General features: G+C 42.1%; 1 protein-coding gene across 1 annotated transcript; it reads left to right on the top strand.

Annotated features, from left to right (window-relative positions):
- Window positions 1-6333: 6333 nt before the first annotated feature.
- LOC112069694 (DENN domain-containing protein 2A-like) lies at window positions 6334-43558 on the top strand. The gene is made up of 20 exons (XM_024137061.1): window positions 6334-6691; window positions 7758-7830; window positions 12526-13847; window positions 13973-14040; window positions 14124-14221; window positions 14535-14750; window positions 15776-15869; window positions 15960-16010; window positions 16161-16372; window positions 19169-19278; window positions 20897-20966; window positions 32310-32387; window positions 32546-32686; window positions 32935-33083; window positions 39487-39664; window positions 39810-39851; window positions 39997-40105; window positions 41559-41813; window positions 41897-41983; window positions 42123-43558. Exons 3-20 carry the CDS (start codon window positions 12619-12621, stop codon window positions 42152-42154), a joined length of 3219 nt encoding a protein of 1072 aa, XP_023992829.1. The 5' UTR covers window positions 6334-6691; window positions 7758-7830; window positions 12526-12618; the 3' UTR covers window positions 42155-43558.
- Window positions 43559-66733: the final 23175 nt, after the last annotated feature.

Genomic DNA, 66733 nt, shown 5'->3' with positions numbered 1-66733 from the left:
CCACTAAACCAAAGAGTTTGACAAAAATATATTGGATTAAAACTTCCTCTACTTCTCTGCTTGTCAAATGCGGAGAAGGTTTATTCAGTATGGAACTTACGTTACAGCAGTTTTACTAAATGCACTACCATGTGTTTTTTAAACTTTCACAAACAACTGCCGTTTTGACCCCTTTCCCAACATTTTACAGAAAAAAATGTCTGCTATATAAAATCTTCCCCTACTCGTCTGCTTTTCAAGCACGAAGTCGGATTTCAAATCGGGGCTACCAATATGTAACTAGAGCTATTTTTGTAACCCATCGCATGTCTTTCTGTTTTCGGTAAAACATGTAAGAAGTTTGCAGATTCATTCAATTCAAAACAACTATCATTTGACCACTAAATCAAAGAGTTTGAAATAAATATAATGGTTTAAAACTTCCTCTACTTCTCTGCTTGTCAAATGCGGAGAAGGTTTATTCAGTATGGAACTTACGTTACAGCAGTTTTACTAAATGCACTACCATCTGTTTTTTAAACTTTCCCAAACAACTGCCGTTTTGACCCCTTTCCCAACATTTTACAGAAAAAAATGTCTGCTTTTCAAGCACGAAGTCGGATTTCAAATCGGGGCTACCAATCTGTAACTAGAGCTATTTTCGTAACCCATCACCTGTTTTTCGGGCTTCGGTAAAACATGTCAGCAGATTCATTCAATTCAAAACAACTATCATTTTGACAACTAAACCAAAGAGTTTGAGATCCTAGTGCTGTAGCCCTGGCACTCAAGTCCTGAGAGGAGGGATGGAAAGCACTGAGAGGAAGAAGAAAGCACTGATGGGACTGAACAGGAGATGGAAAGAGAGGGAGAAGGAGCCCTGGTTCACACTTCCTCTAATGAATATATCACTGGTACAGGTCGATGAGATGAAGGCTGGGGTTGGAGAGTTCCACGATCAAAGGGATTCCGTAACTGATTCTAACATGTTTGAATGTTTTATAAAATGGGAGAAGAGAAATATTCAGGTGGAGGTTTCAATAAGACGGAGCCCAGGAGAGCATTGATAATGACAGGCTTTTGACTGGTATTCCTCCAAAAAATCCTTACCGTAAATCAGACATTGGTTGAATTAGTATTTGCTCTCCTTCAAATGAATTTCTGATTTTATTGAACATGCCTGGACTGCAAGATAAATTGAACCCATGTCTACTGTACAGTTCTGACTGTCCTAAGGATGCTGACTACATCAGTTCACAATTAACTGGATTTACAAGGTGCCTTTCATCAAAGTTCCACATAATTCAATTACAAGCCATGAAATTGTCAGAATTAGAAAAACATTGGTTTATCTCATGCACCATATGGCACCCCCTATGGCTAGGTAGAATAAAGTGCTAGCCATCTTAAGTTCTGGTTGGATAATGCTGAATAACAGAACAATGGTGTGACATACACACCCAAGTACCCACATGAACCCATGGGTAACTGAACACATGCATTCAACTTGTTTCCTCAAGAGAATAGGAACACGTGTAAACATTACCAAGTCCTATCTTCACTCATCAGTCAGTCCTATAATCCTGACTGCCACTCATTGCCCCAAACCAGGTTTCCAGCCAATCTTTTTATGCGAGTTAAGTACATTGGATAAAACATTTCATGACAGGCCTTATGAAAACATTACATATTTTGGTAAACTTTCCAAATGTCGACAAAACAAAACATGCTAGAGAAGGTGGGATCTTTTTTGTCGGTAAAACGAATTATGCGAAAGAAATGTCAGTGGAAATGTTTTAACTTCTTTGGGCTGCAAGCCCGACGTCGGTACACTTATGACAACAGCCAGGCCAAGTGCAGGGCGCGAAATTCAAAATATATTTTTTAGAAATATTTAACTTTATTTTTTGTAACCCTTCGCCTGTTTTTCTGGCTTCGGTTAAAAATGTCAGAAGTTAGCAGATTCATTAAATTCAAAACAACTTTCACAAACAACTGCGTTTTGACCCCTTTCCCAACATTTTACAGAAAACAATGTTTGCTATATAAAATCTTCCCTACTCCTTCTGCTTTTCAAGACAAGTCGGATTTCAAATGGGCTACCAATCTGTAACTAGAGCTATTTTGTAACCCTCGCTGTTTTCTTTGGCTTCGGTAAAATGTCAGAAGTTAGCAGATTCATTAAATTCAAACAAACTATCATTGTACAACTATCATTTTGACCACTAAACCAAAGAGTTTGACAAAAATATATCGGATTAAAACTTCCTCTACTTCTCTGCTTGTCAAATGCGGAGAAGGTTTATTCAGTATGGAACTTACGTTACAGCAGTTTTACTAAATGCATTACCATGTGTTTTATAAACTTTCACAAACAACTGCCGTTTTGACCCCTTTCCCAACATTTTACAGAAAAAAATGTTGGCTATATAAAATCTTCCCCTACTTGTCTTCTATTCAAGTACGAAGTCGGATTTCAAATCGGGGCTACCAATCTGTAACTGAGCTATTTTCGTAACCCATCACATGTCTTTCTGAATGCGGTAAAACATGTATGAAGTTAGCAGATTCATTCAATTCAAAACAACTATCATTTTGACCACAAAACCAAAGAGTTTGACAAAAATATATTGGATTAAAACTTCCTCTACTTCTCTGCTTGTCAAATGCGGAGAAGGTCTATTCAGTATGGAACTTACGTTACAGCAGTGTTACTAAATGCACTACCATGTGTTTTTTAAACATTAACAAACAACTGCCGTTTTGACCCCTTTCCCAACATTTTACAGAAACAAATGTTTGCTATATAAAATCTTCCCCTACTCTTCTGCTTTTCAAGCAAGAAGTCGGATTTCAAATCGGGGCTACCAATCTGTAACTAGAGCTATTTTCGTAACCCATCGCATGTTTTTCTGGCTTCGGTAAAACATGTAAGGAGCTAGCAGATTTATTCAATTCAAAATAACTATCATTTTGACCACTAAACCAAAGAGTTTGACAAAAATATATTGGATTAAAATTTCCCTCTACTTCTCTGCTTGTCAAATGCGAAGAAGGTTTATTCAGTATGGAACTTACGTTACAGCAGTTTTACTAAATGCACTACCACTTGTTTTTCAAACTTTCCCAAACAACAGCGGTTTTGACCCCTTTCGCAAAACATTTTACAGAAAAAAATGTCTGCTATATAAAATCCTCCCCTACTTGTCTGCTTTTCAAGTACGAAGTCGGATTTCAAATCGGGGCTACCAATCTGTAACTAGACTATTTTTGTAACCCTTCGCCTGTTTTTCTGGCTTCGGTAAAAAATGTCAGAAGTTAGCAGATTCATTCAATTCAAAACAACTATCATTTTGACCACTAAACCAAAGAGTTTGACAAAAATATATTGGATTAAAACTTCCTCTAACTTCTCTGCTTGTCAAATGCGGAGAAGGTTTATTCAGTATGGAACTTACGTTACAGCAGTTTTACTAAATGCATACCATGTGTTTTTTAAACTTTCACAAACAACTGCCGTTTTGACCCCTTTCCAACATTTTACAGAAAAAAATGTTGCTTATATAAATCTTCCCCTACTCTTCTGCTTTTCAAGTACGAAGTCGGAATTCAAATCGGGGCTACCAATCTGTAACTAGAGCTATTTTGTAACCCATCACAGTTCATCATCTGACTGCGGTAAAACATGTATGAAGTTAGCAGATTCATTAAATTCAAAACAACTATCATTTTGACCACTAAACCAAAGAGTTTGACAAAAATATATTGGATTAAAACTTCCTCTACTTCTCTGCTTGTCAAATGCCGAAAAAGTTTATTCAGTATGGAACTTATGTTACAGCAGTTTTACTAAATGCACTACCATGTGTTTTTTTAAACTTTCCCAAACAACTGCCGTTTTGACCCCTTTCGCAACATTTTACAGAAAAAAATGTTAGCTTAGTAAAATCTTCCCCTACTTGTCTGCTTTTCAAGTACGAAGTCGGATTTCAAATCGGGGCGACCAATCTGTAACTAGAGCTATTTTTGTTACCCATCGCCTGTCTTTCAAGCCTCTGTAAAACATGTCAGAAGTTAGCATATTAATTCATTTCCAAACAACTATCAWTTTGACCACTAAACCAAAGAATTAGACAAAAATATTTTGGATTAAATCCTTCCTCTACTTCTACTTGTCAAATGCCGAAACATGTTCAACCATTTTAATGAATCTGTGCAGATTTCTTTTCATATTCGTGACGCAGAAACGGTGACTCCGGAKATGCCAAACTAGCAAAATTCTGGAAAGGCCTAAAAAAATATTTTCAAAACTATTTAATGAAAAAGTAAAAAAAAAAAAATCTCATATTCGTGAGCCATAAATGGTGGCCTTCTGTATAGGCCTAAAAAAGATTTGTAAAACCATTTTAACGAATTTGTGCAGATTTTTTTTCATATTCGTGACCCATGCTGAATTAGCGATATTCTGGCAAGGCCTAAAAAATATATTTTAAAACCATTTTCACGAGAAAAAAATTGTTTTCCCCCCATATTCGTGACCAAGAAACGGTGACTCCGGTCATGCCGAAATAGCAACATTCCGGATAGGTCTAAAAAATATTTAAAAACCATTTCCACAAAAAAGTGCCGTTTTTTTTCTTCATATTCGTGACCAAGAAACGGTGACTCCATGCCGAACTAACAACTATCCGGATAGGCCTAAAAAAAGATTTTAAAAACAATTTCATGAAAATGMGAGAATTTTTTTTTTCTCATATTCGTGACCCAGAAATGGTGACTCCGGTCATGCTGAACTAGCTACATTCTGTATAGGCCTAAAAAAGATTTGTAAAACCATTTTAACGAATTTGTGCAGATTTTTTTCATATTCGTGACCCTAGAAATGGTGACATGCCGAACTAGCAACATTCCTGAAAAGCCTAAAAAAAACGACATTCTGGATAGGTCTAAATAAAAGATTTTATAACCATTTTCACGAAAAAGTGCAGATTTTTTTTCTTCATATTAGTTACCAAGAAACGGTGACTCCGGTCATGCCAAACTAGCGACATTTCAGAAAGGCCTAAAAAAAATATGTTAAAACCATTTTCACCAAAAAGTGCAGATTTTTTTTCTTCATATTCGTGACCCAAAAACGGTGACTCCGGTCATGCCAAACTAGCGACATTCTGGCAAGGCCTAAAAAAAATATTTTTAAATCATTTTCACAAAAAGGTAGTATTTTTTTCATATTCGTGACCCAGAAATGGTGACTCCGGTCATGCCGAACTAGTGACATTCCGGACAGGCATYAAAAAAGATTTTAAAACCATTTTCACGAAAAACTGCAGATTAKATMTTTTCATATTCGTGACCCAGAAACGATGACTCCGTCATGCCGAACTAGCAACATTCTGCATAGGCAAATAAAAAATATTTAAAACCATATTCACAAAAAGTGCAGATATTTTTTTTTTCATATTCTTGACCCAAAAATGGTGACTCCAGTCATGCCGAACTAGCGACATTTCGGGAAAGGCCTAAAACAACATATTTTAAAACGAAAAAGTACAGATTTTTTAAATTTTATATTCGTGACCCAGAAACGGTGACTCCGTCATGACGAACTAGCAACATTCTGGATAGGCAAAAAAATATATATTTAAAAACCATATTCACGAAGAAGTGCAGATTTTTTTTTCTTCATATTTGTGACCCAAAAACGGTGACTCTAGCAACATTCCTGAAAGGCCTAAAAAAAAACGACATTCCGTATAGTTCTAAAAACGATTAAAAAACCATTTTCACTAAATAAAGTGCAGATTTTTTAAATATATTTGTGACCCAGAAACGGTGACTTTTTACAGGCCTATCCAGAAAGTCGCTAGTTCGGGCATGACCGGAGTCACCGTTTCTGGGTAACGAAAAAAAAAWWAAAAACTGCACTTTTTCGTGACTACGGTTTTTAAATCTTTTTTTAGAACTATCTGGAATGTCGCTAGTTCGGCATGACCGGAGTAACCATTTCTGGGTCACGAATATGAAAAAAAATCTGCACTTTTTCGTGAAATAGTTAAAAATATATATTTTTAGGCCTATTCGCATAGTCACTAGTTCGGCATGACCGGAGTCACTGTTTTTGGGTCACGAATATGCAAAAAAGAAATCTTAACTTTTTCGTGAAAATTGTTTTAAAATCTTTTGTTAGGCCTATCCGGAATGTCGCTAGTTCGTCATGACCGGAGTCACCGTTTCTGGTTCAATGATCTGGCTTAAGATGAGAAGTGGTGGAGAGGAACCAGAACTTTCAGTTAGCTGGGAAGGGACCATTGTGTAAGAGTGGGAGGGGTCTGCAGCTATAGTGGGAGAGCGAGCTTAGGAGAAAGGGGTCAGCTATTCCTTTAGGATACATGGCAAATAAAGAATATAGAGGGAAATACTAAATCAGACTACTAAAGCRTTGGAGCTGCGTTGGACTTAATGCAACCTTTGAGATACACTTCTTCATAATAAGCCAAGAGATGTTTTCCACAGTGTGTGAGAGATGATTGATGACTAGTGTTGGAGTCGTGGGAAAGGAGAGGCAGATCTTAGTATGGCAATATAGAGAGGAGTTGACCTGCTTGTGATTGAGGATGTTATGGATAATGATGCTGTTGTATCAAGGGTCACTAATGTGGAAATGAGCTCCTGTTCCACTGGTAGACTCACAAGGTCTGTGCAACAGAGAAAGGTAAGGACGACTTGATGACTACTTGTACATTGGCTGAGTTTTATAATATTGTATTAATTTATTGTCCTGTGACAAAATTCTAGGACCTCTACAAGGCTGATGAACGAGAATAYTGTGATATTATGTATGTCCTGCTGTATATCCAGAAGTTTGTGAACCCCTGGTGCTTTTTCATCTTATCTACGACATAGTATACAGCATCAAATCACATTTTATTGTTCACATACACATGTTGGGAGTGTAGCGAAATGCTTGTGCTTCTTAGTTCCGACAGTGCAGTAATATCTAACAAGTAATCTAACAATTCCCCAACAACTACCTAATACACACGAATCTAAAGGGGTGAATGAGAATATGAACATATAAATATATGGATGAGCGATGGCCGAGTGGCATAGGCAAGGTGCAATAGATAGTGTAAAATACAGTACATTCATATGATATGAGTAATGTAGGACATGTAAACATTATTCAAGTGGCAGATATGCAGTCTAAAAGGGGCTGCTTGGGAAACTCTACTCAAGATCTTCTCAGAGGCCAGTGAGCTGAGAGACAACACCCTGAGACCCGAAAGACAGAGACAGAGTTGACTCTCATAGAGGAGCGAGCTGGGTGGTTAGAACATTTCTATTCGCCATTGTGACAGTGACAGGGGTTAAAAAGTATCAGTACTCCCTCTCCAATAGTGATTTGTGACTCTAATGTTTTATTTGTGTGCTGACTTAGCCCCTCATGGGATCTGAACTACTTTTGTCATGGTTTTGTATGAGACTTAACTGGCTGTGCAATATACTGTAGGAAACCAGATGTGAGATATGAATGAGAGGTGGAAAATCAGTTATAGAATACTATTCTTACACTGATCCAGTCTCACTGGGACAGAGATGCCTCCACTCTAGATGTCTGGCTAGGGATTTTATGGGCTTCATAGACATATCTACATGACTCTAGAACTAGGATTAAGGGAATCCAAAATATCTGATCTCTCTCTCTCTTTCTGCTGTATCCCTTTGTGTGTAACTGTAATTTAAAACTTGTCTCTATCTTCCTGTCTCTCTATCTACAGGTGTATGCTGAGAATGGAGTTTGCTAGCAGGATGACTGCAGGGCAGGACTGCCATTTACCAAATTGTCAACAAGTGAGTATGATGAGAGTGGGGACCTGTAATGTTGGGGGAATATTTATGGGTCCATTGAAAAAAAGATCACCAAGAAGATCATGGTTACAACGTAAAGTGGTTACCCTTAAGCCATACTATTCTTTCAACTACTAATACATTTCCCAATTCAAACACACATACAACTAATTCAGTTTCTCTTTAATTAACGACCGTTAAGTTTTTATTTGGGTGCAGAATGCTTACTTCCTCTATTTGCTTATTTCCATCTAAAACAAAACATTTTTAGATGTCTCTGGTCCAAGTGGCTCTGGTCCAAGTATGTGTTTGTTTACTGAAGCTCTGTGAGAAGAATATGGTCAGTCACAGGCCTGTCCTCATGACATCTATGCTACCGCCAGACTAAAGACCCTGACTTTCCCATCAATGACTGAACACACTGGAATGTCCCTTAACTTCTTATGGCTGCAGGGGCAGTATTGAGTAGCTTGGATGAAAGGTGCCCAGAGTAAACGGCCTGCTCCTCAGTCCCAGTTACTAATATATGCATATTATTATTAGTATTGGATAGAAAACACTCTGAAGTTTCTAAAACTGTATGAATTATGTCTGTGAGTATAACAGAACTCATATGGCAGGCAAAAACCTGAGAAAAAATCCAAACAGGAAGTGGAAATTCTGAGGCTGGTCGAGTTTCAACCAAGATTCCATTGAAATCACAGTGAGATATGAATGAGTATTCGCTTCCTACGGCTTCCACTAGATGTCAACAGTCTGTAGAACTTTGTCTGATGACTCTACTGTGAAGGGGAGCCGAAAGAGAGGAGAATTAGTCACCACTGCCATGAGGTGAACATTCTTTGACCATGCGCATTCACATGAGAGGCAGCTCCATTCCATCGCTCATCTGAAGTCAATGTAATTCTCCGGTTGGAACGTTATTCAAGATTTATTTTAACAACATTCTAAAGATTGATTCAATACATCGTTTGACATGTTTCTACTGACTGTTACGGAACTTTTGGACATTTCGTCAGGTTTTAGTGAACACGCTTCGTGATTTTGGAATTGTTTACCAAACGCGATAACCAAAGTAGCTAATTGGACATAAATAACGGACATTATCGAACAAATCAAGCATTTATTGTGGACATGGGATTCCTGGGAGTGCATTCTGATGAAGATCATCAAAGGTAAGGGAATATTTATCATGTAACTTCTGGTTTCTGTTGACTCCAACATGGTGGCTAATTTGACTATTGTTCTGAGCTCCGTCTCAGATTATTGCATGGTTTGCTTTTTCCGTAAAGTTTTTTTGAAATCTGACACAGCGGTTGCATTAACTTCTTGAGAATACAGGGGGTGCTATTTTCCCATTAGCATAATTTGCTCTACAGATTAAACTGCCTCTTATTCAATTATTGCTCTTACTATATGCATATAAATAATACCATTGGAAAGAAAACAATCTSTAGTTTCTAAAACCGTTTCAATTTTGTCTCTGAGTGATACAGAAGTCATTTGACAGCACTTTCCATGACCAAGAAGAAAAAAGCAAGATGTGTATGCCAGCTTCAACGCTCTGCCTATATATGGTCGTGCCCCCTATGACCCGAAACACACCTCATTGGCCTTCCTCTGGGTGTCAAGAGGACGTCAGAGGAAAAATATCTTGTTTATCTGGGACTGACGTGAAATGAGAGCTAATTCTTTGGCGTGACCGACAACTTCCGGTTCTCTAAATCGTGCGACTTGTAGCTGCGATTGTCTTCTGTTGTGCGGCCATTATGGATGAAAACTATCTCCGTCTCGAAGTTTGTTTGATACATGTGACCAGATCATCGTAATGTATGTTTTTTCAATATAGTTTAATCAGATTATTTGAATTTTTTCGGGAGTTTTGTGGTGTTCCGTTGTCTGATTTTATTTACGTTTGAGAGATCCGTGCCACTCGACCAGTACCTGTGCTAAATGGAGTGGGAAAGGAACAATTCTGAACGGAACCAACGACTCATCTTGACAAAGGACACTTTGATCAACATTCTGATGAAAGATCAGCCATAGTAAGACCCAATTTACGATGTTATATCGCTGTCTCTTATACACATCTAGATGTGTATAAGAGACAGTCTGTACGCTGTGTATTTTTCTGAAATGTTTTAAGATGAGTAATTCGTTATATGACGTTGGTCTCTGTAATTGTTCTGGCTGGGTCAGCACTATTTCAGATTGCAGCTGCAATGTAGAACTGTGATTTATACCTGAAAAATGCACATTTTTCCCKAAAAAAACTATGCTATACCATAAATATGTTATCAGACTGTCATCTTATGAAGTTGTTTCTTGGTTAGTGGCTATATATATTTTTATTTAGTCGAATTAGTGATAGCTACTGACGCAGGAAAAAACTATTGGGAGTAAAAAAATCGTGTCCTTTGCTAAAGTGGTTAGCTAATAGATTTACATATTGTGTCTTCCCTGTAAAACATTTTAAAAATCTGAAATGGTGGCTTTATTCACAAGACCTGTATCTTTCATCTGGTGTCTTGGACTTGTGATTTAATGATATTTAGATGCTACAAGTTACTTGTGACGCTATGCTAGCTATGCTACTCAGTGGGGGGGGGGGGGGGGGGTGCTACCGGATCAGGGTTGGTGACTCGTGAGAAGTTAAGGAGAGGTATATCTATAATTCCATGTGTATAACTTGTATTATCATCTACATTTATGATGAGTATTTCTGTTGAAACGATGTGGCTATGCAAAATCACTTGATGTTTTTGGAACTAGTGAATGTAACTCAGATTTTTTTATATAAATATGAACTTTATCAAACAAAACATACATGTATTGTGTAACATGAAGTCCTATGAGTGTCATCTGATGAAGATCATCAAAGGTTAGTTATTAATTTTATCTCTATTTGTGCTTTTTGTGACTGCTATCTTTCGTTGGAAAAATGGCTGTGCTTATTGTGGTTTGGTGTGACCTAACATAATCGTTTGTAATTGCTTTAGCTGAAAAGCATATTTGAAATCGGACACTTTGGTGGGATTAACAACAATATTACCTTTAAAATGGTATAAGAAGTTAATTATGGCTGCAATCCCGTTAACGGGATCGATATGACAACAGCCAGTGAAAGTGCAGGGCGCCAAATTCAAACAACAGAAATCTCATAATTAAAATTCCTCAAACACGCAAGTATTTCACACCATAATAAAGATACACTTCTTGTTAATCCCACCACAGTGTCCGATTTCAAAAAGGCTTTACAGCGAAAGCACCACAAACGATTATGTTAGGTCACCGCAAAATCACAGAAAAATACAGCCATTTTTCCAGCCAAAGACACAAGTCACAAAAAGCAATAATAGAGATAAAATGAATCACTAACCTTTGATAATCTTCATTAGATGACACTCATAGGACTTCATGTTACACAATACATATATGTTTTGTTCGATAAAGTTCATATTTATATCCAAAAACCTCAGTTTACATTGGCGCCATGTTCAGAAATGCCTCCAAAATATCCGGAGAAATTGCAGAGAGCCACATCAAATAACAGAAATACTCATCATGAACTTTGATGAAAGATACATGTTTTACTTAGAATTAAAGATAAACTTGTTCAACCGCTGTGTCAGATTTCAAAAAAACTTTACGGCAAAAGCACAATATTCAATAATCTGAGAACAGCGGTCAGTAACAAAAGGGAGCCATACAGTTACCCGCCAAATTGTGGAGTCAACAAAAGTCATAAATAGCATTATAAATCTTCCCTTACCTTTGCTGATCTTCGTCGGAATGCACTCCCAGAACTCCCACTTCCACAAGAAATGTTTGTTTTGTTCGGTAATGTCCATCATTTATGTTGAAACAGCTACTTTTGTTAGCGTGTTTGGTAAACAAATCCAAAGTCAGGAAGCGTGTTCACTAAAAGCAGACGGAATGTCAAAATGTTCCGTAACAGTCAGTAGAAACATGTAAAATGATGTATTGAATCAATCTTTAGGATGTTTTTAACATAATTTTCAATAATGTTCCAACCGGAGAATTCTATTGTCTTCAGAAGTGCAATGGAACAGAGCTCCCTCTCATGTAAGCGCGCATGGTCAGAGCATGGTTAGCTCATGGCAGACCTTACTCATTCCTCTCTCCTTCGGCCCAGTAGAAGCATCAGACAAGGTTCTAACGACTGTTTACATCTAGTGGAAGCCGTAGGAAGTGCAGACTGACCCATATCCCACTGTGTATTCGATAGGCGATGAGTTGAAAACCTACAATCTCAGATTTCCCACTTCCTGGTTGGATTCTTTTCTCAGGTTTTTGGCTGCCATAGGAGTTTTGTTATACTCACATACATCATTCAAACAGTTTTAGAAACTTCAGAGTGTTTTTTATCCAATACTACTAATAATATGCATATATTAACAACTGGGACTGAGGAGCAGGCAGTTTACTCTGGGCACCTCTGGGCACCTTTTCATCCAAGCTACTCAATACTGCTCCTGCAGCCATACGAAGTTAAATGAGTCTGTGGTGTCTTTTTATGTTAACGAAATAGAGAATTTGAGGTCTACAATATATTTAAAGTCTATTTTGCCTGAATTGAACATTCAAGGTTGTGTTTGAGGTCTAAAAGTTTTAGTTGCCTGTGTTAATATGGTTTTGTAGCCGTTGTGTTGACTACCATTTGGACTGATATTTCAGACCACTGCGTCGTGACCTGCTGAAAGGGGACAGTGCACCTACAGACCCTAACAACAGGCCAGGGCAGTGCCAGGACAGGGAGGGGCAACCGAGATGCCCCTCATCTCCCTAGACAACCTGAACAACAAGCTGGAGGTCCCAAGCATAACTATGCAGGCTGAGAGGAACACCTTGGCTGGGGGTAGAACACTCTCCAAACCTCCCCATGCCACCATCAAAGACAAGATCTCAAAGTGGGAAGGAAAGGAGTCTTCCCCATCCCCAACATTAACAACAGCTACAACTACGCCCACTCAGAGTATTGTGGAAAGAACTGACTCCTTAATGAAGAGTGATTCCAAACCCACCATGGAGGACTGCAAAAGACCAACCAGCAGGGAGAAGCAGAAGAACAATGGGAAGGAGAACATAGGAAAGGCTGAGGATTCAATACATATCTCCCCAACAGTCCCTACAGTTCCTCTTGGGAAAATAACAGAATCCCTGAAAAAGATTGACGCCAGACCCACCATGGAGCACTGGAGTAGACCAGCCAGCAAGGAGACACATCAGAACCATGGGAAAGATAATGTAGGAATGGCTGGGAATTTGAGGAATACCTCGCCTGTGGGGCCTGTAAAGGACACTACTGTGAAAATAACTGAATCCCTGCAGAAGAAGGATGTCAGACCCTCTGAGGAGCAGCATAAAAGACACTGCAGCAGGCTGGCCAGCAGGGAAAAGCAGCGGAACTTTGGGAAAGCGATCATAGGAAGGGCTGGCGTTTCTTGGCCTACTGTGGAGCCTGTGAAGGAGCAGGTGATGGGGATGCTGAAGAAAGACAACGGTAGGAGACTGGTGGAGCAGAGAGCTGTGTTCACTCTCTTCAAGAAGCTGGAGCAGACCATGAGGGAGGAGAACCCCAGCAAGAGTCCTCTAGAGCTACCTGGCAACTACTTCTGCCCTCCTAGCAGAGATGCACAAGTAGAGGCCAAGAGAAGAGAGATAGAATCCATTTTAGGAACATTGGACGCTGACCAGATGTTTGGGGAGTCAAGGCAAGGTGGGCAAGAGGGACGAGACCTACAGAATGTGTACACAGAGCCAGGGTCACCACCCATAAACCCGGTCCCCAAACCCCAGCGCACCTTCCAGCAATGTACCTTTCAGCATCTCTCCAAATTTGAAGCGAGGACCCGCTCATTACCGAGACATGGGAAAGGGCAGAGGAATCTGCCCCCACTGCCTTCCATCTTCCCTCCACCTCTGTCCAACCAGCCTTCCCCCAACATCTACAGGAGACCCAGAACAGACAGACAAAGAGATAGAGACAACCCCAAGAGGTAAAATAGCCATACAGAACAGACAACACTAAATTCACACTAACAGTAATMAATTCACTCTCATATAAACATACACACAATATATTCTAATTATTTTCCCCTTTCTTTCTTTTGTTCCTTCACAGGAAATCATTTGAGTTCGAGGACATTCCATCATGTCATCCGCCTTATCATCATTATGAAATTATTACAGGTGAAGAATAAACTACTGATTGATCACAAATAATATTTGAACCTAAATTCAATAGTGTTTAATTATCTTTGGTCTTTCTGCAGACTCTTCCAAGGAGAACCCATATGAGGACATTGAGGTATCCAGTCATTGCTCATCACAAACTTCTCTACCTTCCTCTCCTGGGTCAGAATGCTCCAAGGTACATAACACTGTCTTAATGATGACATAACAGATGTCATCAACAGTRATGACAGTTTGTGTCAGTGTAGCAGATGGGGATCTGTGATGCTCACTCCTCAGCCTGAAGAGTCTCCACATGCGCTGTTAGAAAGCCAGCTTTTCGGTTGCATGACTGGGTAAGATGGTCATGTGTGTTTGCGGGGCAAAGATCTGGGTTTGAGTTTTATGAGCCAAATCAGGAGGAACTCGCTAAGCAAGCAGTGTGATGTCCTTAACATTAGCTAATGACTTTACTTCACAGATTGATCTGATTATTTTTAATCTCTGTGCAGATCTCCAGGCCTGGTTTCTTCAGACAGAACTCTGGTGGGAGTTGCAGTTTCAAGCTTCCAGATCTGCGTAAGACCAACCACCACCGTAGTGATAGTGGAGGAGTAGCATCTCCCCCCCGGCTCAGCCCCCCGTCCACCCCTCACAGCGCAGATGAGCTGCCCCACTGGCTGTCTGGAGGAGATTCCTATAACCCCGCCTGCAGGAGGATACCAACAGTAAGAGACTGTGGGGGAATCTCAATAGTCTTAAGTGGCTTCATCTCCTCTCCTCGTTTCCTCTCCTATACACTAGTATACCAAACATTAGGAACACATTACTAATATTGAGTTGCACACCCCCTCCCCCCTTTTGCCCTCTGAACAACATCAGTTCATCGGGGCATGGACTCTACAAGGTGTTGAAAGAGTTCCACAGGGATGCTGGCCCATGTTGTCTCCAATGCTTCCCACAGTTGTGTCCAGGTGACTGGATATCTTTTGGGTGGTGGACCATTCTTGATAAACATGGGAAACTGTTGAGTGTGAAATACCCAGCAGCATTGCAGTTCTTGACACAAACCGGTGCGCATGGCACCTACTACCATACCCCATTCAAAAGGCACTTAAATATTTTTTTTGACAATTCACCCTCTAAATGGCACATATACACAATCCATATATTAATTGTCTCAAGGCTTAAACATCCTGCTTTAACCTGTCTGTGTCACGGCCGTGAAAAGAAGTGGACAAAGGTGRAGCGTGTTGAGCGTACATTTTCTTTTATTCAATAAAAATGACGCCGAACTAAACAATAAACACTACAACAAAAAAAAAAACGTGAAGCTAAAGGCTATGTGCCCTAAACAAAGTCAACTTCCCACAAACACAGGTGGAAAAAAGAGCTACCTAAGTATGGTTCTCAATCAGAGACAACGATAGACAGCTGCTTCTGATTGAGAACCACTTCCGGCCAAACACAAAGAAAAAGAAAACATAGAAATAAAGAAACTAGAAGGCCCACCCTAGTCACACCCTGGCCTAACCAAAAGAGAGAATAAAAACCTCTCTATGGCCAGGGCGTGACAGTCTGCTCCCCTTCATCTACACTGATTGAAGTGGATTTAACAAGTGACATCAACAAGGGAACATAGCTTTCACCTGGATTCACCTGGTCAGTCTATGTCATGGAATGGCATTCTTAATGTTTTGTATACTCTGTGCATATCCAATATTGATATTTCTAACATTCATTCTTCCAACAGGATGTGCTTAAAATCAACAGCATCTTCGAGGCTCGTGTTGGAAAGAAACATCTGAGGAGGGTCTATCACATTGCTGAGYCCAGCTCAGGGAGAGGTGAGTGTGAGATTCTTTCAACCCCCAAAACTTGATTAACATTATTTCAATGCTCTCCATTTTGTAAGACTTTTTTCATTTTTGTTGCAGTCACAGATGAAAAGACTGACTCAGAGAGTGAAACAGAGGACAGGGCTAAAGGTACTATGTGACCAACTGACATCTTTTACATTTCCATGAAGTGCTTCTGTCAGTATCAAATTAATATTCCCTTTATCTACCCCTCTCCTTCTCTTTCATTACCGTTGCCTTTCCTTCCTTTCCTTCCATACCCTCCTTCCCCTCTCTCAGCCCATCGGCAGCGTCTGTCCTTAGTCCAGTCTATCCTGAGCCAGCCGGGTGAGGGTCAGTACTGTAACAAACACAGCTCTCTGGACCTCAACAGGAATCTGAAGGAGCTACATCAACGCCAGCTCTTTGAGTACTTTCTGGTTGTGGCGCTGCACAGCACCAAGGCTGGCGTCCACTACCTGCCGGAGGTCACACAGCACTTTCCCCTCAAGGTGAGGAGAATGAAGGAGTTTGAACTTGGAGCTGCCGTCTTAGAGGCTCCTGCTGTTTTTAAAATAATTGTCTATGCTGATCTTAGATTTTATTGCACATAATGTCTCCGCCATAATTTCCTATGACCGAAAACAGCTTCTGGACATCAGAACAGCGATCAATAACCTGCATACAAGGCCCTCCCTTGCCCTCCCTTTGGCAAATCAGACCATATCTCGATCCTCCTGATTCCTGCTTACAAGCAAAAAAACTCAAACAGGAGGTAGTGTGTTGTTTACCTCGAAGCGAGCGTAGTTCAATATGGAAGTGGTCTGACAAAACAGATGTTAAATTACAGGACTGTTTTGGTATAGCACAGACTGGAATATGTTCTGAGATTTACAACATCAGTCACCAGCTTCATAAATAAGTGCATCGACGTCGTCATCCCCATTGTGACTGTATGTACATAACCCAACCAGAAGCCATGGATTACAGCGAACATTAGCACTGAGCTAAAGGCTTCCACTTTCAAGGAGCGAGACATTAATCAAGACGCTTATAAGAAATCTCACAACGACCACCGGTGAGCCATAGTTCAGGCAAGGCGCCAATACAGGACCAAGATCGAATCCTACTACGCTGACTCTGATGCTCATTGGAAGTGGCCATGAAATGCTTTGAAAGGCTGGTCATGGCTCACATCAACACCATCATCCCAGACACCCTGGACCCACTCCAATTTGTGCACTGCCCCAACAGTGATGAGGGGTGGTTGTTTGACCGTGGACCCATAGCGGATGCAGGCAATGAGGCAGTGATCGCTGAGATCCTAACTGAAAACAACAGATCCACAGATGATCTCTATTGCACTCCACATTGCCCTCACCTACCTGGACAAAAGGGAATACCTACATAAGAATGCTGTTCTTTGACTACATCTCAGCATTCAACACCATGGACCCCTCCAAGCTCATCATCAAGCTCAGGACCCCGGGACTGAACACCTTCCTGTGCAACTGAATCCTGGACTTCCTGACGGGCCACACTCAGGCAGTGCGGGTAGAGAACAACAGATCCGCCACACTGACCAACACGGGGCCCCTCAGGGGTGGGTGCTTAGTCCTCTACTGTACTCCCCGTTCACCCAGGGCTGCATGGCCATGCACAACTCCAACACCATCATCAAGTTTACAGATGACACGACGGTGGTAAGACTGATAGCCAATGACGATGAGGCATTCTTTAGGGAGGAGGTCAGAGAGCTGGGAGTGTGGTGCCAGGACAACCTCTCCCTCAACATCAGCAAGACAACGGAGCTGATCGTTGACTACAGGAAACGAACGACGGTGCGAGCACGCCCCCATCCACAGCGATGGGGCTGTAGTGAATCGAGTCGAGAGCTTCAAGTTCCTCTGTGTCCACATCACTGAGGAATTAACATGGTCCAAACACACCTTACGCAGTTGTGAAGAGCGCACGTCAGCACCTCTTCTCCCTCAGGAGGCTGAAAAGACTTGGCATGGGCCCTCAGATCTTTAAAAAGTTCTACAGCTGCATCATTGAGAGTATCTTGACTGGCTGCATCACTGCTTGGTACTGCAACTGCAAGGCACCCGGCCGCAAGGTSCTACAGAGGGTGATGAGCACGGCCATAGTATATCACTGGGGCTGAGCTCCCTGCCATCCAGGACCTCTACACCAGGCGGAGTCAGAGGAAGGCCCAAACAATTGTTAAAGACTCCAGCCACCCAAGCCATAGACTGTTCTCTCTGCTAGCGCAAGGGAAGTTGTACCAGTGCACCAAGTCTGGAACCAACAGGACCCTGAACAGCTTCTACCCCCAAGCTTAAGAATACTAAACAAGACTGCTAAATAGCTAATCAAATGGCTACCTGGACTACCTGCATTGACCCTTTTTTGCACTAACTCTCTTGCACTGACTCTATGCAGACACACTGAACTCTACCCGCACACTAACACAAATACTTACGCGTGAACATCCTAAACCACTTAACACACCGATGCCACCACACAGCTCACACTACCACAACACTACACTACGAACACACAACACACCACACACACACACACACACACACACACACACACACAACACACACACACCACACACCACACACACACACACACCACACACACACACACCACAACACCACACACACGCACACACACACACGCACACCACATAAGCTGCCTCCTACCTCCTCTATCATCTATCCTTTGCCTAGTTACTTTATCCTCTAACTACAGTATATGTACATAGCTAACCTTAATTACCTTGTACCCCTGCACATTGACTCGGTACTGGTACTCCCTGTATATAGCCATGTCACTTTTTTCTTTATTATTATTCACTGTGTATTACTCGTGTTACTATTTACATGTTTTATTTTATATCTTTATCTTAACTCTGTATTGTTGGAAAAGGACCAATAAAGTAAGGCTAAATAGAATGTGATTTGATTTGAGTGCCTGGACAGAAAATGTGTCCTGACCTAATCCCTTCTTCTTTTCGATTTGCAGATATAAAATTATGCTGCACAGAAATTGCACTTTGGGGAGTATAAAAATGTTATGAWTTTTAAAGTGACAGGAAAGTTAGCAATCTGTTGATGGTTCCACTTAATCTTCCAATTGTCGTTACCATTGGGTAATCCTCTGAGATCTGCAATGGGTCTTCAGGAAAGTGTTTAGAAGTTAAAGGCTAAGTGTTGATTTTGGTCGAGACTAGACTCGGTTTTTGATGGATTTCGTATTTTGACCCAGACTTATGCTTTGTCCTGCTCTGTCTGCAGCTGGAGCGGAGCTTCAAGTTCATGAAGGAGACAGAGGACCAGCTAAGGATCATCCCCCAGTTCTGTTTCCCTGATGCTAAGGACTTGAAGCCAGTAGAGAACTACCCCAGGTCAGCAGGATCACACTCATAATGCACTAATCTAATATAACCTACATGTCTTTGTAATCATACAAAGTTCTAATGTTTGAGAAAAGCACTTTATAGATAGAATGTATTTAGCTATTTATTATGGATCTGTACCATACTTTACTCTTATTAACCTCATAAACCAAAATACGGACCTTGGAGACTATGTGGCCCAGTAAACATTACCCCATTGGCCCCATGTCGGATTTCAATGGGCAAGGTGGGCACGGGCTAGCCCATAGCAATCCAACAACGTCCCAACACACTAAGCCCACACCAGCCCCAAACGGGCTAGTCCACAACAAGCCCAACACAGGGTAGCCTACACCAACCAAACAAAAGTTATCCTACACCCATCCTACATCAGTCCTACACCAATCCCAAATCAGCCCAACACAGGCTAGCCAACACCAGCCCAACACAGGTTAGCCCATGCCAAGCCCACACCAGTCCAACACAGGCTAGCCAACACATTGGAGCCCACACCAGCCCAACACAGGCTAACCTACAACACCCAAACACAGGCTAGCCCACTACAGCCAAACACAGGCTAGCCCACTACAGCCCAACACAGGCCAGCTCACACCAAGTGGCTCATTTCAATATTTGTCGGGCATGGTTTGCACACAGTTCTTTTCGGGAAAATTTATAGTACCTGTCCTGTGAAAATCTCACTTTTAAAAGTTCATATTATGTTAACTCATAACAAAATAATGTTGTTGACTCATCCTATACATCCTATGTATTTGTGGCCAAAGCATACATTGGAGGGGGGAAAAAACACTTAAAACATCTCAAACTTGTATCTCAAACAGACCACTTAAAAATGCTTGCCATTTCGTCATAGATGAGCTGGCCAATCAGCGGTCTACTCACAGAAAAGCGACTTTTTAACATACTTAATTCAACTTTTATGGAAGGAAAATTATTTCACTCATATTGTAATTAATTATTGGTCATATTTCATAAAAATCAGAAAACACTGGACAGTGACTTTGTGTTCTGTTATGTGATGAGACATTTTTGGGGGATCTTGTACACTGCCAAAGATGAGGTCTATAAAATTACTTAAATAAGTGACAAATGTGATATATGAGAAACTTAACAGTTTCTCTTGTAAAAATATATTTTGAAAGCAACATCTTGGTCGTCCATGATCCCCTAAATACCTTTAAGTCTTGACAATTATGCAATTTATGCATTGAAATAAAGTATAATTAATTAATTATAAATAAATATATTCCTATGAAATTGCAACAGCGTATCGGCCCAATGTGGGCAGCTTACATGGGGTCAATATTTTAGCCTGCATTGGGTTCAAATCGTGACAATTTGGACATGTTTGCTGGGAAAGGACAGGCTTATTCCAGGCAAAGTGAGGGCTGCCCACATTGGGTCACACTGGGCCAATGCCTTGGGGGCCAACGGGGAGCTGTTGAGCAAAGGCACATTGGCCCAATATGGGGAGTCAGCATGGGGACAATATGTTTGCCTGCAATAGGCCCACATCATACCAATGTGAACATGTTTTCTGGGGGGTTTATATCACAATCCAATAAGCATATTATACATACATTTATTGTATTTTATTTTTCCACAGTGAAATGTTCTCTTTTGTTTTGACTGGCGAAGATGGAAGCAGGAAGTTTGGATACTGTCGTCGTCTACTGGTACATTTTACATGTATTCCTTCAGTACACATATACACTACTTGACCAAAAGTGTGTGGACACCTGCTCATTGAACATCTCATTCCAAAATCATGGGCATTAATATGGAGTTGGTCTGCCCCTCCACTTGTCTGGAAAGGCTTTCCACTAGATGTTGGAAAATTGCTGTGGGAACTTGCTTCTATTTAGCTATTAGAGCATTATTGAGGTTGGGCACTGATGTTGGGCGATTAGGCCTGGGTCGCAGTCGGTGTTCCAATTCATCCCAAAGGTATTTGATGAGGTTGAGGTCAGGGCTCTGTGCAGGTCAGTCAGTTTCTTCCTCATCGATCTTGACAAACAATTTTTGTATGGACCTCGTTTGTGCATGAGGGCATTGTCATGCTGAAATAGCAATGGGCCTTCCCCAAACTGTTGCCAGAAAGTTGGAAGCACAGAATCGTCTAAAATGTCATTGTATGCTGTAGCGTTAAGATTTCCCTTCACTGGAATTAAGGGGCCTAGCCTGAACCATGAATAACCGCTGCAGACCATTATTCCTCTCCTTTACCGAACTTTACAGTTGGCACTATGCATTTCGGGCAGGTAGCGCTCTCCTGGCATCCGCCAAACCCAGATTTGTCAGTCGGACTGCAAGACAGTGAAGCGTGAATCATCACTCCAGAGAACGCATTTCCACTGCTACATAGTCCAATGGTGCTTTGCACCAATCCAGCCGACGCTTGGCATTGTCCACGGTGATATTAGGCTTGTGCCCGACAAACAGTTCTTGTGCTTATGATGCTTCCAGAAAAAGTTTGAAACTTGGTAGCGAGTGTAGCAACAGATGAATGTTATGTGCTACGTGCTTCAGCACTCGGTGGTCCCATTCTGTGAGCTTGTGTGGCCTACCACTTTGTGGCTGAGCTGTTGTTGCTCCTAGCCATTTCCATTTCACAATAACAGCACTTACAGTTGACCGGGGAAGCTCTAGCAGGGCAGACATTTTATGAACTGACTTGTTGGAAAGGTGGCATCCTATGACGGTGCCACGATGAAAGTCACTCAGCTCTTCAGGCCATTCTACTGCCAATGTGTGTCTATGGAGATTGCATGGCGTGTGCTCGATTGTATACACCTGTCAGCGATGGGTGTGGCTGCAATAGCCAAATCCACTAATTTGAAGGGGTGTCCACATACTTTTGTGTATATCTATAGTGTACCATACAGACAGACAGAGTCACGGACAGGAAGTGGTTATCTATGATGTTGGCTGAGTAAATAACCATGATACTGCAAATAGAGATGGACTGGTGGGAAAAAGTTATTCCCTGAGATGGATTCAGCGGAAATATGTGTGTGTATGTGTGCGCTTATGTGTGTGCTTTACTGTGTGTATAGTGTTGTAGATGCTTGTGTGTTGTTATTTTTGTGAAAACATCCTCAGTCTCTTTCACCCTGCTGAAAAAAACAGCATAGACCAGCATACATTTCAAGCTGGTCAGTGCTGGTCTATGCTGGTTAGTGCTGTTCAGATGCTGGTCAAACTGGTATGACCAGCATGGTCTAACTGGTCAAGCTGGTCTGATCAGCATGGTCTAGCTGGTTATGCTGGCAGACCAGCCTTCATTGTGTTTTCGCTTGTGACCAGCGTTTGTTGTGTTTTTGCTGGTGACCAGCCTTCGTTGTGTTCTCGCAGGTGACCAGCCTTTGCAAAAACCAGCATCAAAACACATTATGCTGGCCAGCCAGAGTGGATTTTCACAAGCTACATTCAGAAGAGAGAGCAATAGTAATGGCTTTTTTTTGTAGGCAATAACTCCGCCATGGCTCGTTGGCCAAAGCCTATGGAGAAATGTATGTTTTTTTGTAGGGTTTTTGAAAAAACACGGAAAATAAGATCTGTGGTAAACTCAGGCTTYGGAGATCTTATGCGTTTCGTTCTATGAGATCATCTTCATCAGCTGACAGCACTTGTGAATTTTGAAGCATTTTTGTAATCAAAGCAACCACATAAAGCACATAATGGCTTGAAAATTCATAAAGGTAATGTAATTTTTGGGGCTCCTGAGTGGCGGAGCGGTCTAAGGTACTGCATCTCAGTGCTTGAGGCGTCACTACAGACACCCTGGTTTGATTCCAGGCTGCATTACAACCGGCCGTGATTGGGAGTCCCATAGGGCGGAGCACAATTGCCCCAGCGTCGTCCTGGTTTGGCCGGTGTAGGCCATCATTGTAAATAAGAATTTGTTCTGAACTGACTTGCCTAGTTAAATGAAGGTTAAATAAAAAAAGGTAACTGATATTATTTATTAGATTGAGCCTGTGATAAAGGTGAACTGCACTGACTGATTCTGCATGTGTTTGTTCCGGTGCTCATTAAGAAATGCAGTGGTTATTACTGAAGCCCAAACGGGTTGTCTTTGGAGTGTGGTTTAATGTCGGTGTTTCTTGGGTCTGTCTTTGCCATTCAATCACAACAAATAAACAAGGGCAGTAGTGAGTAACTTAGTGACAGCGAGGTAAGCTATGCTAGCTTTGTTATGGAGTTAAGTTTTGAAGTTGAGGACTTCTCCTGACTGACTCGCCATCAGAAGATATTCTTGTTTTTAGCATACTTGACAGCAGCTAGCATAGCTTGGGGATAGCTAGCATATCTAGGTAGCTGATATTTCTCTGTCAAATCACAGTTATGCCAAGATAGCAAGAAGTACCAGCGTCTGGAATGTGTTTCATGAGGCACTCGTTCTACAACACCTTGCTACTAAAGTAAAGTAAAGACATGTTACAGTGGAAACAATATCAACTGACAACACAATATTCTACAACTGGCTAGTTACACTTTACCTATCAAATGAAAATAAGTTGTGGGTAGAGTACAACGATAGACAGAACAAGGGTTATATCTGTGGTTGTACTCTATAGTTGTGTGTAGAGTACAACAACAGATAGAACAAGGGTTATATCTGTGGTTATATTCTACACACAATTAAAATAGGTTTTGTGCACCAAATTCACCATATTATTTTTTCATCTTCAACATAGAAATGCTACCAAAAATAACTTACTGAAACTTGTTACAAATGACGGAGTCATCCATGATTCACCAAACTATATTTTGAAAGAGGAAGCAAAATTACTTTAAGCATATGTTTTCGTTTCAGACTCCTCCATCTCTACTAACCGAAGTTAATTGTATGGATTTTTTTTCTATTAATAATGTAAAACTAACAGCTGTACAGAAAGACTCAGGTAAAGGCCAAATTACAGATGAGGAACTTCTTTATGCAAAAGCAAAAGTGTGCAAAGCTGTCATCAAGGCAAAGGGTGTCTACTTTAAATAATCTAAAATCTCAAATATATTTTGATTTGTTTAGCACTTTTTTGGTTACAACATGATCCCATATGTGTTATTTCATAGTTTTGATGTCTTCACTATTGTACTACAATCTAGAACAGTAAAAATACACTTTTGACTGGTACTGTATATCTTCCATTGCCGATACAGATACTGTAACTATCATAATTTTGTCTCTTAGTTGTCATCGCTTCGTATGGTGTCCCATATAAGACAGTTCTCTGACATGTTTGAAGAATACACAGGGTCTAGTTTGGAAGTTTTTTATATTTTTATTTCACCTTTATTTAACCAGGTAGGCCAGTTGAGAACAAGTTTTCATTTACAGCTGGGACATGGCCAACATAAAGCAAAGCAGTGCGACAAAATCAACAACACAGAGTTACACATAAACAAACGTACAGTCAGTAACACAATATAAAAATCTATGTACGGTGTGTGCAAATGAAGAAGAGTAGGGAGGTAAGGCAATAAATAGGCCATGGAGGCGAAATAATTACAATTTATCATTAACACTGAAATGACACCTACACCACCCGATGTCACAGGAAGGCCATAAAGATCATCAAGGACAACAACCACCCGAGCCACTGCCTGTTCACCCCGTTATCATCCAGAAGGCGAGGTCAGTACAGGTGCATCAAAGCAGGGACCGAGAGACTGAAAAACAGCGTCTATCTCAAGGCCATCAGACTGTTATACAGCCACCACTAACATTTAGTGGCCGCTGCCAACATACTGACTCAACTCCAGCCACTTTAATAATGGGAATTGATGGAAATTTATGTAAAAATGTATCACTAGCCACTTTAACACAATGCCACTTAATACAATGTTTACATACCCTACATTACTCATCTCATATGTATATGTATATACTGTACTCTATATCATCTACTGCATCTTGCCATCTTTATGTAATACATGTATCACTAGCCACTTTAAACTATGCCACTTTATGTTTATATACCCTACATTACTCATCTCATATGTATATACTGTACTCTATACCATCGACTGCATCTTGCCTATGGCGTTCTGTACCATCACTCATTCATATATCTTTATGTACATATTCTTTATCCCTTTACACTTGTGTGTATAAGGTAGTAGTTGTGGAATTGTTAGGTTAGTTTACTCGTTGGTTATTACTGCATTGTCGGAACTAGAAGCACAAGCATTTCTCTACACTCGCATTAACATCTGCTAACCATGTGACAAATAACATTTAATTTGATGATTTGATTTGATAGTTGTGCAAATGATGATGTGCAAGTTGAGACACTGGGGTGCAAAAGAGCAAAAGGATAACTAGCAATTTGGGGATGAGGTAGTTGGTGTGCTATTTACAGATTGGCTGTGTACAGGTACAGTGATCGGTAAGCTGCTCTGACAGCTGATGCTTATAGTTTCAGATGGAGATATAAGACTCCAGCTTCAGTGATTTTTGCAATTCGTTCCAGTCATTGGCAGCAGAGAACTGGAAGGAAAGGTGGCCAAAGGAAGTGTTGGCTTTGGGGATGACTAGTGAAATATACCTGCTGGAGCACGTGCTACGGGTGGGTGTTGCTATGGTGACCAGTGAGCTGAGATAAGGCGGGGCTTTACCTAGCATAAAATTATAGATGACCTGGAGCCAGTAGGTTTGGCGACGAGTATGAAGCGAGGGCCAACCAACAGGAGTGTACAGGTCGCAGTGGTGGGTAGTATATGGGGCTTTGGTGACAAAACGGATGGCACTGTGATAGACTGCATCCAATTTATTGAGTAGAGTATTGGAGGCTATTTTGTAAATGACATCACCGAAGTCGAGGATTGGTAGGATGGTCTGTTTTACAAGGGTATGTTTGGCAGCATGAGTGAAGGATGCTTTGTTGCGGAATAGGAAGCCAATTCTAGATTTAACTTTGATTGGAGATGTTTGATGTGAGTCTGGAAGGAGAGTTTACAGTCTAACCAGACACCTAGGTATTTGTAGTTGTCCACATATTCTAAGTCAGAGCCGTCCAGAGTAGTGATGTTGGACGGGCGGGCAGGTGCAGGCAGCGATCGGTTGAAGAGCAGCATTTAGTTTTACTTGTATTTAAGAGCAATTGGAGGCCACGGAAGGAGAGTTGTATGGCATTGAAGCTCGCCTGAAGGGTTGTTAATGCAACCGCTGTGTCAGATTTAAAAAAAACTTTACGTAAAAAGCACACCATGCAATAATCTGAGACGGCGCTCAGATTTAACAACTTTCTCCGTTGGAGTCAACAGAAATACGAAATTACATCATAAATAATCCCTTACCTTTGATTATGTTCATCAGAATGCACTGCCAGGAATCCTAGTTCCACAATAAATCGTTGTTTTGTTCGATAATGTCCATTACTTATGTCCAATTAGCTACTTTGCTAGCATGTGTAGTACACGTGCCCAAACGTTCGCGCAGATGCAGGCAAACGTCGGACGAAAACTTCAAAAAGTTATATTACAAGTCGAATAAACTGGTCAAACTTAGTAGAGAATCAATCTTCAGGATGTTGTTATCATATACACTGCTCAAAAAAATAAAGGACACTTAAACAACACATGTAACTCCAAGTCAATCACACTTCTGTGAAATCAAACTGTCCACTTAGGAAGCAACACTGAATTGACAATAAATTTCACATGCTGTTGTGCAAATGGAATAGACAAAAGTGGAAATTATAGGCAATTAGCAAGACACCCCCAATAAAGGAGTGATTCTGCAGGTGGTGACCACAGACCAAGGGGGAGCACTGCCAGAGCCCTTCAAAATGACCTCCAGCAGGCCACAAATGTGCATGTGTCAGCATATTGTCTCACAAGGGCTCTGAGGATCTCACCTCGGTACCTAATGGCAGTCAGGCTACCTCTGGCGAGCACATGGAGGGCTGTGCGGCTCCACAAAGAAATGCCACCCCACCACCATGACTGACCCACGCCAAACCGGTCATGCTGGAAGATGTTGCAGGCAGCAGAACGTTCTCCACGGCGTCTCCAGACTGTCACATGTGCTCATGTGCTCAGTGTGAACCTGCTTTCATCTGTGAAGAGCACAGGGCGCCAGTGGCGAATTTGCCAATCTTGGTGTTCTCTGCAAATGCCAAACGTCCTGCACGGTGTTGGGCTGTAAGCACAACCCCCACCTGTGGACGTCGTGTTTGAGCAGACACATGCACATTTGTGGCCTGCTGGAGGTCATTTTGCAGGGCTCTGGCAGTGCTCCCCCTTGCACAAAGGCGGAGGTAGCGGTCCTGCTGCTGGGTTGTTGCCCTCCTACGGCCTCCTCCACGTCTCCTGATGTACTGGCCTGTCTCCTGGTAGCGCCTCCATGTTCTGGACACTACGCTGACAGACACAGCCAACCTTCTTGCCACAGCTCGCATTGATGTGCCATCCTGGATGAGCTGCACTACCTGAGCCACTTGTGTGGGTTGTAGACTCCGTCTCATGCTACCACTAGAGTGAAAGCACCGCCAGCATCAAAAGTGAAGAGAAGTGGTCACCACCTGCAGAATCACTCCTTTATTGGGGGTGTCTTGCTAATGCCTATAATTTCCACCTGTTGTCTATTCCATTTGCACAACAGCATGTGAAATGTATTGTCAATCAGTGTTGCTTCCTAAGTGGACAGTTTGATTTCACAGAAGTGTGATTGACTTGGAGTTACATTGTGTTGTTTAGTGTTTCCCTTTATTTTTTTGAGCAGTGTATATCCAATAACGTTCCAACACGGAGTATTCCTACATGTCTGTAGAAGTTATGGAACGCAAGGCGATATCATGAGGAATGCGCATGACCAAGAACTGGCATTGCCAGACCAATGACTGAAACACCTCCCATCCGGCCCCACATCACACTAGAGGCTTCATTCAGCGTTCTACAGACTCTGACATCTAGTGGAAGGCGTAGGAAGTGCAAACAGATCCATATATTACAGGGAATTGAATAGGCGATGACTTTAACATAGACCAGTTCTCAGAATTCTCACTTCCTGTTTGGATTTTTCTCAGGTTTTTGCCTGCCATATGAGTTATGTTATACTGACAGACATCATTCAACAGTTTTAGAAACTTCAGAGTGTTTTATCCAATAGTAATAATAACATGCATATATTAGCATCTGGGACAGAGTAGGAGGCAGTTCACTATGGGCACGCAATTCATCCAAAAGTGAAAATGCTGCCCCCTATATCAAAGAAGTTAACACAGTGTCCAAAGAAGGGTCAGAAGTATACAGAATGGTGTCGTCTGCGTAGAGGTGGATCAGAGACTCACCAGTAGCAAGAGCGACATCATTGTTGTATACAGAGAAGAGAGTCGGTCCAAGAAATTGAACCCTGTGGCACCCCCATAGAGACTGCCAGAGGCCCGGAGAACAGACCCTCCGATTTGACACACTGAACTCTATCAGAGAAGTAGTTGGTGAACCAGGCGAGGCAATCATTTGAGAAACCAAGGCTGTCGAGTCTGCCGATGAGGATGTGGTGATTGACTGAGTCAAAGCCTTGGCCAGGTCAATGAAAACGGCTGCACAGTATTGTTTCTTATCGATAACGGTTAAGATATCGTTTAGGACCTTGAGCGTGGCTGAGGTGCACCCATGACCAGCTCTGAAACCAGATTGCATAGCGGAGAAGGTATGGTGGGATTCGAAATGGTCYGTAATCTGTTTGTTGACTTGGCTTTCGAAGACCTTAGAAAGGCAGGGTAGGATAGATATAGGTCTGTAGCAGTTTGGGTCAAGAGTGTCCCCCCCTTTGATGAGTTGGATGACCGCAGCTGCTTTCCAATCTTTGGGAATCTCAGACGACACGAAAGAGAGGTTGAACAGACTAGTAATAGGGGTGGCAACAATTTCAGCAGATAATTTTAGAAATAAAGGGTCCAGATTATATAGCCCGGCTGATTTGTAGGGGTCCAGATTTTGCAGCTCTTTCAGAACATCAGCTGACTGGATTTGGGAGAAGGAGAAATGGGGAAGGCTTGGGCGAGTAGCTGTGGGGGGTGCAGTGCTGTTGACCGGGGTAGGGGTAGCCAGGTGGAAAGCATGGCCAGCCGTAGAAAAATGCTTATTGAAATTCTCAATTATAGTGGATTTGTCGGTGGTGACAGTGTTTCCTGTCTTCAGTGCAGTGGGCAGCTGGGAGGAGATGTTGTTATTCTCCATTGACTTTACAGTTTCCCAGAACTTTTTTGAGTTTATGTTGCAGGAAGCAAATTTCTGCTTGAAAAAGCTAGCCTTGGCTTTTCTAACTGCCTGTGTATATTGGTTTCTAGCTTCRCTGAAAAGTTGCATATCACGGGGGCTGTTCGATGCTAATGCAGAACGCAATAGGATGTTGGTTAAGGGCAGTTGTGTTGGTTAAGGGCAGTCAGGTCTGGAGAGAACCAAGGGCTATATCTGTTCCTGGTTCTAAATTTCTTGAATGGGGCATGCTTATTTAAGATGGTGAGGAAGGCAWTTTWWWWAAATAACCAGGCATCCTCTACTGACGGGATGAGATCAATATCCTTCCAGGATACACCGGCCAGGTCGATTAGAAAGGCCTGCTCGCTGAAGTGTTTCAGGGAGCGTTTGACAGTGATGAGTGGAGGTCGTTTGACCACTGACCCATTACGGATGCAGGCCATGAGGCAGTGATCGCTGAGATCTTGGTTGAAAACAGCAGAGGTGTATTTAGAGGGCAAGTTGGTTAGGATGATATCTATGAGGGTGCCCGTATTTACGGCTTTGGGGTGGTACCTGGTAGGTTCATTGATAATTTGTGTGAGATTGAGGGCATCAAGCTCAGATTGTAGGATGGCTGGGGTGTTAAGCATGTTCCAGTTTAGGTCGCCTAGCATCACGAGCTCTGAAGATAGATGGGGGGCAATCAGTTCACATATGGTGTCCAGAGCACAGCTGGGGGCAGAGGGTGGTCTATAGCAGGCGGCAACGGTGAGAGACTTCTTTTTAGAGAGGTGGATTTTTAAAAGTAGAAGTTCAAATTGTTTGGGAACAGACCTGGATAGTAGGACAGAACTCTGCAGGGTATCTTTGCAGTAGATTGCAACACCGCCCCCTTTGGCCGTTCTATCTTGTCTGAAAATGTTGTAGTTAGAGATGAAAATGTCAGAATTTTTGGTGGTCTTCCTAAGCCAGGATTCAGACACAGCTAGGTGTTCCGGGTTGGCAGAGTGTGCTAAAGCAGTAAATAAAACAAACTTTGGGAGGAGGCTTCTAATGTTAACATGCATGAAACCAAGGCTATTACGGTTACAGAAGTCATCAAAAGAGAGCGCGTGGGGAATAGGAGTAGAGCTAGGCACTGCAGGGCCTGGATTCACCTCTACATCACCAGAGGAACAGAGGAGGAGTAGGATAAGGGTACGGCTAAAAGCTATGAGAATTGGTCGTCTAGAACGTCTAGAACAGAGAGTAAAAGGACGTTTCTGGGGGCGATAAAATAGCTTCAAGGAATAATGTACAGACAAAGGTATGGTAGGATGTGAATACAGTGGAGGTAAACCTAGGTATTGAGTGATGATGAGAGATATATTGTCTTTAGAAACATCATTGAAACCAGGTGATGTCATCGCATATGTGGGTGGTGGAACTGAAAGGTTGGATAAGGTATAGTGAGCAGGGCTAGAGGCTCTACAGTGAAATAAGCATATAAACACTAACCAGAACAGCAATGGACAAGGCATATTGACATTAAGGAGAGGCATGCTTAGTCAAATCATCATAAGGGTCCAGTGAGTAGAGGTTGGTTGGGGTCACGGCGATTCAGACAGCTAGCCGGGCTATCGGTAGCAAGCTAGCATAGGATGGAGGTCTGTGTTTTAGCCACCTCGTGCGTTTCCGTRGGTAGATTAGTGGGGTTCCGTGTGGTAGAGGGGATCAATCCAATTGGCAAAATAGATATAGTTATAGTGACCCAAGAAAAATTGTCCGATAGACTTATTCAGATAGCAGCCGATAAGACAGCTAACGATTAGCGGGCCGCAGATGGGCGTTCAGGTAACGTCGCGACGGAGGTGCCAGTTGGATAACTCCCTCGGGCAGATAACGTCGGTAGTCAGTCGTGAAGGCCCGGTGGGGCTCCGCATTGGCAGTAAAACGGGTCCGGATAGGTGATTGTCGCCCAGGAGTGGCTGATGGAAATCTTCAGCTGGCTAGCTCCGGAATAATTGATGTTTGCTCCGGGATTGACGTAAGCCAATAGTCACACGGGTAGCAGCTAGCTAGCTGCGAAATCAAGGTGTAAATGTCCAGAGCTTGCGGTTGAAATATGGATATGGAGAAAAATAGGTCCGGTATGTTCTGGTCTGAGTCGCGTTGTACAAAAGTGGCGATAGATTATCGAGCTAAAGGAATAGCTGATGACCACAAACCGTGGTTAGCTGAAATACTAACGTTAGCCAGTAAATTGGCTAGCTTCTGGGTAGCTTCTGGCTAGCTTCAGGTTAGCTTCTGGCTAGCTTCTGGCTAGCTTCTGGTTAGCTTCTGGTTAGCTTCTGGCTAGCTTCTATTGTGGATTTTCAGATTTGAGGTAAATAATACTTTTTTTTGTAATTGGTGAGGCGGGTTGCAGGAAAGTGTTTTTTAAGTAGAGTTTTTGGAAAAGAAAATATACAAAAGATATGCGAAGAAAGGTGTAAATATATATATATATATACGGGACACGACAAGACAAGGACAAAGGACGTCTGACTGCTATGCCATCTTGGATGAGACCATATATGGTTCTATGTAGAACCCTTCTTGCTTTCCAAAGAATCCATCGTGCCTTTCAAAGAATCATCAGAAAACCCTTTCCTCCAAAAACAGGTCTTATGATGTTAAAGGCTCTAGGTAGAACCCTTTGCCTTACAAAGAATCATTCTCTTCCAAAAAGGTTTATTCAGATCCAAACGGTTCTTGCAGATGCTGGGGGTTTTACAGCAGGGACACGGCTTAGTTTTTCCTAGAGGGGCTATGACAAAGCATTAAAATATCCTCTTCTCGTCTCCCAGCCCAGTGGGAAAGGAAAGCGTCTCCCTGAAGTCTACTGCATCGTCAGCCACCTGGGATGCTTCCACCTCTTCTCCAAGGTATAATGTACTGTACTTCAGCCTCCTGGTTGCCACCTCTCATCCTGTTTCCCATCAAGCGCAGGATTCATATTGGCAACTCTTCCATTGTTGGCCCATCTCTCTAACGTCTAGGCTACCTGCTGATCTCTCTGTCCTGCCGTGTGTGTGTGTGTCAGATCCTGGATGAGGTGGAGAGGAGGAGAGCCCTGTCTCCAGCCCTGGTCCAGCCCTTCATGAGGGCCATTATGGAAGCTCCGTTCCCTGCTCCTGGCAGACCCATCACCATTAAAACCTTCCTGCCCGGATCTGGTACTGCGGTAGGTCCTTGATTTTACGTTTGTCGCCAAAGAAGACTTACAATAATATTACATACAGATGCCATGCAAAATGTTTGAGTTGAAGTTTTCTATGCTGCATCCGTTTTGTATTACTTAGTAAAATATGTCTCACTCTCCATTCACTTTGTCTCTCTCTCTCTCCTCTTCTCGTTCTCTTTCTTTCCATGTCACTCCCTGTCTGTTTCTTGCTCCCCCCTTCTTTCTACCCACCCCTCCACCTGTCTCAGGTAATGGAGCTATGTCGTCCGTCTGACTCTCGTCTGGAGCATGTGGACTTTGAGTGTCTCTTCTCCTGTCTGAGTCTGCGTCTGCTACTCAGGGTCTTTGGTTCTCTCCTGCTGGAACGTAGGGTCATCTTCACTGCAGACAAACTCAGGTGTGATGCCATTAGCCTGATAGGCTACTCAGCTACTGTATGGCAAAGTTAATAAGTAGAAATCAAAACAATTTGATGTATTATTTGACAATTATATTTTATTTCAAAGCATCCCCAAAGAGGGTAGTGAAGCTGGGACTGTGGATTTTATAGCTGAGAGGAAAAACACAAGACAGAATAAACAGAGAAAATAAAATAGTGGCTCAGCCTCATGGTTCAAATGTTTTTCTTCAATGTGACAGGGAGATAATGAGTGATGCCTGCTGTTGTGTTGATTCTGTCCCTTTTAGAAATTGTTTATTTCTCTTTGGAAAAAGCCTGTGAGAGCCAGAGATGAATAGGGCCACTGGGGTCAGTGTAATAGAGAAGAGGTACGCAGAATGGAATGACATAGTTGTCCTAGAGCTGGGTTCCCCAACTGGTGGCCCACGGGTGATTATGATACAAAATGTTACATTGATGTACATAAAAGACTGTAAAAACAAAAGCAAATCAGCTTGAAGTGATTTTAATTGAGGAAATCTGTTCCAAAGTATTCCCACGCATAATAGAGAGATATACACTGAGTATACCATACATTGCACACACACCCCCACACCCCCCTTTTGCCCTCAGAACAGCCACAATTCATCGGGGCATGGACTGTACAAGGTAGCGAAAGCGTTCCACAAGGATGTTGGCCCATGTTGAATCCAATGCTTCCCACAGTTGTGTCAAGTTGGCTGGATGTCCTTTGGGTGGTGGACCATTCTTGATACACACGGGAAACTGTTGAGCATTAAAAACCCAGCAGGGTTACAGTTCTTGACACAAACTGTTGCGCTTGGTTTGTCTTGCCCACACACCCTCTGAAAGGCAGATATACACAATCCATCTCAAGGCTTAAAAATGCTTCTTTAACCGGTCTTCTCCACTTCATCTACACTGTTTGAAGTGGATTTAACAAGTACCACCAATAAAGGATCATAGCTTTCACCTGGATTCAACTGGTCAGTCTATGTCATGGAAAGAGCAGGTGTTTTGTATACTCCGTGTACGTGATCGTATACAAATGTAAGCATGTTTGAAATGATTGGGTTTTAGTCAAATTTTATATCTGCTTGGGCTACTTGTGGTCAATTTCCAGTCTACATATTATTTGTAATTATGTTCTGGCCACCTGACCATCCGCTCAAAATAAAATAAAATGTCATTGGTTACATACACATATTTAGCAGATGCTATTGCAGGTGTAGAGCAATGTTTGTGTTCCTAGCTTCCTAGCTCTGCAGTAGTATCTACCAATTCACAACAATACACACAAATGTAATAGTAAAAGAATGGAATTAAGCAATATATACAGTGGCTTGCAAAAGTATTCACCCCCTTGGCATTTCCCCAAGAAAAATATTGAAAAATATTTTTTATTGTGAAACAAACAAGAAATAAGACAAAAAAACAGAACTTGAGCATGCATTCACCCCCCCAAAGTCAATACTTTGTAGATCCACCTTTCGCTGCAATTACAGCTGCAAGTTTCTTGGGGTATGTCTCTATAAGCTTGGCACATCTAGCCACTGGGATTTTTGCCCATTCTTCAAGGCAAAACTGCTCCAGCTCCTTCAAGTGTGATAAAGATTGCTGTACACCAGCAGAACCTAAGTCATACGACAGACTCTCAATTGGATTGAGGTCTGGGCTTTGACTAGGCCAATCCAAGACATTTAAATGTTTCCAAATAAACATCTCGGGCGTTGCTTTAGCAGTATGCTTAGGGTCATTGACCTGCTGGAAGGTGAACCTCCTTCCCAGTCTCAAATCTCTGGAAGACTGAAACAGGTATCCCTGAAGAATTTCCCTGTATTTAGAGCCATCCATCATTCCTTCAATTCTGACCAGTTTCCCAGTCCCTGCCGATAGAAAACATCCCCACAGCATGATGCTGCCACCACCATGCTTCACTGTGGGGATGGTGTTCTCGGGGTGATGAGAGGTGTTGGGTTTGCGCCAGACATAGCGTTTTCTTTGATGGCCAAAAAGCTCAATATTAGTCTCATCTGACCAGAGTACCTTCTTCCATATGTTTGGGGCTTCTCCCACATGCCTTTTGGCGAACACCAAATGTYTTTGCTTATTGTTTTCTTAAGCAATGGCTTTTTTTCTGGCCACTCTTCTGTAAAGCCCAGCTCTGTGGAGTGTACGGCTTAAAGTGGTCCCATGGACAGATACTCCAATCTCCGCTATGGAGCTTTGCAGCTTTATAACCTAACCCTGATKTGTACTCCACAACTTTGTCCTTGACCTGTTTGGAGAGCTCCTTGGTCATCACGGTGTCGCTTACTTGGTGGTGCCCCTTGCTTAGTGGTGTTGCAGACTCTGGGGTCTTTCAGAACTGGTGTTGTGTGTGTGTGTGTGTGTGTGTGTGTGTATATATACTGAGATCATGTGACAGATCATGTGACAATTAGATTGCACACAGGTGGACTTTATTGAACTAATAATGTGACTTCTGAAGGTAATTGGTTGCACAATATCTTATTTAGGGGCTTCATAGCAAACGGGATGAATACATATGCACGCACCACTTTCCTGGTTTTTATATTTTTTAAGTWATTTTTTTCACTTCACCAATTTGGACTATTTTGTGTATGTCCATTACATGAAATACATATAAAAATCCATTTAAATTACAGGTTGTAATGCAACAAAATAGGGAAAATGCCAAGGCGGATGAATACTTTTTGCATGGCACTGTAAATATTAGGATGAGCAATGTTTGAGTGGCATTGACTAAAATACAGCAGAGAACAGTAAATAGAAATGAAATGAGTAACCCAGTAAGTAAACATAATTAAAGTGGCTAATCATATTTTATCTGTCACATTCACTAGAATACAACAGGTGTAGACCTTCCCTTGAAATGCTTACTTACAAGCCCTTAAGAAAATATTAACTAAAGTAAAAAAGCAAAAGTAACACAATAAAATTAAAATAACGAGGCTATACACAGGGGGGACCGATACTGAGTCAATGTGCGGGGGTACAGATTAGTCAAGGTAATTTGTACATATAGGTAGGGGTAAAGTGAGTATGTGTAGATAATAAACGGCGAGGAGCAGCAGTGGAAAAACAAATGGGGTGTCAAAGTAAATTGTACGGGTGGTCATTTGATTAATTGTTCAGCAGTCTTCATGGCTTGAGGGTAGAAGCTGTTAAGGAGCCTTTTGGACCTAAACTTGGTGCTCCGGTACTGCTTGCCATGCGGTAGCAGAGAGAACAGTCTATGACTTGGGTGATTGGAGTCTTTGACCCTTTTTTGGGCCTTCCTGTGACACCGCCTAGTATATAGGTCCTGGATAGCAGGAAGCTTGGCCCTAGCAATGTACTGGGACGTACGCACTACCCTCTGTAGTGCCTTACGGTCGGATGCCGAGCAGTTGCTATACCAGGCGGTGATGCAAATGGTCAGGATGCTCTTGATGGTGCAGCTGTAGAACTTTTTGAGGATCTGGGGACCCATGACAAATATGTTGTGGGCCCTCTTCACGACTGTCTTGGTGTGTTTTGACCATGATAGTTCGTTGGTGATTTGGACAACAAGGAACTTGAAACTCTCGAGCCGCTCCACTATAGTCCTGTCGATATTAATGGGGGTCTGTTCAGCCCTCCTTTTCCTGTAGTCCACGATCAGCTCCTTTGTCTTGCTCACATTGAGGGAGAGGTTGATGTCCTGGCACCACACTGCCAGGTCTCTGACCTCCTCCCTGTAGGCTGTCTCGTCATTGTTGGTAATCAGGCTTACTACTGTTGTATCGTCTGCAAACTTGATGATTCAGTTAGAGGCGTGCTTGGCCATGCAGTCATGGGTGAACAGGGGGTACAGGAGGGGGCTGAGCATGCACCCTTGTTGGGCCCATGTGTTGAGGATCAGCGTAGTGGAGGTGTTGTTTCCTACCTTTACTACTTGGGGGCGGCCCGTCAGGAAGTCAGAGACCCAGTTGTACCGGGCAAGGTTCAGACCCAGGGCCTGAGCTTAATGATGAGCTTGGAGGGTACTATGGTGTTGAATGCAGAGCTGTTGTCAATGAACAGCATTCTTACATAGGTGTTCCTCTTGTCCAGATGGGATAGGCAGTGTGCAGTGCAATGGTGATTGCATCATCTGTGGATCTATTGGGGCGGTATGCAAATTGAAGTGAGTCTAGGGTGTCAGGTAAGGTGGAGGTGATATGATTCTTAACTACCCTCTCAAAGCACTTCATGATGACAGAAGTGAGTGCTACGGGGCGATAGTCATTTAGTTTAGTTACTTTTGCTTTCTTGGGTACAGGAACAATGGTGGACATCTTGAAGCAAGTGGGGACAGCAGACTGGGATAGGGAGAGATTGAATATGTCTGTAAACACTCCAGCCTGCTGGTCTGCACATGCTCTGAGGATGTGGCTAGGCATACTGTCTGGATGGCAGCCTAACAAGGGTTAATACGCTTAAATGCCTTACTCATGTCAGCCATGGAGAACGAGAGCCCAAAGTCCTTGGTAGCGGACCACGTCGGTAGCACTGTGTTATCCTTAAAGCAGGCGAAGGTGTTCAGCTTGTCCGGGGACAAGATGTCGGTGTCTGCGACATGTAATCCGTGATTGTCTGTAGACCCTGCCACATACGTCTCGAATCTGAGCTGTTGAATTGCGACTCCACTTTGTCTCTGTACTGACATTTTGCCTGTTTGATTGTCTTACGGAGGGAATAATTACACTGTTTGTATTCAACCACATTCCCAGTCACCTTGCCGTGTTAAATGCGGTGGTTCACGCTTTCAGTTTTCCGCGAACGCTGGTCAGACCAGCGTTGAATAGACCTTAGCACGGGTACTTCCTGTTTGAGATTCTGCCTATAGGAACGGCGGAGCAGAATGGAGTCGTAATCTGATTTTACCGAAGGGTGGGCGGGGGAGGGCCTTGTAGCCATCCTGGAAGGGAAAGTAACAATGGTCAAGAGTTTTTGTAGTGCGAGTACTACAGACAACGTGTTGATAGAACTTCAATAGTGTTTCCCAGCTACAAGAAATAAATATTTGACACCACACTTTCTCACTAGTGGTGAAAATACTCAAATACAAACTTTTTAAAGAGCAACTGATGGCAATAAACATCTTCTCTGGTACAAAATGGCCTATGTGTCATTAATATGAGTCATTAAAATATATTCTAAATATATTCAAAATTAACTACAAAGTTTAAATATATAAATCAGAGATTTGCGAGATATTTAGGAGAGAAAAAAATTGCCACAGAATGAAGGGTAACCATTAATGTTTTTTGGGGGTTGGGTTTATTTCAATCCTGCTCACATGCCCGCAGCACCCAATTAATCATCAATTTGGAGCGCAGCTGCATGCGACCCGAACGTATTGCCCATGGTCAAATTGGTTTGACATAATCCATATGGGGCTAGTTACGGACCATCAGTACATTACACAATGTACATGGGACAATATTTTTCAATGTCAATAGCTTCAGATTTCAATGACTTAACCTCAAACCAAATATCAATTTAAAAATGCATATACAAAGATTGAAAGCATGTAGCCCTTTCCTGCAGTCAAATGACCAAAATAATAAACTTTTCTTCTTTTTTTATCCGGTGTTTCTATGTCAAACAGTTTTGTTATAGTTCAGTCTTCTGTGATCTATATAGTGTAATATTGGAATGCAAACAAACAATGGAATACAAAATCAACTCTATATCTGACATGGTACAGGTGTTTTCTTTTTTTAAGCCCATAACCATGTGTGTGAGGTGTATACTTTTGTTTCAAAGTAGATTTGTTTAAGACTACCAAGAAACACTGTGACCCTGATTTAGCCCACTGCAGTAAAAGGCTATTAATGAGACAACTAAAAGGTGTGCAACTATTTACATTGTGTAATTTATTGATGGTCCCTAACTTGCCTCGGAGCTAGACATCCAAGGTCAAACCAGCTCTGCCACGGTCGCACACCAGCAGACTGAAGCTAATTGGCAAAATAAGTTGTCTAACCTAGGCAACTTCAAGACAGGTTAGACTGTTTAAAGTTAGTCTTTCACCCTTCCAGATAACTCTATACTGTTTTGGCACAGTGAATGTACAAACGCTTGCCACATACGAACACACACACACACACACACACACACACACACACACACACACACACACGAGGTCACCCACATTAAACCAAACCCCCAAGACAACTTTCATTTGGCTACGGTCGTGGCTGCTGCATTTCTTAATGAGCAAGCTAAAAAACTAGGCCAAATCATGACCCTTTTTTAGTATGCAGCAAAGAATACAGTGAGTATATCATGAAACCTGTTGTGATTCAACTTGAAGGATAACTAACTAACTGTTTTAACTTGAATCACTTACCATTTCTCTTCTCTGCAGTACTCTGTCTCAGTGCTGCCATGCGGTGGTGGCTCTACTCTACCCGTTCACCTGGCAGCATACCTACATCCCCGTACTGCCCCCTGCGATGCTGGACATAGTGTGTACCCCCACCCCCTTCATCGTAGGGCTACTGTCCAGCTCCCTCCCTCAGCTCACAGAGCTACCCCTAGAGGAGGTGAGAATACAACCCCTGTCTGGTGGTCGAATCTCAACAGGAGAATATATGTACTGTAGATATGTTTTGGGGTGCTGTAATCCATAAGGAATTGAAGTTTGATGGCCAGGACTCACACACCCTGTCTGCTTTCCCTACTCTACAGGTGCTGGTGGTTGACCTTGGAAACAGTCGCTTCCTCAGACAAGTACTGTTTCTTCACTGATTACCCTGAAAGACACACATTTAGCCTAGTTCTGGACTCAAATGCAGCTTCATTGAGTACACTTCATCTAAGTCTATGATATTTAGCTAATCATGTATACTGTATTTCTCTTGAATTTCCATGTCAGCTGGATGATGAGGACTCTATCCTGCCTTCTAAACTCCAGTCAGCCCTAGAGACAGTCCTGGAGAGGAGGAGAGAACTGGCGTCCGAGCGAGGAGGAGACGGTCTTAATGGTACAATTATACTGTTGCGATAACCCGCGCAACTGCTGCAGTAGAGAACCAGAGAGAAAATTGTCTCCTTTGATTACTTGTGATTGGCCGACGACAACAACAACAAGCTACACACGCCATTTTTGTGAAAAACCTGAGCAGCAGCATAAAATGGCACTAGCATCTGGCTCTGTGTGCCGTGGCAAACAAGTTAGGAGATCAATGGAAGATGAACTAAAATGACGGAATTAAAGTTAATGAGAAGGATAGGCTACAATGACCAAGAGCCAACAGGTAGGCTGCTACTTAATACTCTGAATGGAGTTGTTGTAATTGTGTAGGATGGGCAAAGAGCAGCCTATGTAGCCTCAGTTAGCCTACCCTACTAGCTAGGTAGCTAGTTTACGTAGCTTTTCTTCTGGGTTTGATGCAGTCAAAACAGTTACTATGTAATCAGATTGATGATAAATAACCTAGCTTTGGCAGCTAGAAGTTAGTAACTAGTGTGATTCAGCTTGGTTGCTGCTGTCTCTCTCCCTTCTCCAAGCTGCCTGCACCTCACGCTACTTACACACACTCCATGCACAGCGCCTCCCCCGCCTGCTCCTAGAATACCTCTCTCCCTCGGGTCCCGGCTTGTGCATTAACAGCTTAAGTTAATAGCCTACCTTAACAATAGCCGACTGTCCCTAATAGCRGGGCAACGGCACACATTTCAGCAAATAAACGCCTCTTTCAAATAAACACCGGCAAGTAAGAACTGCTGAAATGCACAGTCAAAGAGGAGAATAATTATTCTGTCAAGGAAACTTATTTTTCCTTCTCGAAATAGAGGCATACTAAGACAAAAGAAATGTGACCGTGTGTAAATGATAACGCATTAGTGCAGGAAATGATAGTCCTCTGTGGCTCAGTTAGTAGAGCATGGTGCTTGCAATGCCAGGARCAGGAAAAAGAATTATCCACTCACTCCTGTAAGACACTCTGGATAAAGCATCTGCTAAAAGACAAAAATGTAAATTAAGAAATTGATAAAAATTCTGCAATGAAACAATTAAGTATGCAAATTTGCTAAACCTGTGTGCATTAAGGATATAGATGCCTGACTCAAATAGAAGCGTGTCTCTAAGTGCCTGTTGTGTTTAGTGATTTAAGCAAATAAACACCAGGCTATTAATATAAGTTTTCGCTATAAGTCGCTAAAAATGGACTTTTCCTCTGGTTCCCTCACTTGGACGGCTCAGATCAGGTCTGGTCTGGACAGGTCTATACAGGGCTGGGTCTGGTTGTCCTCAGTGCCATTTGGACCGGGTCTCTATGTTTATTTATTCAGGTAGGGTCCGTGGAGGACATCCCCCGGGTCCATTTCAGAACTGGTCAAACTTTTTAGACCCTCGAGACCATTAGTTTGAGGTAGACAGACCAGTGTTTGGACTGTAGCAATTTTGACTCTCTCTCTCACTCTCTCACACAGACTCTGGCCACCTCAGCACCGTTGTGTCCGAGGCCTTTGTGCGTTTCTTTGTAGAACTCGTCAGCCACTATCCGCTCTTCATCACCCAAAGGGAGGTTGAGGCCTCCTCCCCCATCCCCTCTTCCTTCCAACGCGAGTCCTTCCGTAAGTCTGTCTCGTCTAAGAGTCTGAGGCAGTTCCTGGAGGTCTTCATGGAGACACAGATGTTTGGACTGTTCATCCAGGAGAGAGAGCACCACAGACAGGCACTGAGAGGTACGGGTCAAAGTTCAGAGTCAAAGTTCTAAAGCTTTATTGTCCAACTTTAGATAACACAAAGTGTGTTTGTTTTTCTACAGGACTGTTTGATGTGAGGTTGCACGAGTATTTGGACTCAATTCATGGTAATGAGCATCGCAGGGTTAACAAGTTCCTCAAAGGACTGGGTAAGGATTACAACATTACATTGGAGAGTATGAACTGAGTGTTAATAGAGTGTGAGAAGACAAGCTGCTGCTCATATTGTTTAAGTATGTACCTGTGCTAAAAGGTGGCATGTTTTTTGTGTGTTTTTTTTACCTCCAGGAAATAAAATGAAATTCCTGTCCAAAAAGTGATCCCCTCTTCGACCGATAATCTGTTAAACCAGTAGCCTACAGCCAGATGAAGATGGGACTGGACACATTAATGACTGAAGAACCAAGAGACCGACTGACAATGAGTTTGTTGTGACAGAGGCCATGTCTAGACTTGACAGTTAATGCKGTTTTTGTATTCTGATCATGGAGTTCTGATCATGGAATTTTGAAAAAATAATTACATTTTATATAACTGTATTTAATCAGGGGAAAACGCATTGAGACCTAGGTCTCATTTGCAAATGTGCCCTGGTAACAATACAGAAATACAATTATACACTATTTAAAACACCAAATTTAATAAATAGAAAATATTACATAAACAATCAAACAAAAACAAACACATTTATATATAAAAATCCCCAGCCTTTCTCCTAAATTGACCCAGAGACAACAGCACATTCAATTATTATTCCACACGATAGGGGCCTGGTAGGAAAAGGCAGATTTACCCAACTCTATGGATACACGTGGAGTCTCCAGCAGTAACCAACCCTGTGACCTAATGTTGTAATCCGCATTTCTATATTTCAACAATGCTGTTAAGTAAATTGGTAGTTTATTGAGTAAGGCTTCATAAATAAAAACAGAATAACGAAGTGACCTACGTGTTTTTAGCTAGGTCCAACCAACTTTATGATAAAGGATGCAGTGGTGAGTGTCAAAACTGTCAGATGTTATAAAACATGTGCTATGATCAATTGTGTCCAAGGGCTTCAAAACACTGGTAGCAGCATTCATGTATATAATATCACCATAATCTATAACAGGAATAAATGTAGCCTGAATGATCTGTTTTCTACTATTTAAAAGAAAGGTTGGCCCTATTCCTATTAAGCCCAACTTAAATATTAATTGCTTGACTAACTCGTCAACATGCTTTTTAAAAGATAGCATGAATCTACACCTACATTTAAATGTGTCTACCGTGTCCACATTGTGTTCTGGCTTGCATTTATGAGGCCAGCAAACGTTCCTCACACGCTAGAAACATATTTCCTCCAACGTTATAATGAAAAGGTAGCTATCTCTGAACACAATCAGACCACCTGTCTTTTCAATCCGATCCTCATATTCTGATAGCAGAAGTTGCATGTAAGTGTCAAGTGTAGACATGCCCTCAGGGACACATGAAGCCTGCAGTGTGTACATGATAGACTCAACAGAGATAATCCTGTATACTGGGAGACTGTATAGCACAGCCTGTAGAGAGACTGGTATTGTACTATATACTGTACTTATCCAGTCTAAATTATCCAAACTGCATTTAAGAGGCCACAGGAGGGCAGTAGTTCATTTTATTTTAACATGGCACTACAGTGTATGTATAATGTAATTGCTATGAGTATGGTTGATTTGATGAATACAGATACTTTTCCCTGACCATTGTTCTTGTGAATGAGACTCTGACCAGGACGCAATCAGATTGAGTGTTAGCCAGCATTGACCAATATCCACATGGCAAATGTATTGGTGGTGTAACTGCAGAATGAGCTGACATATCGGTGAGCGGCTGCTCGAGTGTCACAAACCACTCCATTATTTATTATACCTATTGCGTTAGAAGTTCAAAACGGCGCTAGAAAGTGAAGGATCATCTATCGATCTTCGAAATAATGACTCTCAAATGTCAAACCATTGATGTTAGGCTAATGCATGTTGTCATGTTAATTTGGATTCAGAGATTTATGCCTATCAATATCATTTTAGTGTTTGGACTTGTAAAGTGGCTGTATGGGATTTGTCCTGCTGCCCTCTGACTGGAGAATTATTTGCGGACAAAACCAACGGCTTTTGTTTCCCTTGAATTCCTTTGTTTATTTCAGTGTTGTGTACAATACATGTCAGTACAGTGAGGGTCTAAAAAACGGACAACTTAAAATCTACTGTATGAAGTTGAAGATGCATACTCATTCCTAGCATGCATGTTTGTCAGCCTACATGTTCAACAGGCTACCTATTTAGCTAGCAGGCTTAAAGTTGGCAGGAAGACGTCTATGTGGCAGACTGAAGCTGTGCTTGTTTAGGATGGCAGAAAGGCAGGGCATTATGCCACATTCATGTTAAGTTGGAAACTCAGGAACTCTGAGTTAAAATGAACGTAAGTTATTTGCGTAGAGCCTCCTATTGGTTGATTCTGGTATCTCCCAAGTGGGAAACTCGGGATCCAACTCCTCCTGCTAGGTTAGCAAGTCGGAATTTTCAGAGTTTCCGACATGACATGAATGCCGCATTAGCTCTGGATGGGTTTCATGTCCAGGTCCAACGCGACAGCTGTATGGACATCCATCAGCTGTCACCCCATGGACTCTCCACCTCTCCTCTCCTCCTACTCTCCAGAAACATGGACAGTCCAACACCTATCCCCAACACCTTCCCTTAGCCCCTACTACTTCAGTGGTTGGAGTCCTGATTTGGAACTGGATATGTTTTAGTTCCAATGCGCATTGAGACAGAAACAGTTGAAAGGGTATTAGGTTGTTTCACAGAAATAGATGGCATTGGTATTCATAAACCTTGGGGAATGTGTTTGGTTGGAACTTAAAATTAAAAGTTTATAGTCTAACATCTGTTCTGGGCTTTGAGTCATTGAAACACAACAGATCCTCAGAGAGGATCAAATACTTCACTAGGGGAAAGCATTACATAACACAGCTGCTGACTGCTGAGTATACTGTTGTATTGTCTCAGCCTCACGTCTTTACCCTTTGCCCGGTGAGCCAGCCTGTATGCCCCAAGGACATCCACATCAACACAACAAACTCACAGCCACAAGTTTGCACCGTAAAGCTGTCAGAGGATAACAAAAAATAATCGTACCATCAAATCAGACAGTGACGTCCATTACCTTGCTGCAAACTCCTCCCAGGATGCAATGAAATATCACAATAGTTTGAAGAAAATGAATCATCTGTTGAAAGAAGTCTGTTGACAGATGTTTGCCTCATTCCAGGATAAAATGATCTCTCTCTATAGCAGCCAGGTTGCTACCTGGTTATTCTATCCAATGCAGCACACCTGCAGTGCAACCACCTGTCTGTTTGTCAGTATGTCAGTTGTGGATTACTAACAAGGACTCCTGGTTCTTACTGCAATGCTAATGACCTGTTACTGAGGGCTCAATACAACATTAATACAGATGGAATTGGTTGTGCTGGGGTTTAGCCATGTGTAGACTCCTGAGCTATAATATGGTGGCCAACATGTCTACATGTATGACATTCCTGTAAAAACTGAGCTGGTATTCACCCTTGACATGATATTCCTTTTTTTTACCATTCATTTGTAACATTGGAAAGGAATTGAACAGTTTTAAAAAAGAAAGCGGGCTGTAAGCAACAAGGGCCACCAACTCAGTGCTATACAAAGCACACTATTACAGCCCATTAAAAGCACATTACAAAGACATCCTATGCTGCTCCTGCTATACCAGAGATTTTCCACAGCCAAACTTTATTTCCAGAGTAAAGTCATAGAGTGCGGAAGAGCCTTGCTCAAAAGTTGTGCACTATGAGGAGAATAGGGTGCCATTTGGTATGCAGATTACTTAATTACTTGATTTATAAAGGGAGGTAGGGAAGATAACTAATCTACAACTACTGTATGATCAATCAATTACTATTTTATTGAATCTCTCTGTAGTGAATTGTACATTAAGTATGTCTTACTGTGTCTTGGTATGTACTGTTGCCCTCTTTACTGGCTCAAATAGCCAACCAATCAGCCTGTTACTAACCCTTAGTAAACATTTGGGGATAAAATTGTGTTTGAGCAGATGCAATGCTATTTTATAGTAAACAAATTGACAACAGACTTTAAAATCAAATCAAATCAGGCTCTAACCAATAGTGCAAAAAATATATTAGGTGAACAGTAGGTAGGTAAAGAAATAAAACAACAGTGAAAGACATGCTATAAACAGTAGCGAGGCTATAAAAGTAGTGATGTACATGTAGATATGATTAAAGTGACTATGCATATATGATGAAKAGAGAGTAGCAGCAGCGTAAAAGAGGGGTTGGGGGGACACACAATGCAAATAGTCCGGGTAGCCATTTGATTACCTGTTCAGAAGTCTTATGGCTTGGGGTAAAAACTGTTAAGGAGCTTTTTTGTCCTAGACTTGACACTCCGGTACCGCTTGCCATGCGGTAGTAGAGAGAACAGTCTATGACTGGGGTGGCTGGGATCTTAGACAATTTTTAGGGCCTTCCTCTGACACCGCCTGGTGTAGAGGTCCTGGATGGCAGGCAGCTTAGCCCCAGTGATGTACTGGGCCGTACGCACTACCCTCCGTAGTGCCTTGCGGTCGGAGGCCGAGCAATTGCCAGGCAGTGATACAACCAGTCAGGATGCTTTCGATGTTGCAGCTGTAGAACCTTTTGAAGATCTCAGGACCCATGCCAAATCTTTTTAGTTTCCTGAGGGGGAATAGGCTTTGTCTTGTCCTCTTTATGACTGTCTTGGTGTGTTTGGACCATTCTAGTTTGTTGTTGATGTGGACACCAAGGAACTTGAAGCTCTCAACCTGCTCCACTACAGCCCCGTCGATAAGAATGGGGGCGTGCTCGGTCCTCCTTTTCCTGTAGTCCACAATCATCTCCTTAGTCTTGGTTACGTTGAGGGATAGGTTGTTATTCTGGCACCACCCGGCCAGGTCTCTGACCTCCTCCCTATAGGCTGTCTCGTCGTTGTCGGTGATCAGGCCTACCACTGTTGTGTCGTCAGCAAACGTAATGATGATGTTGGAGTCGTATTTAGCCACGCAGTCGGGGGTGAACAGGGAATACAGGAGGGGACTAAGTACACACCCCTGAGAGGCTCGGCATCTGACCGTAAGGATCAGCATGGTAGACGTGTTGTTGCCTACTCTTACCACCTGGGGGCGGCCCGTCGGGAAGTCCAGGATCCAGTTGCAGAGGGAGGTGTTTAGTCCCAGAGTCCTTAGCTTAGTGATGAGCTTCGTGGGCACTATGGTGTTGAACGCTGAGCTGTAGTCTATGAACAGCATTCTCATTGTGCAGTGGTGTAAAGTACTTATTAAAGTACTACTTAAGCCGTTTTTTGGGGTATATGTACTTTACTATTCATGTATTTTTGGCAACTTGTAATTTTACTTCACTCTATTCCGAAAGAAAATAATGTACGTTTTACTCCATACATTTTCCCTGACACCTAAAAGGAAAAGGAAAATTGGCCAATTCACAGGAAAATTGTGCAATTCACACACTTATCAAGAAAACATCCCTGCTCATCCCTACTGCCTCTGATCTGGCGGAGTCACTAAACACAAATGCTTTGTTTGTAAATTATGTATGAGTGTTGGAGTGTGCCCCTGGCTATCCGTCAACAACAAAAACAATTGTGGCATCTGGTTTGCTTAATATAAGGCATTTTAAATTATTTATACTTTTACTTTTACTTTTGATACTTAAGTACATTTTAGCAATTCCATTTACTTTTGATACTTAAGTATTTTTAAAACCAACTACTATTAGACTTTTACCCAAGTAGTATTTTAGTGGGTGACTTTCACGTTTACTTTAGTCATTTTCTATTAAGGTYTCTTTACTTTTACTCAAGTATGACAATTGAGTACTTTTTCCACCACTGGTGTGTGTGTGTTTGTGTACGTGCAGGTACTGTATGTAACTGCATGAATACGTTGAGTTATCATCCACAGCAAATAAAACACCATTTAGCCTCACCATTACACCAGTAGTCTCAAGAATTCCTACATACGCCAAAAGCAACAAAATCTAATACATGATTACAAATTAAAAGCCACAGTGATTATAACGCCATACAGTATAGCCTACTGTGACCTCCTATCTGCACAAAGGATGCCTTTTACAGTAGTGAAACATGACCGGACCAGACCTGTGAAACTACTCTATTAGACAGTACTGACAGCTTTACAGGGGCTAGTGTGATATAAAGCAGCATGACTGACATGATTACAGTCAGACCATAATGACACGTGTTTTTAAATTATCATCAGGCTTGTTGCCTGGCTGTCAAATAAGGACATATTACGGGAGGCTATAAAGTAGCATACTGTATTTACCCTACACACTCACACTGGCCAATAAGACTCTGAAGTAAGTTATTTTAACATTTAACATACTTGTAGTTTAATTTAAATTTAAGTCTGTCAAATGTAAATGCAAGATATTCAAATATATATATTTTTAACATAGCTGGACTGTCCGCATGCCAGGTGTTCATACTTGTTGAAAGAGAAGCAATATTTGCAGAGAGAGAGAGAGAGAGAGAAAGAGAGTGATAGGGGCAAAGAGAGATTGAGAAAGGGATAGGGAAGAGAAAATTATACAGTACCAGTCAAAAGTTTGGACACACATAATCCATTCAAGGGTTTTTCTTTATTTTTACTATTTTCTACATTGTAGAATAATAGTGAAGACATCAACACTATTCAAATAACACATATGGAATAATGTAGTAACCAAAAAAAGTGGTAAACAAATCAAAATGTATTTCATATTTTAGATTCTTCAAAGTAACCACCCTTTGACTTGATGACAGCTTTGCACACGCTTGGCATTTCTCTCAACCAGCTTCACCTGTAATGTTTTACAACAGTCTTGAAGGAGTTCTCACATATGCTGAGCACTTGTTGGCTGCTTTTCCTTCAATCTGCGGTCCAACTCGTCCAAAACCATCTCAATTGGGTTGAGATCAGGTGATTGTGGAGGCCAGGTCAGCAGATGACCTGGCCTTTGGGGCGGCAGGTAGCCTAGTGGTTAGAACGTTGGGCCAGTAACCGAAAGGTTCCTGGATCAAATCCCTGAGCTGACAATATAAAAATCTGGCATTCTGCCCCTGAACAAGGCAGTTAACCCTCTATTCCCTGGTAGGCTGTCATTGTAAATAAGAATTTGTTCTTAACTGACTTGCCTAGTTAAATAAAGGTTACACATGCATCACTCTACTTCTTGGTCAAATAGCCCTGACACAGCCTGGAGGTGTGTTGGGTCATTGTCCTGTTGAAAAACAAATAATAGTCCCACTAAGCGCAAACCAGACGGGATGGCCTATTGCTGCAGAATTCTGTGGTAGTCATGCTGGTTAAGTGTGCCTTGAATTCAGTGGAAGGGACAAATCAAATCAAATTGTATTTGTCACATACACATGGTTAGCAGATGTTAATGRGAGTGTAGCGAAATGCTTGTGCTTCTAGTTCCGATAATGCAGTAATATCTAACAAGTAATCTAACAACTTCACAACAACTACCTTAATACAAACAAGTGTAAAGGAATGAATAAAAATATGTATATAAATATATATGAATGAGCGATGGCCAAACAGCATAGGCAAGATGCAGTAGATGGTATAGAGTACAGTATATACATATGCAATGACTAATGTAGGGTATGTAAACATTATATAAAGTGGCATTGTTTAAAGTGGCTAGTGAATTATTTTTACATAAATGTTTCATTATTAAAGTGGCTAGAGATGAGTCAGTATGTTGGCAGCAACCACTCAATGTTAGTGATGGCTGTTTAAAACTTCTTATGGCTGCAGGGGGCAGTTTGAGGAAAGCGTTGACAAGGTCGCCCATTGTTCGAAACAGAGAGACCTGATATCGACGGTGAACTCGCAATTGCTTGACTACGATCTACACAATATGACATAATTATTACTTACTACATTGGATTAGACACATCTCTAGTTTTAATTCGTAAACCATTTGAATTGTGATATCTGTGAGTAAAAAACGAAGGCTCATTTGAGCAAACTTCCTGACCAGGGAAGTGGAAAGTCTGAAACGATGCTCTGTTTCTAGGCTCTGCCTCATAGAATGCAGAATATGCTAATTGAGTATACCCATGCAACGTCCGATACACCTTCCAGCTGATGATCAGAAGGCAGCGTAGAGAGAAGAATACGGAAGTGTTTAGATCTTGGTCTGGAGGGTGGAAGTAAAAAGCTCGTTGGGCATGACGATGTGGCATGCGACGCCATTTCTATGTTGTTCCTGGAATAAGCGCGAAGCAGGGAACGTGGGAAATTGCCTTTGAGAAAGCCTGTCAGTTATACGACAGCTACTATCATCCGGCTTTGATTTTATTTGATAAATGTGACAATATCATCGTAAAGTATGTTTTTTCAATATAGTTTTATTAGATTATGAAATTTATTCGGAGACGTTAGGCGTGTTTGCGTTGTGTGCTTTGTTCAGGAAGGAGAGCTTCGCGCCACTTGGCTAGTGTGCTTGCTAATTCAAGAGGGAAAAAGGACGTTCTAAAACCAAACAACGATTGTTCCGACAAGGACCCTGTACAAACATTCTGATGGAAGATCATCAAAAGTAGGACCACATTTTATGATGCTATTTCATATATCTGTCGACACGTGTGTACTAGTAGTTTGCGCCTAGATTTTGGGCACTCTCTCGCTATAACTAAGCTGAATGTCGTAATGAAGTTTTTTTTAGAATTCTAACACTGCGATTGCATTAAGAACTAATGTATCTATCATTTCCTATACAACATGTATTTTTTTGTCATGTTTATGAATAGTTATTTGGTCAGAATATGTGAGTTGTCAGAAAATAATCCGGACGTTGTGGGAAAAAAGTGCTACGTTAGCACAATGTAATAACCACTGATTTCAGCTCTAAATATGCCACATTTTCGAACAACATAAGTGTATGTATAAACCTGATGAAGCTTATCAAGGTTAGTCAAAATTTATATATCTTTTGGTGGTTTGTTACGATCGCTAACTTTCGCTGCTGGTAAATGGCTTGTGTTTCTGGCTATTGTGGTAAGCTAATATAATGCTATATTGTGTTTTCGCTGTAAAACACTTAATAAATCGGAAATATTGGCTGGAATCACAAGATGCCTGTCTTTCATTTGCTGTGACACCATGTATTTTTCAGAAATGTTTTAGATGAGGTAGTTAGGTATTTGACGTTGGTGTCTGTAATTACTCTGGCTGCTTCGGTGCTATTTCTGACGGTAGCTGTGATGGTAGCTGCAATGTAAAACTGATTTATAGCTCAAATATCACATTTTTCGAACAAAACATAGATTTATTGAATACATGTTATAAGACTGTCATCTGATGGAGTTGTTCTTGGTTAGTTTGGTTGGTTCTTGTTTAGTTAGGTTAGTTTTTGTGCATGCTACCTGTGCTGTGAAAATGTCTGTCCTTTTTTGTATTTGGTGGTGAGGTAACAATAAATCATACGTGGTGTTTTCGCTGTAAACATTTAAAAAAATCGGACATGTTAGCTGGATTCACAGATGTTTACTCTCAAATGCTGTATTGGACTTGTTAATGTGTGAAAGTTAAATATTTCAAAAAATATATTTTGAATTTCGCGCCTGCACTTGAGCTGGCTGTTTCATAAGTGGTACCGACGTCGGGCTTGCAGCCAGAAGAAGTTTTAACAGTCTAATGGCTTGAGATAGAGCTGTTTTTTCAGTCTCTTGGTTCGATGCATGCCATGTACTAGACCCCTTCTGGAAGAATAGCGGGGTGAACAGGCAGTGGGCTCGGGCGGTTGTTGTCCTTGATTATCTTTTTGGCCTTCCTGTGACATCGGGTGGTGTGGTGTCCTGGAGGGCAGGTAGTTTGCCCCCGGTGATGCGTTGTGCAGACCTCACTACCTCTGGCAGGCCTTAGCGTTTGTGGGCAGAGCGTTGCCGTAACCAGGCGGTGAATCACCACGCCCGACAGGGATGCTCTCGAATGTGCATCTGTGAAAGTTTGTTGAGTGTTTTTTGGTGACAGGCCGATTTCTTCAGGCTCCTGAGGTTGAAGAGGCGCTGCTGCGCCTTCTTCACCACGCTGTCTGTATGGGTGGACATTTTTCAGTTTGTCCGTTGATGCTGTATGCCGAGGAACTTAAAACTTTCCACCTTCTTCCACTACTTGTTCCGTCGATGTGGAAGGGGGCTGTTCCCTCTGCTGTGATCACTCATAGGTCGTACCACTCTATCGTAGTAGTCATTAGATTGACTTAGGAGTGTGGGTTATTATATACTAGACACACACTCAGCACCGGTATTCCTTAGTCGCCGTCTCAGTATTGTCTGGTAATCAAGCCTACCACTGTAGTGTCATCTGCATACTTGATGATTGGATTGGAGGCGTGCATGGCCACGCCAGTCATGGGTGAACAGGGAGTACAGAGAGAGGCAGAGAACGCACCCTTGGTGTGGCCCCAGTGTTGAGGATCAGCGTGGCAGATGTGTGTGCTATCTAACCCTCACCACTCTGGGGCCAGCCTGTCAGGAAGTCCAGGATCCAGTTGACGAGGGAGGTGTTTTAGTCCCAGGATCCTTATCTTGGTGTGTGAGCTTTGAGGGTACTATGGTGTGTTGAACGCTGAGCGTGTTAGTCAATGAACACATAGGTGTTCTCACATAGGTGTTCCTTTTGTCCAGATGGGAAAGGGCAGTGTGGATGCAATAGAGATTGCATATCTGTGGAATCTGTTTGGGCGTAATGCAAATTGGAGTGGGTCTAGGGTTCTGGGATAATGGTGTTTGATGTGAGCCATTACCAGCTTTCAAAGCACTTCATGGTTACGGAACGTGGGAGTGCTACGGGTCTGTAGTCATTTGGGCAGGTTGCCTTTGTGTTCTGGGCACAGGGACTATGGTGGTCTGCTTGAAGCATGTTGGTATTAACAGACTCAATCAGGGACAGTGTGAAAATGTCAGTGAAGACACCTGCCAGTTGGTCAGCACATGCCCGGGAGCAACACGTCCTGGTAATCCGTCTGCCGCCCGCAGCCTTTTGTAATGTTCACCTGTTAAAGGGTCTTTACTCACGTTGGCGTACGGAGAGCGTGATCACACAGTCGTCCGGAACAGCTGATGCTCTCATGCATGCCTCAGTGTTGCTTGCCTCGAAACGAGCATAGAAGTGATTTAACTCGTCTGGTAGGCTCGTGTCACTGGGCAGCTCGCGGCAGTGCTTCCCTTTGTAATCTGTAATAGTTTGCAAGCCCTGCCACATCTTACGAGCGTCGGAGCAGGTGTAATATGATTCAATCTTAGCCCTGTATTGACGCTTTGCCTGTTTGATGGTTCGTCGCAGTGCATAGCGGGATTTCTTGTAAGCTTCTGGGTTAGAGTCGCGCACCTAGAAAGTGGCAGCTCTACCCTTTAGCTCAGTGGGAATGTTGCCTGTAATCCATGGCTTCTGGTTGGGGTATGTATGTACAGTCACTGTGGGGARGACGTCCTCAATGCACTTATTGATAAAGCCAGTGACTGATGTGGTGTATTCCTCAATGTCATCGGAAGAATCCCGGAACATGTTCCAGTCTGTGATAGCAAAGCAGTCCTGTAGTTTAGCAMCTGCTTCATCTGACCATTTTTTATAGACCGAGTCACTGGTGCTTCCTGCTTTAATTTWTGCTTGTAAGCAGGAATCAGGAGGATAGAGTTGTTGTCGGATTTACCAAATGGATGGCGAGGGAGAGCTTTGTACGCGTCCCTGTGTGTGGAGTAAAGGTGATCTAGAATTTTTTTCCCTCTGGTTGCACATTTAACATGTTGATAGAGATTTGGTAGAACTGATTTGAGTTTCCCTGCATTAAAGTCTCCGGCCACTAGGAGCGCCGCCTCTGGGTGAGTGGTTTCCTGTTTGCTTATTTCCTTATACAGCTAACTGAGTGTGGTCTTAGTGCCAGCATCTGTCTGTGGTGGTAAATAAACAGCCACGAAAAGTACAGCTGAGAACTCTCTAGCAAGTAGTGGCCTGCAGTTTATCACAATATACTCTACTTCAGGCAAGCAAAATCTAGAGACTTCCTTAGATTTCGTGCACCAGCTGTTGTTTACAAATATGCACAGACCGCCCCCCTCGTCTTACCGGAGTGTGCTGTCTATCCTGCCGGTGCAGCGCGTATCCTGCTAGCTGAATATCCATGTCGTCATTCAGCCACGATTCCGTGAAGCATAGGATATTACAGTTTTTGATGTCCCGTTGGTAGGATATTCGTGATCTTACCTCGTCTAGGTTATTGTCCAATGATTTCACGTTGGCGAGTAATATTGACGGTAACGGCAGCTTTCCTAGCTGTCTTCTGCGGGTCAGGACGAGGCATCCGGCTCTTCGTCCTCTACGTCGCTTCCTTTTGCGAATAATTGGGATGTCTGCCCTGTGGGGTGTTTGGAGAATATCGTGTGAGTCCTGCTTGCTGTTGTTGTTGTTGAAGAAATCTTCATCTAATCAGACGTGAGTGATKGCTGTCCTGATATCCAGAAGCTCTTTTCTTCCGTAAGAAACGGTTGGTTAGGAGACCGTAAAACGGCGGCCATCTCCTCCGGCGCCAATTAGGTTTTCAAGAACAATCCTGCTGTAAAAGAAAGAACCAATTAGGATTTTTTTTTAAATTATAATGACATTTTGAATCTTCATCCTGTTTAGCAAGTGGGAGATAATTTGTCTAATAATTGTTTTATGACATCATTCCTGACCAGCCAGGTCACCCGTGATACAAGTCAGTATTCAACATCCAACCCCTCATCTCAGAGATAATGGCACCCTCCGCACCTGGGCCATCCCAAGCCATTAGTGGAAGCTGCTGAGCTGTTCCACATCTGCAGGGGGCGTCAGGTCAAATTAACGCTGACAGGAAGTGCTGGGAAGTCCTCTCTTCACACAGTACAGACTACCTACACTTAGAAAAAAGGGTTCCCAAAGGGTTCTTTGGCTGTCCCCATAGGAGAAGCCTTTTTGGTTTCTACCTGGAACCAGAAACGGTTATCCTATGGGGACAGCTGAATAATCCTTTTAGGTTCTAGATAGCAAAAACATTTCTAAGAGTGTACTAGCCATCTCGAAAAAATGCTGGGTTAAAAACAAGCCAGCGCTGAGGAAATAAATATTAGACAGAACACACGTTGGGTTATTTTTGACCCAGCCAGTTGGGCACTTAGTGCTCTATTCAATCAGATCTGCTTAAGCCTGAGATCCTGAGTGAAATCGACGAGTACCAACAGCTTTATGCTTTGGAGGAACAACATACTCCATCATGGAAAGATCCGACCACCTCACAAAATAACTTTAACCCCAAAAAAAACAAAAAACGATTCATCGACAGACATGGACGATTTACTTACCACTGAGGTAGAGGCTAGCTGGAATCCATGCAACACTGGAAAGGTTGTGTGAGGAGTTAGCAGGGCTAAGGGGGATTTGGAGTTCAGCCAGAGTGAAATTCTCACGCTCCAAAGAGAAAACAAGACACTCACAGCCAAGGTAAAAATCCACYATTCCAACATGGATTGTCTACTCAGGGAAAACAGGGTGATAAAGGAGTCGCTACTAGACATACAAAGTCGTAGCATGCGTGAAAATCATTTTTTCCCTGCGATTTCTGAGGACGCATCCAATAATCCAGAGGGCGCGATCAGAGAATTCATGCAATCCGCCTCGAAGCTTCCTATAGAGACTGTAAACAAGGTGGCTTTCCACCGAGTACACAGACTTGGAGCTTGGAGCGACTAGACCAAGGGTCCCCGACCGATCATCGCAAAAGTTGAACTACCTACAAAAGGAGGTGATCAAAAGCAGAGGAAGGGAGCTTAATGGGACCAAATTCAGTCTCAATTACCAATTTCCAAGGGAGATAAACGAACTTCGTAAGAGACTGTACCGATACAAAGACAACAAAGGAAGGATGGTAATCGTGCCTTTATCATTGTGGGCAAACTCTTTATAGGGGGCGGCAGTGTAGCCTAGTGGTTAGAGCGTTGGACTAGTAACCGTAAATGTTGCAAGTTCGAATCCCCGAACTGACTTGCCTAGTAAAATATAAAAATAAATAGATTGAAAGCAATTCCGAGACAGCTCCATAACACCGTGGCTGTACTAAAATCTACAGAGACTTCATGTTACTAAAAAAAAAGAAGGTATGGGAACTGWAAAAATATCTGAACATTATGAAGTGGATATGAACACACACATACTCAATTACATGCTTGCTTACACATATGGACTTATACACACACACCTGATCMTGCTCTCTTCTCTCTATTGTCGTATAATTTAATGTGTTTATTGTATGTCTATCTTTTTTATGTATTTGTCTACAAGTTTACAACAAGCAAGGGGAAGATATCAGAATAGGGGCATTGGGGAATAATAACATAATGTATGGAATACTGTAGTGAAGCCGTCTCTAGAGTAATGCAAGGTCATGTGAAACATAATTTGCTATGGAAATGCTGGGATGTGTTTTTCAATTATGGTAAAGGTAATTATGATGCAACAATGATGGTGATACAATATGGATTACAATTATCATCATGAATATTAAGGCTATACGCACTACATGTTACACACATAGACACTCAAACATGCAAATTAGCAGAGTTATTATTTATTTGGACATCACACATTAGTCTTACTCTTATACAGACATCGTACACACTCTCACTATATCACATCCAATATCATACACATCAACCTACTCAGATTTGCTACACACATAATATCTTGTCTCAATTTTCTAACATCTGTGGCATTGGCTCACAGGCAAACAGGCAAGGGAATAAAATAAATATCGCTAGAACCTATTTCTTGAATTCTAAATATCAGACATTTGAAAGCTCTAGTTTTGACCTTCATAATACCTCTGATGGCAGTAACTTTACAAGCACTAATTATGGTCAATTTAGACTGAAAAAAGTATCTAGTTGTGGTAAGGGGTGAAATAAGTATAGCCAGTTTATAAAAAAAGAAGATCAGTCTTTACATGGCTCAAGGAAAAGGAATATAACATATACTGTTTACAGGAAACTCACTCTACATCCTTAGATGAAGTTGCGTGGAAAAGGGAATGGGGTGGTGAAATCATTTTCTATCATGGACAAAGGAACTCAAAGGGCGTGATGATATTAATTAACAAAAATTTCGATCGAAATGTGCAAATAGTCAGGAATGATTCGCAAGGAAGGTGGATCCTTTTGAATATGAAAGTGGACGAAAAAAACTTTTGTCTCATTAATCTTTATGGTCCAAATCAGGATGATCCACACTTCTTCGAAAACATTTATACCAATTTATTGAATTTACAGGCAACAAATGATCTAATCATTATGGTGGGAGACTATAACACAGTGTTAAGTACCTCAATGGACCGTAAAGGTAATCACTCTACAAACTATCATCACCGTGCCCTTAAGGAAATCACAAATATTATGGACACATTAGAAATAGGCCAACCCTCTAGGCGCACTTGGAACGGAACGCCTTGACAAACTCGTCAAAAACTTCCTCACCTTTGACCGCGTTCCAGGTAAGCCCAAAGGACACTGAGACGTTCTTAACTGATATAGAGGACACCTTGGATGGCTACCCGAACACTACAGGTTCTGAAAGGCATTACATGTTGAAGCGAACGTCGAATAGACACGTGACAAGGTTCATTCGTCTACAACAGCAACACGTGCAAAACGATTACGCTAAACTTGCCACGGCTTTGAAAATAGAATTCAATGGTTCTGTGACTCGCAAATACGACAGCTCGCTGGCTAACACTGTCAAACAAGCTCGGAATGAACACCCACAAGCACACTATCATCGTCTTCGTTCAGCTTACTTTGGCCTACTCACTGAAACAGAAATGGAAGAGCTATTACCATTCAAACAAATGTTTCCATGTTGGTTTGTCAATCTCAGACCTTGCTAGCACAGCTTTTGAGGCATCAAAAGTTCACAACGCTAAGAGCCCTGACCACTCGGTTTTGAAGTTTGACCAGGAGCACTCACTCCAGCTAGAGGGTGCATTATCAGGTATTGGAGCGTTGAGAGATGACGCACAACAGCGGTTTCTACCACGAAACCACGATACCAATCCCTGCCGTGGTCAAAATAACTGTAAAGTACGTTGCCAGCGAAACCTGATCGCTACGTTTTGGTACCCAACCCACACAAAGTGTCAGAGCACAAGGGTAACAAGGGTAACAAAGGGTTCAATGACAATCAAAACATACACCGATGTTCTCTAGATGTTCTAGTACGTGAAGTGCTAAAGCGAGGAACGTTTGAGAAAGTTGAAAAAGGTCCGTCACTATGACTAGACGTGGAATTGCCGGACAACAGGTCCGCTGGAATTAACACCCTTAGCAAGGATGTAAACAATCAAATAACTCCCGCTCTGACTCGAGACCCTATCCAGGGCCCGCTCGGTCAAGAAACAAGCCCACAGGCTTTGTCTATAGACAAATGTTGCAAAGCAAAATGTAAAAAAACATCCCAATAGCCATTTCCACTCGAACCCGGATGAGTCGATCTGTCTTCACCATGAACACAAATGACACATCACGTCGTTACGAACAACCACTCCACTTTGTGGGCAACTCAAAGTTGCCATACCTGGATTAGAACTGGAGGACTGCTTCCCCGTTATGCGCTATTGATTCGGGGTCGACAACATCGCTCATCTCTCAAACGTTGTTCAATGATCTGAAATGGACTTTGAACAAAGCTAAACGTTTATTAAAAATGGAACAATGCAACACTACACTGAGATTTCACTCAGACTACCTCACCTCTCACATTGAGACTCATGCTGAAACTGTCCTTCCAAGACGTATCGCTTGTTCACTTAGAGCAGACTTGATGGATCATTGGATGCCACTAATGGATTGGAAAACCAACCAAGTATGTTCACAGGTAACCGTGCCGTCTCCACTGACCACACTGTCTTCTCCTAACGCTAGGGTTAACCCAGTCATCCACAAGTGGTATCTGTCGGCAACACCCCTTGGGGAAAAGACGTTTCGAAACCTCTTGGTGTAGAATCTGACCCAAGGAGATATTACAATATCTCGTCACATTCAATCAGCAAACCTGATTGATTATTATGTTCATGATTTCGAGCCAGCAGTCTCTGTGAATGAGCAACTTCCCTCCTTGGAGTCATGCGATGCTGTAGCTGAGATTAACGTATCTTGTCCTTCGGACATTTCCACAAGCACTGCGGGCATCCCAGGAATAAAAGCATCAACTTGCAGAGTGGACTCTGCTTCCAATGTTATATTTTCTCCTTTGAGGGGGACTGAAACCCCTTACTAACAGCGTCAGTCCGCAACTGACCTGATGACTCCCACTGGTGAAACGCTGTGCGATATTGCAGAAAGATATCCGTATCTCAGTTCGCAGGTACTGGAACGGTTGCCACACGGGGATTCTGTGGTGACTGCCAGGTCACGACAGCCACTAAGCGTTTTACAGCACAAACACCGGGAGATTTGGCTGAAAGGTTACAGCCAATCTAATAACAATGTGGCTGCTGACAGCTCGTACAAAGGATCCAAACTTTTCATTTGTGCTTCAGACACCACCACCAACCGCTGGTGGGGGGGTCCCGAGACACAAAGGGGGGGAATACTAGCCCAGACCCACGATGAGCCTCGTCGAGGCTGGTGGGGGGGGTCGAGACTACATGCAATACCATACGAGACCGCCGGAGCAGGAAACAAATCTAGTTGTAAACTTCCCCACGAGAACAGAGAGGAGTGGACAAGCCCCTCAACAGGGATAACCTTTTGAATGCATATGAGGTATCACTGAGGTGTACCACACTGGTCATAAAATAAGTCATGTGGACTTTCCACCTCCAAAAACAAATGGTAACAATAGTTCTTCCTTGCCATGTGTAGTCTGCACTACAATGCAACTAGTAAAATGCTCTAATCATGTGTTCCGGTAGGATAACATTTTGGAATGAAATGGTCCCCATGGGTACTAGTACCAATGCCAGCAACAGTCAGTACAGCCACAATCAGTAAGAAGGTTAGAGACCTAACAATTTGAATTGCCATTGATAACAGCGACAAAGGAGTTAGTAGTCACTCATATTGGAACACTTGGAAGGGAATCTCCAAAACACTCTTTTGATGGTCAACACACATGCCACTAATAAATAGAACCCTCTTTTCAGGATGAAAGTTATTAGAAGTCATGAAACATGATCACACTGCTAGTCAGGTCCCCTTAGCATATGACTTGAGMTTGGCACCGACTCTTACTGACACACGGTCATTGGCACAGAAAATATCTGATGAAGTTAGACTCATTCTGAACAGGACACTTTCCCTTGGCATGCGCGCTTGTGTAAGCATAAACGCACATGTACAACGGAACATTTAATGAGGATTTAGGCTAGGATCACTTAAGGGTCCGAGCAAAATACCAGCCTTGGTAGTTGAAAATTTACCCTGAGGCCTTTGACTCTCCAACTACTTTAATCACAAGTTTCTCCTCAGAGGTCCATAGGTCATTGTGTAGACTGTCTGAAGCTTGTGCATTACAGCTATAGACTTATCATGTCGTAACTTAGGATAGTGCCCTAAGCAACACACCACTAAGTAGGAACGCCCTAGATATGACAGACACAATACCATGATATAGTAATTTAGCCAAGACCGTGGACATACTGTATATAGAATACAGTCCAATTAGATGATTAWGGTGTGGTAATTATATTTTGTATATATTTTGTTTGTGTTTTTGTTCATTTTTGTTCCATTTCCTTTGACACTTAGGAAGTGATAAATCAAATCAAATCAAATTGTATTTGTCACATACACATGGTTAGCAGATGTTAATGCGAGTGTAGCGAAATGCTTGTGCTTCTAGTTCCGACAATGCAGTAATAACCAACAAGTAATCTAACCTAACAATTCCCTAACAATTTGATAGAGCCACAAACAAGTTCCCCATACAACCACCAGTTAGTGCCACAACGCCACTCATTTGAGGAAGAAATGTAATCACGTATTATTGTGAGGGTTGTGCGTTGCTAACATCGGCCTAAAGTACTGCCTAGATCTACCAGTCTGGACAAATTGTCACACCCTGATCTGTTTCACCTGTCTTTGTGATTATCTCCACCCCCCTCCAGATGTCGCCCATCTCCCTCATTATCATTATCTATCTAGTTTAATTCGGGAGATGGTAACTCTATAAACTACTTCTTCTTTGTTACATGATTAATTTAATTGGGTAACAATTAAACATAGTTAGTGGATTGAATAAATAACAGTCTTCAGATTAATGAAAGTCACATCACGACAGCAGTGTTATTAAGGCTTTAAACCATTGTAACTATTATTCCGAAATTAGAACGCTCCGGCTGGAAAGGGTTAACTCTGCAATTTACTAAAAAGAAAAGGCACCCTGGAAAATATGCAAATTACACTTTACACCATATTGTTTTAAAACAAAACCTCAAAATGATTTACTGTAACACTACAGGTGTAAATGTCTTTCACTGAGAAATTGTAACAGCGTCAGCACTAAGCAGTGAGTCCAGTTTACTCTAAATCAAGTGTTATGTTGCGTATTACTCTACAGTAGAGCTATGCAAACCCCACACTTGAGTTCCTTTGAACACTTTAAAAGTATAATGAGGAATACTGCAACAGAGTTAAATCTTTAACACCTTAAAAAGTGTTATTTTAACACCAGTACAGTGGGACTCACACATTCACTGAAAATAGTGTACATTTGACACTTTCAGTGTTAAATGTACACCATTGATTTTGCTTTGTGGCTGATATGCCACTGGGAATGTGTTCAAACAATGACTGAATGAATTCTATAATTATTTTATGATAAAGCACCTGAGCTCATTTTGCGTGTGTTCAGTTTGACATTGACTACACTTTAAACAGGAACAAATAAGTATTGGAGCAGCTAGTGATTTGCACCACTCGCTTTGATCTTCAAAAGAAAACATTGGGTTTAACATGTTTTCAGAATAATGCAAAATCTGGTATCTCATGCATTAATCACAATATTGTTGAGTGTGTTTGAATCTGCTTCCAAAGTACAAAAGACAAACAGTTTGAAAGGGAATAAGGGCCACTAAATAGACAATTCCCCTGGGATAATCTTTTCATACATGACCAAGGTTTTCAACAGGAAAGCTTCTTGACTATTTCCTTAAATGCATTTCCATATAGTTAGGCGTTGATACTCATTCTTTAATACTAGTTTTGATATTCCAAGTACCCTTTGGTAAATTAGCCATGGCAAAATTAAAGCAGGACCTGGCAACAGAGAACCGCAATAATGGTATTTTGGTCTTTGATGAAAGTTCCCTTAGTGTTAATTTCAGTGACGTGTTCAGTAAGACCCTCAGAATGGTACTGTAAACAAGCTTCTTAGGCACAGAGAGGAATTTGTGAGTGATCTCTTATCAGAGGGGTGGTCAAAACACATCGATCGGCCCCTCACGTGCATGGGCACACACACGTACGTGTATCCTCACCCATGAATGTCTTAAGACTGGGGGCAGGGGGGAGGGTTTCCTGCATTATTGTGTGTGTTTGGGGAAGTGAGAGAGGTTGGTGCAATATCGTGACCTAGATACCATCTGAGAAACAGGGTGCGTCCCAGATGGCAACCTATTCCCTATATAGTGCACTAATGGGTGGCAGATAGCCTAGCGGTTAGAGTGTTGGGCCAGTGACTGAAGGGTTGCTAGTTTGATTCCCAAGGTGCAAAATATGCTGATGTGCCCATGAGCAAGGCACTTAACCCTAATTGCTCCAGGGTCACTGTTTTTCACACCCTGGCCTGTGAACCCAGTCAGGGATAGTTGGCATATGCAACAACAACAAAAACATTTCCAATTCACATATGAAATTTGACAAATATGAACACCCACCAAATTATTATTATTACTGCTTTTAAAAGTAGTGCACTCCATAAGGAGTAGGGTGCCATTTGGGACCACCATTTATTATGAATTTTATTATTATAGCTTTTAAAAGTAGTGCACTCCATAGGGAATAGGGCTGTGTAAGGGCTATTTGACCAAAGAGAGTGATGGAGTACTGCATCAGATGACCTGGCCTCCACAATCACCCGGCCTCAACCCAATTGAGATGGTTTGGGATGAGTCGGACTGCAGAGTGAAGGAAAAGCAGCTAACAAGTGCTCAGCATATGTGGGAACTCCTTCAAGACTGTTGGAAAAGCATTACAGGTGAAGCTGTTTAGAGAATGCCAAGAGTGTGCAAAGCTGTCATCAAGGCAAAACTGTTATCGAGGCAAACGGTGGCTACTTTGAAAAATCTAAAATATATTTTGATTTGCTTAACACTTTTTTGGTTAATACATGATTCCATATGTGTTATTTCATAGTTTTGATGTCTTCAATATTATTCTACAATGTAGAAAATAGTACAAATAAAGAAAAACCCTTGAATGAGTAGTTGTCCAAACTTTTGACTGGTACTGTACATGAAAGGGTTTCGGTGTGGGAAAGAGAATCTAAAGGTTAAATTCGAAACCTCTGCAGAGACAGAGTCCACACAGTTCATAGAGAGAGAGAAAGAGAGAGAGAGGGATAGAATAATGTAATCAACAGAAAAAGTTTTGAATCGAGGCTTCTCTGACAAATATGGTCTTTGACYCGCTTCCAAATTCTCTGTGCAGTAGAATTCGTGCCAAACAAGAACTCTTCCAAGCCTGGAGTATTTTCACGTGGGCTCCTCATCATTCTTCATTAATATTTCTCTTCTTGGCAGGAACCCGTATCCAGGGTGACTTGCATAGCTTACATTTTTACGTATTGTGTGTTTACGCAGCTGCCCTACTTCTCTGAGCTGGTTCTGGTCAAGTGTGTCCGTGCATATTTCCCCCTTCCAGTCGTCCTGTGCCATCTGGTTGCTGTGTGTGGCTGTGCCTCTCTGGCTGGACTATGCATGGACTGTGAATGTATGGTTGAGGAGGTTAGAAGGTAGCGGGAGGGTGGGTTGGGGGTTGGTGGAAAGGGATGCAGATAGAAAAGTTTGTATGGTGGGATTTTAACATTTGCAAAGTGTGAAACACCAAGTCTGCGACATAGTCTAATACCATTCACCCAGTGACCATGTGCTGTCATCATTCGCCATGGTCAACATATGGCTGATGGTTTGTCTTCTGCCCTTAGGACTCCATATGGATGCAATAAGAGATGCCCCATGTCTGTCTCCAGGCATCTATTATACATAACATACTGCAGTATCTCTGTAGTGTCAGATGCTGAAGTGTATGTCCATATAATGACAGATGCAGTCCCAGCTCCTGCTCCTTAGCCCTAAGATTCATACGGGTTAGAAATAATCCAAAGTTCATTCAAGTCCACATATTGAAATCAGTTGGTTTTTCTACACTTCATTAATAGAAAACACATTCCCAATCAGGAGGGAAAAAAAATACCTGCAGTATTCTGTTGGAAAGTGAAAAACTGTGGAAACATCTGGACTATGCCTGGCTTGGACCTGACTCTACTGTGTGGAGGCCCTGTATTGTGAGGCCAAGCTAACTGCTCTGCCCCACTCACAGGCTGCTGACTAAAACAGACAATGGGCGATCATGTTACAAGCCACGCACCATGATGCTCATCAATATGGAAGGATCCTCAACTGTCTGCCTGTCTAAAACTGTCTAAAAGAGAGAAATTCATCTCCCGACCAGGTCATGCCCAATAATCGCTGAGACGCTCAACAACCGTTAAGCCTGCCCTTCCCCGTCTTGAGGAGTCGCAGGTCACCGTAGATGTATTATGTGTCCCAAAAGGCACACTAATCCCTATAGTTGTCCCGCGTGCTCCCTCTCCGGCCTCTAGGTCACCAGGCTGCTCGTTATGGCGCACACCTGTCACCAGCGTTACGCGCATAATGACACTCAACTGGACTCCATCACCTCTTTGATTACCTGCCCTTTATATGTCACTCCCTTTGGTTTCTTCCCCAGTAGTTATTATTCCTGTTTCATGTCAGTTCGCTGTTTGTGTTTATTGTTTTGTTAATTTATTTATTAAATGTATTCACTCCCTGAACTTGCATCCCGACTCTCAGCGTACATCGTTACAATAGTGCACTACTTTTGACCAGAGCCCTATAGGTTCAAAAGTAGTGGACTATATAGGGAATACGGTGCCATTTGGGATTTACAGGCCATAGATTAGAAAGATGGAAATTAGATATTAACTTTCCTCATTAAAAATCACTTGACGATGTCTGTATGTCTCTCTGTCTGCTGGTATTGTACCTAGGCTATGTCCCAGCCCACTGAACCTTTTCTTTGTCTAACAGGAAACTGTCACCCAAACACACATACACACATGCACACACACAAACACGTGTATGGACGCACACACGCACATGCATGCATAAATATACAGATGCAAGCTTGCAAGCACAAACACACGCATGCACGCACACGCACATGAGCACACACGCACACACACACACTCCTGTCTGCCATTGGACTCTATGATTTGGCACAGCTGTAATAATAAATCAAAGGATTACAGGTTGTTTAGGGCAGAGAGAGGAAGGGATGAAGGAGGGAGTAAAGAAGAGGAGGCAGCCCCACGTTCAGACGTGTTGAAACAGTAGCTAGCAACGGGTTGGTTGACGGGACGGGAGTTTTTTTTCTCTCTCTAGACAAGGGTGGAGTTTTATTGCTCTGAAACTAGACCTTTAAGAGACCTCTGAGAAACTAGCCTCTCTTCCCAAAGGTGGGTGGCTTAATGACCTGTGGAGTTAGTCCTGCTGTCTCAAAGATGTGATGCCCTCAGAGAAAGGAGAAAATGTACAAAATGGAATTCAAATAATTGAACCGATGTTAGTCAATTAGTTGTTTAAAAAACAATAATTAACTGAAATTAGGCTAAACGCTCAGCACTACAGAGAAGACAGGGAAGAAACCACAATGTAGCTATCTCTAGGCTGCTATACATTCTGTATTTATTTGGTTTGCCATTCTATAATTTTTCYTGGAATTTTGGTGTAAATAAATATAAATATAATTCCAGAAATAGTTTTACCAGCTTCACGTATTCTCAAATAAAAAAAAGGTGAGGGAGCGCCACTCCTCTGTGCTCGGGAGCACTACACCCCTGGTGCACATGCACCTTTGATAAATGAGCCCCCTGCTTACCCTTGCTGCTGCCAATGGATTAATAGTAGTTTCACTCTACTTCTTCACTGGCCAGTCTGATTACACAACCTGCATGCATCAAACACCTTTATTCAAATTCCATATGGGAAAATAATCAACAAGTTTCTTCCATGTCTTCCTGGAAACTGGGAAAAGCTGGGAAAGGTAACTAACATGTGTGTGTGTATTATCCCAGGGACTTAAGTTTAACTTTCATCTCACAGAAATACCAAAACWATCCCCTGCCATAAAATTCAAATTTGGCTCACCACCATATGAAGATGCATGCAGTTGTGTAAAGTACTTAAGTAAAAATACTTTAAAGTACTACTTAAGCAGTTTTTGGGGTATCTGTACTTTACTATTCATATTTTTGCCAACTTTTACTTTTACTTTACTACATTCCTTAAGAAAATAATGTACTTTTAACTGCATACATTTTCACTTTCAACCAAAAGTATGCATTACATTTTGACAGGAAAATGGTCCAATTTGCATACTTATCAAGAAAAATTCCCCGGTCATCCCTACTGCCTCTGATCTGGAGGACTCACGAAACGCAAATGCTTTGTTTGTAAATAATGTCTGAGTGTTGGAGTGTTTATCTGTCAATAA

The sequence above is a fragment of the Salvelinus sp. IW2-2015 genome, unplaced genomic scaffold (assembly GCF_002910315.2).
Source record: "Salvelinus sp. IW2-2015 unplaced genomic scaffold, ASM291031v2 Un_scaffold1082, whole genome shotgun sequence".
In the NCBI taxonomy this organism is placed as follows: Eukaryota; Metazoa; Chordata; class Actinopteri; order Salmoniformes; family Salmonidae; genus Salvelinus; species Salvelinus sp. IW2-2015.
Note: the sequence above shows the minus strand (reverse complement) of the source record. Positions and strands in the feature narration are given on the sequence as shown.